This window comes from Physella acuta, unplaced genomic scaffold (genome assembly GCF_028476545.2).
Source record: "Physella acuta isolate Inbredline_101_S28 unplaced genomic scaffold, ASM2847654v3 ptg001970l, whole genome shotgun sequence".
Classification (NCBI taxonomy): Eukaryota; Metazoa; Mollusca; class Gastropoda; family Physidae; genus Physella; species Physella acuta.
Genome location: NW_026733475.1, coordinates 5,384 through 77,472, shown reverse-complemented (window position 1 = coordinate 77,472; position 72,089 = coordinate 5,384). Strand labels below are relative to the sequence as shown.

The 72,089-nt window shown below is 35.8% G+C and overlaps 3 protein-coding genes across 4 annotated transcripts in view; 2 read left to right on the top strand and 1 right to left on the bottom strand.

Moving 5' to 3' along the window:
* LOC131931443 (uncharacterized protein RP689-like) overlaps positions 1-1,660 on the top strand; it is an 11,131-nt gene extending 9,471 nt beyond the window's left edge. Inside the window, exon 3 of the mRNA XM_059288239.1 lies at positions 1,643-1,660. Coding sequence (XP_059144222.1) covers positions 1,643-1,660 — 18 coding nt within the window. The remainder of the gene's footprint in view (positions 1-1,642) is intronic.
* A 24,484-nt stretch (positions 1,661-26,144) lies between these two features.
* LOC131931447 (solute carrier family 2, facilitated glucose transporter member 3) lies at positions 26,145-44,099 on the top strand. 2 transcript variants are annotated; one of them, XM_059288242.1, is made up of 12 exons: positions 26,145-26,310; positions 27,409-27,504; positions 27,799-27,959; positions 28,578-28,702; positions 29,462-29,632; positions 33,539-33,646; positions 34,408-34,496; positions 35,235-35,333; positions 36,638-36,850; positions 39,483-39,558; positions 39,932-40,059; positions 40,753-44,099. In XM_059288242.1, exons 1-12 carry the CDS (start codon positions 26,248-26,250, stop codon positions 40,927-40,929), a joined length of 1,506 nt encoding a protein of 501 aa, XP_059144225.1. In that variant the 5' UTR covers positions 26,145-26,247; the 3' UTR covers positions 40,930-44,099. The 2 variants fall into 2 exon arrangements, with proteins under 2 accessions (XP_059144225.1, XP_059144226.1); XM_059288243.1 differs by having other exon boundaries at positions 26,292-26,310; positions 27,908-27,959.
* A 10,282-nt stretch (positions 44,100-54,381) lies between these two features.
* Positions 54,382-68,467, bottom strand: LOC131931448 (zinc finger protein 1). Its single transcript, XM_059288244.1, has 7 exons — positions 67,994-68,467; positions 67,435-67,525; positions 63,549-63,695; positions 62,905-63,061; positions 62,663-62,773; positions 62,026-62,225; positions 54,382-58,539 (listed from the first exon to the last, which is right to left on the bottom strand). Exons 1-7 carry the CDS (start codon positions 68,155-68,157, stop codon positions 57,205-57,207), a joined length of 2,205 nt encoding a protein of 734 aa, XP_059144227.1. The 5' UTR covers positions 68,158-68,467; the 3' UTR covers positions 54,382-57,204.
* Between the last annotated feature and the right edge of the window lie 3,622 nt (positions 68,468-72,089).

The window sequence follows — 72,089 nt, the reverse complement described above, 5'->3', positions numbered from 1 at the left end:
ACCATATTACACAGCAGTGAGATGGCTAATTTGCGAGAAAGCTCTGAGCAGAGTATTTAAGTTAAGAAAGGAAATTGGTGACTTCCTGGAAAGTAAAGGCAGGCCACAGCCATTAATGTCTGATGAAGAGTGGGTATAGAAATTGGTCTCTAATGCAGGCATAACTAGTCATTTTAATTTTCTGAACCTAAAACTCCAAGAGATATCTAGTTTCTGATCTATACACCTACCTTAAGGCCTTCAGATCCAAACTTGTCATGTATTTGGAACAAGTAAAGGCCAACAACTTGACGCACTTTCAGCAGTGCAAAATCTTCATGAGTACCCCACGTCATTTACATACGAGATCATCAAAGACCTCCAGCTGCAGCAGTTTCAGTAGCGGTTTTCTGACTTGGATTCAAAGGCAGAAGAAGTGAGAGTGTTTCAAAACCCCTTTGAAGCAAATATGGCCAGTTGCCCAGATGAACTGCAAATAGAAGTTATTGAATTGTAAGCAAATGAGATCCTTAGAGACAAGTTCAAAGAAGGAAGGGTGGGTTTTTATAAGTTTTTTCCAATGAAAGACTTTTCTAATACAAAAAAGTGTGCATCTAAGTACCTCCGCCACCACAAATAGATGCCTGAGAAACTGGCACCTGAACTGATATTTGATAGTTAATGCGGCCCTCGGGCTGAAAAGTTTGGAAACCCCTGTTAGTATTTTAGAAAATCGAGATTACTGTGAGTTCTGAGCCAAGCTCCGCCCATTAAAAAATCACGTGATTTGAAAACCCTATCAGTAACACGCACGTCACCTGTGTGAGCCCATATAACTGGATGGGGACGTGGACGGACATACGTCGGCATCTCTTCACTGGGCAATACACGCGAGATACTGAGAGAAATATGAAAACTTATGCGCGTATTTTGTTGGTGTTTCTTCTCGTCTTCATAGGTAAATATTTTATTTTAGGCAATATGTTACATCAAAATCACTCATGCATGTAAGAGGTCAGCCAGAATTTAAAATAGCTCACACAAACTTTTTTTTTAAACTCAATCTAAATGAGAGTTAACGGTAGAAATAAAACAAATATAAAAACCTTTATAATAACAACCTTAGTTTCGAACCTGTTTATTAGATTTTTATTGACTAATTGAATGTCTAATTATATTTTATTTTAAAAATAGATAATCATGCATTTGGATCAAAGAAGAAGGTATATAAAAAGTTTGAACGAAATCACTCCAATAGAAGTCGGTCAAAATTGAGTTACATGATTTGCCACAAATCCACTAACAGACTTTATGAACTAAATAAAAGCTTGTAAAAATGAGACAGTTAGACCAGGGGTCGGCAACCTGCGGCTCGCGAGCCGCATGCGGCTCTTTTGACATCAAGATGCGGCTCTCCAGCTCCTTGAACAAATACTAATAATCTTAATAAAAAATTAAAAAAAACTGTAATAAAAATAATGTTAGTGGCTCTTTAAAACCAGGGAAATTTTGAAAAATGTAACTTTTGGCTTTTCCGCTTCAAAAGATTGCCGACCCCTGGTTTAGACCGAAATCAGAATTATTTTTATATAATTATTTTGTCAGTGAGGTTTTGATTTTTTTTAAATTAATGATGTGAGCCTACATAAATCTTTACATCTAGGAAAAATTGGTGCTTTGAAAGATGGTACTGCGCTAGAGACTAAGTGAGTAGTTTTATACAGATAGCCTCTAGCTACCGAGATATGCTCCATGTATGGCTGCTGTCGGGGTTTTAGATATTATACACAAACTGTACACAAAATGTACACAAGCTGTACACAAGCTGTACATAAACTGTACACAAGCTGTACACAAGCTGTACACAAGCTGTACACAAACTGTACACAAGCTGTACACAAGCTGTACAAAAACTGTACACAAACTGTACACAAGCTATACACAAGCTGTACAAAAACTGTACACAAAATGTACACAAGCTGTACACAAGCTGTACATAAACTGTACACAAGCTGTACACAAGCTGTACACAAACTGTACACAAACTGTACACAAGCTGTACACAAGCTGTACAAAAACTGTACACAAACTGTACACAAACTGTACACAAGCTATACACAAGCTGTACAAAAACTGTACACAAACTGTACACAAACTGTACACAAACTGTACTCAAACTGTACATAAACTGTACACAAGCTGTACACAAACTGTACACAAACTGTACACAAACTGTACACAAAGTATTGATTTAACAGCAAATCTTTTTCAGCTATAAAGTATAACTTCATTCTGAATTGCAAAGCAATTACACTCTACTATATCACTATCATACATACAACCACTCTGTCAAGAAAATGCAATCATACACACACATCATATAATCACACTTTGCATACGTCTTCCCACTCAGACTAATACAATAATATTCTTTTTAATTACAATTTCTAACAAGCATTTCTTTCAATGTCCCTGTTATAAATCGCTTTTATGCAACTACATCGCCTTAGAGCCGTAACACACACACGATCCCTGTATACAAGCAAACATAAGGGTTAATTAAAACACATGTGTTATATTTCTATTGTATGCTAACCCAACGATCAACAGAATCCCTCCAGCGGCATTGTCTATTTCAGTGGCGTAGCCAGAAGTTGGTCATAGGAGGGGTTCAAATATTTTACCACACACACACACACACACACACACACACACACACACATATATATATATATATATATATATATATATATATATATATATATATAGGGGTTTGAGTAAATGGGAGGGGTTATAACCCCCCAACCCCCCTAACCCCCTTTGCCTACGCCACTGGTTATTTCATTGACCAGCTGTCTCATTTTTATCATTTCCTTAAAAACCAATTTAACCTAAGTTGAAATCTTCGCTGTGTCTTGTTCATCATCAAATATTCACGACATCTTAATTTGCCGGCCAATGTAAACTACTAAATATACATTTCAGGTCTTGCCTAGCTAAATATGCGCTTTGCTTGCCAGTTTATTCCAAATGTTGCGACTCAACTTTAAGCACTGCTCAAGAGCAATGGTAAAATCCTCGTTCATACATCTTGGTCAGGTTTTTTTTTTTTTTTTTTAAAAGCGTGTAATACCCTTTACATAGCTCTTATATAGGGGCGGAACCAGAGGCGTAGCGACCCTTCCCGGAGCCCGGGGACAAACTTTCGATTTGCACCCCCTCTCAAGATTTCTATTTGCACCCCCCCCCCCCCCCCCCTCAAATTTTCGATTTGCACCCCCCTCAAGCTTTCAATTTATTTTTCCAACCCATTTTGGCGCCCCTTTACGTCGGCGCCCGGGTACATATGTCACCCCCGCCCCCCCTTTTCCTTCTGGGCGGAACTACAGTGCCGCCAGACCCCGCAATGCGGGGGAGCCCACGCCATTTATGGGCCCATAGCCGACCATAATGAAATACTGTAGTTAAAAAAATAATTTTCTTGCATTTTTGACTTGACGGTAAAGGCTTTTGTAAATAACAAACAGATCTACTACAGTAGTGATGTTATACAGTAGCTAACACACGCTGTTGTGTGAAAAAAATATATGCCTGAGTTGTAGTGTGTAAGATAGACAAACGCTCAAAAGACTTCCATGACTTATTTCCCTTTTTAACATTGTTAAATAGGGGTGCTCATAAGCTCCTTTTAATATATTTGTACTAAACAAATTAAAAAGCAATTACTTTTCTTAATTATTTTTTTAAAATATATATTAAAGAATGACATAACAAAAGAAGGTAATATATTTAAAAGAAATAATATTCATAAAAAAAACATAAAAGTAAACATAACACGACAAACCATTACACATACATAGCTTTCACGTTTTATATTCTTTTGACCAGCTGATGTAACTAGAGTCTTTGCGCTTTTTTCCGTTTGCGCTTTTTTCCGTTTGCGCTTTTTTCCGTGTGCGCTTTTTTCTGTTTGCGCTTTTTTCCGTTTGCGCTTTTTTCTCTTTGCGCTTTTTTCCGTTTGCGCTTTTTTCTGTTTGCGCTTTTTTCTGTGTGCGCTTTTTTCTCTTTGCGCTTTTTTAAATAGGGGTGCTCATAAGCTCCTTTTAATATATTTGTACTAAACAAATTAAAAAGCAATTACTTTTCTTAATTATTTTTTAAAAATATATATTAAAGAATGACATAACAAAAGAAGGTAATATATTTAAAAGAAATAATATTCATAAAAAAAACATAAAAGTAAACATAACACGATACTCGCTGCTTTATCTCTTTTATTTATTCGTGCACCAACCACACCCTCCACACCCTTCACCAGCGACAGTAGCGGAAAATATTGTAAATATTGTAGACACAAACGTCGGTAATAGCCTTTTTTTTTACTTGACATATCTTATCTCATGACGTATCACTTGACTTATCATCTATCACTTGGATTATCATCTAAATATCACTTGACTTATCATCTAAATATCACTTGACTTATCATCTGACGTATCACTTGACTTATCATCTCACTGCTCACTTGATTTACATGACGTATCGCATGACTTATTGCATGACTCATCACATACTTATCACAAGACTTTTCAATTGACTTATCACATAACTTATTCTTATTACATGACTTATCATCTGACTTATAACATGACTTGTCATCTGACTTATCACATGACTTATAATCTGACGTATTACATGACTTATCACATGACTCATACCATGACTTATAATCTGACTTATCACATGACTTATAATCTGACTTATCACATGACTTTTCACAGGACTAATACCATGACATAATCTGACTTATCACATGACTTTTCACAGGACTAATACCATGACTTATAATCTGACTTATCACTTGACTTATCACATGACTTACCACGTGAGATATGAACATTTATGTGAAATGTAAACTTGTTTCCATCCTCAACTCTTATCAATTCTTCCTTTTACTTTACTTTATGGTGTCAACATTACACCCTGCTCTACCCCATATCAATTCTTCCTTTTACTTTACTTTATGGTGTCAACATTACACCCTGCTCTACCCCATATCAATTCTTCCTTTTACTTTACTTTATGGCGTCAACATTACACCCTGCCCTACCCCTTATCAATTCTTCCTTTTACTTTATGGCGTCAACATTACACTCTGCCCTACCCTATATCAATTCTTCCTTTTACTTTTCTTTATGGTGTCAACTTTACACCCTGCCACCCCATATCAATTCTTCCTTTTACTTTATGGCGTCAACATTACACCCTGCCACCCCATATCAATTCTTCCTTTTACTTTTCTTTATGGTGTCAACTTTACACACTGCCACCCCATATCAATTCTTCCTTTTACTTTATGGCGTCAACATTACACCCTGCCACCCCATATCAATTCTTCCTTTTACTTTATGGTGTCAACATTACACCCTGCCCTATCCCATATCAATTCTTCCTTTTACTTTTCTTTATGGTGTCAACATTACACCCTGCCCTACCCCATATCAATTCTTCCTTTTACCTATCTTTATGGTGTCAACATTACTCCCTGCCCTAACCCATATCAATTCTTCCTTTTACCTTTCTTTATGGTGTCAACATTACTCCCTGCCCTAACCCATATCAATTCTTCCTTTTACCTTTCTTTATGGTGTCAACATTACTCCCTGCCCTAACCCATATCAATTCTTCCTTTTACTTTTCTTTATGGTGTCAACATTACTCCCTGCCCTAACCCATATCAATTCTTCCTTTTACCTTTCTTTATGGTGTCAACATTACTCCCTGCCCTAACCCATATCAATTCTTCCTTTTACCTTTCTTTATGGTGTCAACATTACTCCCTGCCCTAACCCATATCAATTCTTCCTTTTACCTTTCTTTATGGTGTCAACATTACACCATGCTCTACCCCTCAGATATTGTTCCTCCCCAACCCCCTCTCCAGAATGCCTTCTTTATACAATAAAACACAATATAAAAACATGAATACATACATTTGCAAAGAATACAATATATTTTAAAACAGCAGAAGTGAAATACAATGTTTTAAGTCTGATATCAAAAGAAAAATAGACCACAAACAAAAATATATCTTTGAATACTGCTTACTTTTCAAGTATTCCATGGAGTTACTATTTATAAATATTTTATTAACTGTTTTTTTTTGTTACTTGTCACTCCACAACTATTGTTTCATTACACCCAAGTGTTTGTTTACTTGTAGTCTAATGTAGTCTTGGTTAAGTTCTGTCTCAAACGCAAGTTTTAAGTGCAAGGAAATTGTAAGGGAAGTAACTGCAAATACAGGGGAAGTAATTTATGCAGCATTTGACTGATATGTTTGTTAATATTTTTATTTCATAAAATAATATACTAATATCATTTTAATAACAAATTAAAATGTTTTACACACTGATCTCAAACTATATTTTAATTAGTAAATAATTATTGTATTTTAAATATTTTTTAAAAGTAAATATGTATCTTATCATTGGTTCAATACAACCAACACTTAAAAAAGGTTTATGGATATAGTTCATCCTTACACTTCTAATATGTTATGTTCACTGTTTTTTGTGTGCGTGTATTAGATAGTAAAAAAAAAATCTTTAAAAAAAATAGAATTTGAATTAACGTATAAAAAATATATTTTCCACAAACAACTATAATAGGATTTATGGTTTGATTTCGTCTAAACGCCCCTGTACTTACCATGATGTGACGCCTGTAATTGCCTGTTACCTGAACATTTGTGTGGAACCTGTCACACAACTTAGCACCTGTATAAAGGCTCCTTACCTTAACGTCAGTTCACTTGTGTAACACACGTACACATCTCTGTATGCTTATCTTGCTACCAGACTACACGGTTGGTACTTTAAAGTATCTGCAGTGTGTTTTTCGTCATACGTGTGTATGGGGTCGGTGTGGTCAAGTCGGTAAAAGCTCATAGTTGCTACACCGAAAAGTCTCGAGTTCGAACCCTCGGGCAGTTGAGGCTCGTTAGCTGGGTACAGCCACTCTTCTAGGAGAGACAACTCCAAAATCAAACAACTGCTGCCTTGTATATTGTTATTTGTTGGACAAAGGCTATGGAAGCAAATCCAAAAAGAAAGGCAGGCTTGTTAAAATTCGAAAAAGTTTTGAGTTCAAACCCTCTGGCAGATAAGGCTCCATCCCCTCCAACACTAAAAATTAAGAACGAAGAAGAAGAAAAAAAAAGAAGAGTCATACGTTTATATCTCTCAACACATAATGTATGCATGGTCTCATTACAGCTGCCTTTGTAATCATTAGCACATTAATCAACATTGATTAAATCATTAGCACATTAATCAACATTGATTAAATTATCAGCACATTAATGAACATTGAATAAATTATTAGCACATTAATTAATATTAATCAACGTATGATTAACTCAAAACGGTTTCATGAGGTAAACGAATTTTCCTGCATTCTAACAGCGATTGGTACATAACGGTGTGATGGTATGTCTTTATGTTACTGCCTGACTACTGCTGATGTATCTCTTGGTAGGAGACTTAGTACTTTTATGAATGTATATGAACACAACCAATAGGCATCCACCTGCATTAATGTAGAGTCTATGTCTGTGGCTAGATGCTTTTGTTCATGTCCTTACCTATATAGCCGACTTTAACAGATAATAAACTACCATCTATCCATGTTTATTTATCCATGGCTTATGGATAGTTGTTTATGTTACTTGACTATTTGGTTCTTGTTCTTGACTAAAGTCTGCAAGACGTCCCTGAGCCCACCCAGCTCTAATGGGTACCTGACACACGTTAGAGAAAGTAAAAGAAAGCAGCATACGGAGCTGACTACATCATGCTAGGCCAAGAAACATATGAAATCTACTTCATCTGCTCCATGATACTTTAGGTTTGCAAGGGGGACTTTTTATGACTTTGGTAAGTTGTTTATTTAAGCATGACTGTAGTACAGTGGTTTATTTTAGCATGACTTTGGTACAGTGGTTTATTTATGCATGACTGTAGTACAGTGGTTTATTTAACCATGATTTTGGTACAGTGGTTTATTTAAGCATGACTTTGGTACAGTGGTTTATTTTAGCATGACTTTGGTACAGTGGTTTATTTTAGCATGACTTTGGTACAGTGGTTTATTTAAGCATGACTTTGGTACTGTGGTTTATTTATGCATGACTTTGGTACAGTGGTTTATTTAAGCATGACTTTGGTACAGTGGTTTATTTATGCATGACTGTAGTACCGTGGTTTATTTATGCATGACTGGGGTACAGTTGTTTATTTATGCATGAATTTGGTACAGTGGTTTATTAAGCATGACTTTGATACAGTGGTTTATTTAAGAATGACTGTGGTACAGTGGTTTATGTGCTAAACGTTCACTGAAACGAATTAAAATCTCACACTGTTATTTTAATAATAGAAATTTTTTGAAAAAAAAAACCTATATTATTTTTAATTTGTATAATGTTGATCATTTAAGTTACTAACATTGTGAAATGAACTATTTCAACCCTTAAAATATTTAAAACCTCTAATGAAAATCAAATATAAGGGAAGTAAACATGATTTAAGTAGCAAGTGAGAAAAAACATGAATAGCGTCCCTTATTGTAAAAAATCAAGACTACGGATGGCCTTAGATAGGAAGATGACAACAGTAGGAGGCAAGCGTTAGTCTGGAATCCCCAGAGGAAATGGAAGTAGTTTGGCCAAGGCTATTACAGAAGGACAATAGAGGAGAAGAGGCAAGGGCTGTCGGAATTTCGTGATTGCAAAAAAGAGAGCTACCCACAGTGTTTCTTTCAGACATTTTTCTCCGGTGGCGCGGGGGGGGGGGGTGAGGGGGCAAGTTGATATTTTCGAGGGTTGGGTAGCGGACTACATTTTCCGGGGTGGGGGGAAGGGACACACAGTTTAAAGTATATATTTTCTATACGAACTACATTACGTTCCGGGAGGGGGGGGGGGGTCGGAAGACTTTCTTCGGGGGTACTCCCCCCCCCCCCCCGAAGTGATACCTGGAAGAAATTCTGGCTGACCAAAGCTGAGTCTGGCTGTTGCCCTTTACTACTCAGGGACTACCATATATATATATATATATATATATATATATATATATATATATATATATATATATATATATATATATATATATATATATATATATATATATATTTGAATATATATATATATATATATATTTATATATATATATATATATATATATATATATATATATATATATATATATATATATTTGAATTTGAATATATATATATATATATATATTCAAATTAAAAGATTGTTACTTTTATTGATAGTGAATAGCAGAATTCAATTGTTTCGTGACTCTATTTATATGAGTTAATAATAAATTAAGTTGAATTTTTTTTCTTGTGTTGCCGCTTTATTAAAACTTATAGGACTACAGTTTAATTATAGTAAAGGTAAAGACTATGTTTTTTATTATACAACAAACTATACTGCGTTTTACTGTCATGATATATCAAAATCGATTTGTTTAAAAATGCTGTTAGTTTATAGTTTATAAGAATGGTAAAATTAGATAAAAGGTTTTGACCCAAGCTTGTGTCTGTATAGTAAATTACAAAAGCAAGGCAAGAGCCTATGACAATGCAAATAAGAAGGAGGAAATGGCGATGTGGAACACCAGGCACTTGAGTGGAACCCCTTGGGAATGCGGAAGGGAGGGCGCCCAAGACAGACCTGGAGGCGGAGTTTTTTCGAAGAACTGAAGCCAACAGGGATGTCTTGGGAGATGGCAAAATTAATAGCCGGGGATAGGAAGAAATGGAAGGAAATGGTGGAGGCCCTATGTTCCATAAGGAGCAACGAGGACTAGGTCTAAGTCTGTATAGTAAATTATCATAAAAACAACAACAGATACAGCAGTTTGTTTAATACACTCGATTTGTTTATGTGGGAATCGCTTGTATGGTCGGTATATTTTCCTTTCTAAAACATGGCATCTCATTTTGTTTTGCTATCACAATTTGTCCTTGTTTAGTTTACGTACTAACAGCGTGAAGTCTACTTCGTTTGTCATGTTCACCATTTCTTACTTTACACACCAAACAACAACACAATCTGTGAAGGTAACTTTCTCAAACTTGACCTGATATTTCTACAACGCGAACAAATTTCAAAGGACCAATCTGCCCCATGACAAGTCTGAGCTTAAGTATTCAGTATATTTTCTCATTCACTTAAGTATTCAGTATATTTTCTCATTCACTTAAGTATTCAGTATATTTTATCATTCACTTAAGTATTCAGTATATTTTATCATTCACTTAAGTATTCAGTATATTTTCTCATTCACTTAAGTATTCAGTATATTTTCTCATTCACTTAAGTATTCAGTATATTTTATCATTCACTTAAGTATTCAGTATATTTTCTCAGGCACTTAAGTATTCAGTATATTTTATCATTCACTTAAGTATTCAGTATATTTTCGCATTCACTTAAGTATTCAGTATATTTTCTCATTCACTTAAGTATTCAGTATATTTTCTCATTCACTTAAGTATTCAGTATATTTTCTCATTCACTTAAGTATTCAGTATATTTTCTCATTCACTTAAGTATTCAGTATATTTTCTCATTCACTTAAGTATTCAGTATATTTTCTCATTCACTTAAGTATTCAGTATATTTTATCATTCACTTAAGTATTCAGTATATTTTATCATTCACTTAAGTATTCAGTATATTTTCTCATTCGCTAAAGTAACAATTATTTTAAACACACAACTATTGTTTCGCTAATTAGCAATATATAATGCTTTACGTTCCGTCTTTTGTTTTTGCATACTATAATGTTATTCACGTCAGTATTGGAAACTATGTACTGAAACCAATAAATACTTTAAACGCAGGGCCAGCGTTACTTATAAGCGAACTAGGCGGTCGCCTAGCGCGCTATCAATAGCGGGAAGGGCGCAAAAATGTGTATTCTCCAAATAGTAAAAAGCACCTAATAATTAAGAATTTTTAATATGTTATATAAACTTTAGACAGGATAATATACATATATATATAGATATATATACATATATATATATGTATATATGTTTATATATATATATATATATATATATATATATATATATATATATATATATATATATATATATATATATATATATATATATATAGTATATATATACATATATATATATACATTTATACATATATATATATGTTATATATATATATATATATATATATATATAACATATATATATATATATATGTATATGTATATATACCTACAGTGAATTGTTTGATTTACTGTACCGCAATGTGATTGTTCAATCACATAATGAATCTCTTCCCGTTATAGGACAGGTGAAGTCTAATTTATCTATTTATGTTTATTTGGCATTTGATTTATATTGTGTGTAAGTTAAAAGCGCAAGCCGCCTTAGTTTCCCTTTACGCAAAATGCACACTTCGGTTCTACATGAGATCACGTAGATCAAACATACTAGAGTACGGTATACATCCCAATACTTTTTGATAAACAATCATGAGATAAACCCCTTCCACCCCCACCCCTAAACTTCTCCCGATTCCCACGGTGCACTGCCATGTATTTAATCGATTAATTCGGTAATTTAAGTCAGTGGCGTCGCTAGGTCGGGTGTCAAACGGTGCGGTACCTCATGGTGTCACCCCCCCCCCAATTTGTGTTTCTCTGTACATTTTGCAGTTGGTTTCACCCTCTCAACCCCCCCCCCCCCCCGGTAAAAAACTTTAAAGTGTTCACATTTAATTTAATGATGTTTATCTATAATCGATTGTTAATACGGCTGGGTGTAGCATTGTTTTCTCTATATTTTTCAGGTTACGTCATGGTGTCACCCACCTCCCCAGAGGCGAAGCGACCCTTCCCGGCGCCCGGGGACAAACTTTCAATTTGGCGCCCCCTGAGAGCAAATGTCCAATTTGCACCCCCCCCCTCAAACTTTTGATTTGCACCCACCCCCTCAAACTTTCGATTTGCACACCCCCCCCTCCCGCAAACTATTTATAAAGCAAAAATGCAGCTAAAATGACATTTTCATTTGTTTTTACAACCCATTTTGGCGCCCCCTAAGGTCGGCGCCCGGGGACATATGTACCCCCCTGCCCCCCCCCCCCCCCCCATTGCTACGCCTCTGCACCTCCCCCATTTTCGTGATCGTATCTTGCAATTTTTTTTCTTGGTGTCACTCCCCCCCCCCCCCCACACAAATGGTGTCATCCGGTAAATATAATATTGATTTTGAATTGAACCAATAGTTGTTTAACGTATATATTATTAGGTTCCCAGAAAGAACCGCAACGGAAAAAAGCGCAACGGAAAAAAGCGCAAATCAAAAAGCGCAACTGAAATAAGCGCACACGGAAAAAAGCGCAAAGAGAAAAAAGCGCACACAGAAAAAAGCGCAAAGAGAAAAAAGCGCAAACGGAAAAAAGCGCAAAGAGAAAAAAGCGCAGACAGAAAAAAGCGCAAACAGAAAAAAGCGCAAACGGAAAAAAGCGCAAAGAGAAAAAAGCGCACACTGGAAAAAAGCGCAAAGAGAAAAAAGCGCAAACAGAAAAAAGCGCAAAGAGAAAAAAGCGCACACAGAAAAAAGTGCAAACAGAAAAAAGCGCAAACGGAAAAAAGCGCAAAGAGAAAAAAGCGCAAACGGAAAAAAGCGCAAACAGAAAAAAGCGCACACGGAAAAAAGCGCAAACGGAAAAAAGCGCAAACAGAAAAAAGCGCAAACGGAAAAAAGCGCACACAGAAAAAAGCGCACACAGAAAAAAGCGCAAACAGAAAAAAGCGCAAACGGAAAAAAGCGCAAACAGAAAAAAGCGCACACAGAAAAAAGCGCAAACGGAAAAAAGCGCAAACAGAAACAGAAAAATGCGCAACCAGAAAAAAAAACAAAGAAAAATGTGCAAAAGAGAAATTTAGCACAAAGACCATATGGACTAGATGACACATTTATACATGACTGTTAGGGCTGCTGTGAGAGTGTCGTGTTTGATCACGTGATCTACTACCATTTAAAGCGTACCCCGCAACAAAAATTTCTGGCCCCCCCCCCCCTTAGGGGGCGCCAAAATGGGTTGTAAAAACAAATGAAAATGTCATTTTAGCTGCATTTTTGCTTTATAAATAGTTTGCGGGAGGGGGGGGGTGTGCAAATCGAAAGTTTGAGGGGGTGGGTGCAAATCAAAAGTTTGAGGGGGGGGGGGGTGCAAATTGGACATTTGCTCCCAGGGGGCGCCAAATTGAAAGTTTGTCCCCGGGACAAAAAAATAAACCACTGTACCAAAGTCATGCTTAAATAAACCACTGTACCAAAATCATGGTTAAATAAACCACTGTACTACAGTCATGCATAAATAAACCACTGTACCAAAGTCATGCTAAAATAAACCACTGTACTACAGTCATGCTTAAATAAACAACTTACCAAAGTCATAAAAAGTCCCCCTTGCAAACCTAAAGTATCATGGAGCAGATGAAGTAGATTTCATATGTTTCTTGGCCTAGCATGATGTAGTCAGCTCCGTATGCTGCTTTCTTTTACTTTCTCTAACGTGTGTCAGGTACCCATTAGAGCTGGGTGGGCTCAGGGACGTCTTGCAGACTTTAGTCAAGAACAAGAACCAAATAGTCAAGTAACATAAACAACTATCCATAAGCCATGGATAAATAAACATGGATAGATGGTAGTTTATTATCTGTTAAAGTCGGCTATATAGGTAAGGACATGAACAAAAGCATCTAGCCACAGACATAGACTCTACATTAATGCAGGTGGATGCCTATTGGTTGTGTTCATATACATTCATAAAAGTACTAAGTCTCCTACCAAGAGATACATCAGCAGTAGTCAGGCAGTAACATAAAGACATACCATCACACCGTTATGTACCAATCGCTGTTAGAATGCAGGAAAATTCGTTTACCTCATAAAACCGTTTTGAGTTAATCATACGTTGATTAATATTAATTAATGTGCTAATAATTTATTCAATGTTCATTAATGTGCTGATAATTTAATCAATGTTGATTAATGTGCTAATGATTTAATCAATGTTGATTAATGTGCTAATGATTTAATCAATGTTGATTAATGTGCTAATGATTACAAAGGCAGCTGTAATGAGACCATGCATACATTATGTGTTGAGAGATATAAACGTATGACTCTTCTTTTTTTTTCTTCTTCTTCGTTCTTAATTTTTAGTGTTGGAGGGGATGGAGCCTTATCTGCCAGAGGGTTTGAACTCAAAACTTTTTCGAATTTTAACAAGCCTGCCTTTCTTTTTGGATTTGCTTCCATAGCCTTTGTCCAACAAATAACAATATACAAGGCAGCAGTTGTTTGATTTTGGAGTTGTCTCTCCTAGAAGAGTGGCTGTACCCAGCTAACGAGCCTCAACTGCCCGAGGGTTCGAACTCGAGACTTTTCGGTTTAGCAACTATGAGCTTTTACCGACTTGACCACACCGACCCCATACACACGTATGACGAAAAACACACTGCAGATACTTTAAAGTACCAACCGTGTAGTCTGGTAGCAAGATAAGCATACAGAGATGTGTACGTGTGTTACACAAGTGAACTGACGTTAAGGTAAGGAGCCTTTATACAGGTGCTGGGTTGTGTGACAGGTTCCACACAAATGTTCAGGTAACAGGCAATTACAGGCGTCACATCATGGTAAGTACAGGGGCGTTTAGACGAAATCAAACCATAAATCCTATTATAGTTGTTTGTGGAAAATATATTTTTTATACGTTAATTCAAATTCTATTTTTTTTAAAGATTTTTTTTTTACTATCTAACACACGCACACAAAAAACAGTGAACATAACATATTAGAAGTGTAAGGATGAACTATATCCATAAACCTTTTTTAAGTGTTGGTTGTATTGAACCAATGATAAGATACATATTTACTTTTAAAAAATATTTAAAATACAATAATTATTTACTAATTAAAATATAGTTTGAGATCAGTGTGTAAAACATTTTAATTTGTTATTAAAATGATATTAGTATATTATTTTATGAAATAAAAATATTAACAAACATATCAGTCAAATGCTGCATAAATTACTTCCCCTGTATTTGCAGTTACTTCCCTTACAATTTCCTTGCACTTAAAACTTGCGTTTGAGACAGAACTTAACCAAGACTACATTAGACTACAAGTAAACAAACACTTGGGTGTAATGAAACAATAGTTGTGGAGTGACAAGTAACAAAAAAAACAGTTAATAAAATATTTATAAATAGTAACTCCATGGAATACTTGAAAAGTAAGCAGTATTCAAAGATATATTTTTGTTTGTGGTCTATTTTTCTTTTGATATCAGACTTAAAACATTGTATTTCACTTCTGCTGTTTTAAAATATATTGTATTCTTTGCAAATGTATGTATTCATGTTTTTATATTGTGTTTTATTGTATAAAGAAGGCATTCTGGAGAGGGGGTTGGGGAGGAACAATATCTGAGGGGGTAGGGCATGGTGTAATGTTGACACCATAAAGAAAGGTAAAAGGAAGAATTGATATGGGTTAGGGCAGGGAGTAATGTTGACACCATAAAGAAAGGTAAAAGGAAGAATTGATATGGGTTAGGGCAGGGAGTAATGTTGACACCATAAAGAAAAGTAAAAGGAAGAATTGATATGGGTTAGGGCAGGGAGTAATGTTGACACCATAAAGAAAGGTAAAAGGAAGAATTGATATGGGTTAGGGCAGGGAGTAATGTTGACACCATAAAGAAAGGTAAAAGGAAGAATTGATATGGGTTAGGGCAGGGAGTAATGTTGACACCATAAAGATAGGTAAAAGGAAGAATTGATATGGGGTAGGGCAGGGTGTAATGTTGACACCATAAAGAAAAGTAAAAGGAAGAATTGATATGGGATAGGGCAGGGTGTAATGTTGACACCATAAAGTAAAAGGAAGAATTGATATGGGGTGGCAGGGTGTAATGTTGACGCCATATAGTAAAAGGAAGAATTGATATGGGGTGGCAGTGTGTAAAGTTGACACCATAAAGAAAAGTAAAAGGAAGAATTGATATGGGGTGGCAGGGTGTAATGTTGACGCCATAAAGTAAAAGGAAGAATTGATATGGGGTGGCAGGGTGTAAAGTTGACACCATAAAGAAAAGTAAAAGGAAGAATTGATATAGGGTAGGGCAGAGTGTAATGTTGACGCCATAAAGTAAAAGGAAGAATTGATAAGGGGTAGGGCAGGGTGTAATGTTGACGCCATAAAGTAAAGTAAAAGGAAGAATTGATATGGGGTAGAGCAGGGTGTAATGTTGACACCATAAAGTAAAGTAAAAGGAAGAATTGATAAGAGTTGAGGATGGAAACAAGTTTACATTTCACATAAATGTTCATATCTCACGTGGTAAGTCATGTGATAAGTCAAGTGATAAGTCAGATTATAAGTCATGGTATTAGTCCTGTGAAAAGTCATGTGATAAGTCAGATTATAAGTCATGGTATTAGTCCTGTGAAAAGTCATGTGATAAGTCAGATTATAAGTCATGTGATAAGTCAGATTATAAGTCATGGTATGAGTCATGTGATAAGTCATGTAATACGTCAGATTATAAGTCATGTGATAAGTCAGATGACAAGTCATGTTATAAGTCAGATGATAAGTCATGTAATAAGAATAAGTTATGTGATAAGTCAATTGAAAAGTCTTGTGATAAGTATGTGATGAGTCATGCAATAAGTCATGCGATACGTCATGTAAATCAAGTGAGCAGTGAGATGATAAGTCAAGTGATACGTCAGATGATAAGTCAAGTGATATTTAGATGATAAGTCAAGTGATATTTAGATGATAATCCAAGTGATAGATGATAAGTCAAGTGATACGTCATGAGATAAGATATGTCAAGTAAAAAAAAAGGCTATTACCGACGTTTGTGTCTACAATATTTACAATATTTTCCGCTACTGTCGCTGGTGAAGGGTGTGGAGGGTGTGGTTGGTGCACGAATAAATAAAAGAGATAAAGCAGCGATTAGAAGCGGCGGTGTGTCACGACAACGTGATAGGACTGAGAACTTTGTTTTGACTGCCAACTTGCTGACTGCCAACTTGCTGACTGCCAACTTGCTGACTGCCAACTTGCTGACTGCCAACTTGTTGACTGCCAACTTGCTGACTGCCAACTTGTTGACTGCCAACTTGTTGACTGCCAACTTGTTGACTGCCAACTTGCTGACTGCCAACTTGTTGACTGCCAACTTGCTGACTGCCAACTTGCTGACTGCCAACTTGCTGACTGCCAACTTGTTGACTGCCAACTTGCTGACTGCCAACTTGTTGACTGCCAACTTGTTGACTGCCAACTTGTTGACTGCCAACTTGCTGACTGCCAACTTGTTGACTGCCAACTTGTTGACTGCCAACTTGTTGACTGCCAACTTGCTGACTGCCAACTTGTTGACTGCCAACTTGTTGACTGCCAACTTGCTGACTGCCAACTTGTTGACTGCCAACTTGCTGACTGCCAACTTGTTGACTGCCAACTTGTTGACTGCCAACTTGCTGACTGCCAACTTGTTGACTGCCAACTTGCTGACTGCCAACTTGCTGACTGCCAACTTGCTGACTGCCAACTTGCTGACTGCAAACTAGGCCAGAGTCACGTAGCTCTGGGCTACCTCTTTGGGTGGGTAACACAGAGGCGTAGCGACCCTTCCCGGCGCCCGGGGACAAACTTTCGTTTTGCACCCCCCCCCCCCTTCAAGATTTCGATTAGCAGCCCCCCCCCTCAAGATTTCGATTTGCACCCCCCCCCCCCCCCCACTCAACCTTTCAATTTATTTTTTTTCAACCCATTTTGGCGCCCCTTAAGGTCGGCGACTGGGATATATGTCTCCCCCCCCCCCTCCTTGCTAAGCCTCTGGTATAACATGCATTTATTTTATCAATACTTCAACCGTTACTGTTTTGTTGTTACTTTTTTTTAGCAATACTTCAAATGTTACTGTTTTTGTTGTCTTTTGTTTTTGTTTTATATCAGTACTTCCATCGCTACAGTTTTATCAAGACTTTGGACGCAATGCTACTTTCTAATGTCCTATTTAAATGATCACGCCTGCCCTTCCCCCTCATTCACCGCTTCCAACCAATTAACCCTCTAATGACTGTCTAGTGATGTGTGTGTGTGTGCAGGGGGGGGGGGGGGAGTCTAATAGTGTGAACTAACAAATGTCACTCATCTGTTTTCTAATGGCGTGCCCTATCAATCTTCGCTGTCTAATTTTATTTTTCTCTCTAAACTGTCGTTATTATTGAGTGAATGCACTTGCTAAACTGTGCCTTGACCCTTATACGCTTTATGTTGTCATATGGCAACATACCTACCAAAGCAACATCCCATAATTATTATTTTTTTTACAAACTGTTCTATTAGAAGTGTTCTGCTATTTATTCTTAACACTAAGACTTCCTAGAAATATGTGTTCAAATTCACACTTTAAAAAAAAAACAACGTACAGTATAGAGTTCGTGATTTGTTTATAATGAATTGAAACAGTTTTATTTAACAATCGGTCTGTTGTTGAGACATAACCTTGGCACGGGGGTGGGGGCGGGGGGGGGGGGGTTCTTATAAGATTTGTTCACGGTTCAGTGCATACATCCTGGCGTCCACCAAGTTTGTCAACGTAAAATTCCATACGACGGTGCCCATGCGCCTGTACTGATGAACGAAATGAAATTTATATAGAAAAAAATCTGGAAGAAACACTGCTACCAGACGACTTGGATTTCTCGACTAGAATCTAGCCACTCTAGATGTCAGGCCCATACAACATCAGTGCAGAAAACACGGGGTACAAAAAAATGTTTGTCAAAGTGTCAATTTACAACAAAACTTCTTTATGCGGAGCAGAGCAGTTTATAGAACACAGACGGAATGTTCCTCCCCTCGACCTCCAAACACATACAACAAACACACACACACACATTTATAAATAAATATATATATAATATATACATATATATATATATATATATATATATATATATATATATATATATAATTTGTGTATCTGTGTTTGTCTGTCTGTCCGTCTGTCTTTCTGTCTGTCTGTCTGTCTGTCCGTCCGTCCGTCCGCCTGTCTGTCTGTCTGTCTTTATTTTTGTCTTTTTTTCTGTCTGTCTGTCTGTCTGTCTGTCTTTCTGTCTGTCTGTCTGTCTGTCTGTCTGTCTGTCTGTCTGTCTGTCTGTCTGTCTGTCCGCCTGTCCGTCTGTCCGTCTGTCTGTCTGACTGACTGTCTGTCTGTCTGTCTGTCTGTGCGTGTGTGTACTGTAGGCCCATAGAGATCTGTATATATTTTTCTTTATGTACAAAACAACGCACTCTTGTGACTTGCCCCTCCCAAACTACGACACCGTAGCTACAGATTACCGTAGTGTTGGTCCGTAAGCTAAAGAGGGAAATTTTATCTGATGTCTCAGTTTTGTATTTTATTGTGGCTTATGTCCCGAGCGTACACAAATGTCGTGTTGATGTAGTTTAGATTAGGCTATGTGAAGCAAGTCATTAACGCGTGCTAATGTGGTTGTATTGTGATTAAGTTAACTTATGTGAACTAGGCCCCAAACTTGTCGTTTCAATCCAATACAAAGGAGTAAATCAAGCACGCATTATGACAACTGCGTACTGTAACGCCGTTGACGTCATTACTATTGAGATTACCCATTGGGCCTACACGACGAAATAAACAGAGCAGAAAAAAAAACTTGGCAGAAGGCTAGAAAAACGTGACTACCTCTGTTGAATGAATCGGCTCGTGAGGTTCTATTGATTACATTTACATGTCCCAGTTTACACGTTATGATTCTCAACCCCATTCGGCATAAATGAATGCATAAATTAACCCTTTATTTACGGAATTATGTTCTGAATGAGATTTTTATTTAAACAATTGGTTACTATATTGCTTTTGGCACATTCAAAGCATATATCGAAGGAAATTTCATTTCATAAATTTTTAATGGCCCAAACAGATATTGGTACTTATAAGTACCGTCAGTAAACTAGGACATTTTTTTCAAATTTTTTTTTTTACAAAACAGGAACAAACGATACAATTTATTAACTAATAACATGGCAATCATTATAACAATCACTTTTTTGTAATTTTCACACATGAATACAGCACAAAAGAATATTTTGAGTACGATTTTTACTGGATTTTCTATCGGAACACATCTTAGACCTCAAACACAGCAAAAGTAGTCGACATGTCATGCTCCCTAAATCTTGTCTGTGGTCTTTCTGGTGTAGCAACGGTTGCCGGAATGAACATGATTTTGCTGGAAGCTTCCAATAGCTAGTACAATGAGCCGCATTAACAAACAAAAGCCTAGTCATTCAGCAAGCAACTACAAGTAATACTAGTATAATTGTACCCTACTAGAATGTTATGACAAGTCTACACTACAGTGCAAAGTTCATAAATAGAAGTGAGCTCAATGTGTCTAGGATAGCCGTAGTGGCCTACTCCTTTCTGTTTACTGATTAAAATTTACCATATTGATCTATACTATATGCAGAAGTATGGACTATTACTAGCCTACAAGTATACATTACGTATATGCTAGTTGTTGTAGGCAAGACAGTTTAGTGCAGTAAATATAACTAACAAATTAAATCTTACAACTAGAACTAGGCTTTGGTATACAAATGAAGTAAACTAAACCTTGTAAACGAGCCTGCAACTGATACCTTTATTCTTGTTATTTTTTACTACTAGAAATTAACATGTAATTACAATATTTCTTAGGTAAACCATATGCTAAACTTCTTATAAATGTGTAAATATCATTTTTTGAGTACATTTCGATAATTAATTCTCAAGACAATACTTATGTAACTCCACATAAAAAATCTGCCATTTTCTAAAAATCCTAAAAATATGACCGTGTGCCCTGACGGTACTTATAAGTCCACTTGTAAACATCGATCTAATACAAAGACAATTTGATAAAAATTGTATAACTAGAAGTTAAATGCGTTTGCCTGACTATTGAAGTTGCCAATAAAAAATATTTGGGGTTGAAAACTTGAAAAATAAGGTAAAACAAAGGGAAATCAAGAACGTATGTGAGAAATGTGCAGAAAAATTGTGAACTACCGATATAGCAAGACATTGAAAATGGCGCCACACCAGTAATTTTCAAAAAACATTGATACCTCCGACTACCGGCGACTCAGGGGAGATAATACTATTAATTACTTCAATAATTTTTAAAATTTGTATTAAATTAAAAATAATACAGGCATTTAATTAAAGTGGTACTTATAAGTACCGTCAGTAGATAAAGGGTTAAATGGTTAATTAACCATTTATAATTCCTTTTTTTGTGTATGCGAATAATTTGACATCAGATTAAAAGGGGTATTACAGACAGATGGTGTTTTTGAAAAAGAGCCGTTTTATTAAGTGGGTATAATGAAAAACAACTCAATCATTGATGCGTTTAATAGCTCGTCTATGCCAGAATGGATACTTTTAACAAAAACAGCGTGAGTCATCTCCCTTAAACTTTCTCGTATATTACATTTTTAAAATAGAATAAAATCGCGTACAAAAATATAATTGCCCACCAATAATGTTTGTATAATAGCGCGGAAAATTGTGCTTTATATAGGAAACATTGATTAATTTTAGAGAGCTAAATAAACATCTAATTCAGCCAAATCGTGTGTCACAGTGCAATGTCATCGAGTCTAGACCTACATGAAAAGTTTCGAAGAAATCGATCAGCTAGAATAGATCTTTTTTCAGAAAGCGCAATGGACACCAGCGAGAAAAGTCTCAAAGGTATTTGAGAGGTCCATAAATTAATTTAAAAATCATGCACAGCGTAGTTACAATTAATATGGTTATGAAATCCTGCCTGACTGGTTTTTTTCGGACTTTACTAAAGATTGGATGTATTTGATGTTTTTAATATTTTCGGTAACTAAATAAAAATTTAAAAAAAAAAGCAAAAACAATTTGGTTTTCACGTGTAATGGCGACATAAACAATGGCATCCTGCTATTGGATAGGCCGCCATACATTATATTGTACACATTGTAAGCTAAAAATAGAAAAGTAGGTCATGTGGTTTTAAATTTGCATTGTTATTTAAAAACTTGATCTGCAAAGTTTTGTAAACAAATAGTTATCGATCACTAAGTTACTGTACAGCCAATCAATATTTGTCTTATGAAAGTGAAACATCCGGTTATAACTTAGGCTTGATGAAAATAAATAGAAATGTAGCCTTAAACTCAACAAATTATTTTCAAGTTCTCTGGATTTGCAACTTTTATAGCATTTATTCTAAAAATATAAAATTTCTAAATTAATTTAAGCTTACCCCTTAAGTTTTTTTTTTTTTTTTTTACGGTCTAAATCTAAAAAGCACGTTTTTATTCCATGCCAACAACATTATGGAAGGAATCTCGTCAACTCGCTGGTGTCCATTAGCATTAAGCAATATTTCCGTTCATTGAAAATCACTCGAAATTTGAGAGAATCCAGAGAATAAGATCTTATCCTAAGTTTCAAATTTCGCCTACCTAACGAAATGTCGTAGCGTCCGGTTTTCCCAATTAGCACTATGGCGCTTACATTCGCTTTAAAGTGCGCCTTACACTAGTGATACGGTGGGCTACTACAATCGATGATTAAAGTCAGCAGGGGATCGCATCTCATTCTAGCTGAGAGTGACCAACGTACACACAATTCTTTTACATGCAGCATACACAGGAGCCCGGGCTTTAGTATAGAATAAACGAGCCCCAACAATAAAGATCCAAGAAATAGAGTTCTGGCATTGTTTACATTTAAATAACCCAGTTCTAGAAAACAAGCTGCACGTCTAAAATACACGAATAGTAAACAAGTGGATGAAACCCTTATAAAATTTGCATCCGTGATCATCCGTGGTTAATTGGAGAATCTATGCTTCTCTTGGGGACAACTGTTTGTGGCCTTCTTACGAGTCGAAAAACCTGATTTATTATATCGTGCATCCGACAAGCACTAGAGTAAATAAATAACATTAAAACGACAATTTAAATGTATCCATATTTAAATGAATTTAAGTTTCAATTTTTTTATAGACACTATGTAAATTATATTTTAATTTGACGATTGTCGATTATTCTTACATTTTCTTTCTTCTTGGATTGCAGCTAAGCGCAACTGATAAGCTAGTTGAATATTATATATATATATATATATATATATATATATATATATATATATATATATATATATATATATATATATATATATATATATATATATATATATATATATATATATATATATATATATATATATATATATATATATATATATATATATATATATATATATATATATATATATATATATATATATATATATATATATATATTATTTTTAATTTTTTTATTTATATTGCCCCCTCCCCCCCCACCCCCAATCCAATGACCCATTCATAGCTCTGCCAACGTTTGACAGTGAACCATTGTTTAAAGGGATGCTATCGATCTAGACCTACGTGTGAACAGACACAGAAGAGTTGGTCAGAATATAAAACAAAGCAACGGCACGCTGAATCTATGAATGTCATTTACATAACTATCTAAGCTGCGCTCAACTAAAATTACGGACTTTTGGGAGAGCACGAACATTGTTTGAATGTTGCACGTCGATTACTCATGTCTTATTTCAATAGCCCAATTTCCGTTTTCAATTATAGTAAAGAAGGCCTGACGCTAAGTATCTCTTTAAGAGAGACCTCGGCATATGAAGAGATAATGTTGTCACTATGCCCAGCCGCCTTTACTTTCCCCAACGTAAGTTAGGTACCCAACATAGCTGGGTGGACCCACGGACGTCCTACAGACTCAGAGGCATAGCGGGGGCGGGGCGGGGGGGGGGGGGGGGGGGGTGACACCATGGTTCGAAGGGGGTGGTGGCGACACCAAAGCAAATAATTGCAAAAAGTACAGAAAAAAAAATGACTTTTTTGCCAGATCCATTAAATTGTCTTTTGAGTACAAATCAATAATTGTTACAAGAGGGGGGGGGGGGGGGGGTGACACAATGACGCAAACGTGCTCACTATAACGAAAACAATGCTAATCCACTGTATTATTAACATATTATAAACATCGTTACAAATAAGTCTGCAGTGATTAAAGCTTATACACATACATGTACGCGGCATATATTTAAATTATAATTATAGGCTATGTAGGCCGACACACACATGTATACTTTGTTTCTAAGGAGGGGGGGGGTTTACATCACGAAGTGCCGCAACGGTTGACACCCAACCTAGCGACGCCGCTGAGCCTACAGTCACTAGTCCGAACCGAGATCCGAACTCGAGAATATCAGAATAGCAACCATACGCTCTACCATTCGACCACGCCGTCCCATTTTAATTATATAGGTCCTATAATCATATATACCCTACACATAAGAATATATGTAATGAGATTACCAGTGATAGATCTATTATGTCTACCTAAATACCCTTTTTATCAGGGGAGATTGGGGTCATCCATAACATCCTCCACGCTTTTTAAAACTATTTGCTACCTTACCCTCCCCATCGTCACAAATCGTCACAGAAAGCCAGCCCCGTCTCCTAAAATAACGTAACGTCTAGCCTGCATGCACCCTCCTATACCTTTATTTTTTTTAGCGCAATTTCCATACTGGCAAAAATTGCGTTTAATAACTCGTCATTTCTGGATGGATGGATGTGTGTCCGCAGCCTTTAAGTCGTATCTCCTCCTCTACGAAGCAATATCGAGGACTAGTTTCAAAAGCAAATATGTTAAGCAAGTTCCAAGGATGATTAAGGGCCAAAAAAATTATCGGAATTCCTTCCTGGATTTCCGGGAAAAGTAAAAAAAAACCTCGAACAAATGCAGTTTTTGCTCCATATCTCGGCAACCAGACCACTTAGCGACTTGAAACATTTACCAATCGATTCCTGCCATAATTTAGACCAATATTGCCGAAGAAAGTTTTCAAAAACATCCTTTCGTTCGGTCACAAAAAATTAATTAAGAACATTTAAACTGAGCATCTTGTAGGCCTAGGATGATTTAAACTGAGCATCGTGTAGGAATTTATATTTATAGGATGATATTTACAAAAAATTAAAAATTAAAAATTGTTATGGATAACATAAGGAAATTGCGCTTAAATTGTCACTAGACTTTTTATTAACTTGTTTAACCATCGATGTCTTTCTAAAATATCTATTAAGCTCAGTCAAGAATGAGAATAATAGTATTTTGAGCAATTTCTATTAGGTCTACAACTTACATAAACGCTCTTTAAAAATGCTGAGTAACGGTTAAAGTTCATTTTCTAGCGTTATGTAAAAAGTTGTTTTTATGTGTCGTCATGCTGTCTGACTCCTCGCCACTCCCTCTCATAACAGAAGTCCGACCCTTAACTATAGACTTAATAAAATAGGATTTTACAAATAGATTTTAATCCTACGTAGAATTGTGTTTAGGATGTTAGGCTATGCATGTTGAAGTTTAAATAACGTACGTAGACTCCACCTCCAATTTGTCAAAATTATAGACTAGCCTAACCTAGCAGACGACAAACAGCGATTACATCATGCTGGGAACAGGAGAACTTGGCCTAAAACTTAAATTTATCTTGTCACATCGTAGATCTAATTATTTGATTATTATTAGAATTTTAATAGGCCTACATTGTTTGACTAGTACAGAAAGTTTCATCAATCATAGGTATAACTATTTATGTTCATAGTTTAACAACTATAATATAATATAAAGTAGATCTAGATCTAGATCTAGTCTAATACAAAATTTGAAAATACATTGTTATAAATTGTACAAGTAGATCTAGATCTAGATTTAGATTCTAGATCTAGATTTAATACTAATAGATTTTAGATCAAGAAAGTCTTAAATCTAAAATCTCACTAAATGGCTAAATCCATGGTCAAAAGTAAAAAGTAATCTATCATTCGAAATTGCCCCCCACACCCCAGGGGTTCACGTTGACCTAGAAATGCCGTGTAGCGTGTGAGAGGTCCATAGGTCTTTTCGTTCAGTCGCGGCCGTTATCGTTACGGTTACACGACGCACTTATGTAAGAGAAAGTAACCTGGCTATTATTTTCAACTTTACGACAAAATGGAACGAAAATCAAACGGAAAATCAGCGCCGGGATCTAGATCTAGATCTACACGTGATAGAGTATGTTTATGTTGATTTGTGTATCTTTTGTATAATGAATAATGGGCCTGGTACTGGTGGTTTTATTTAAATTCATTTTAGTCTTAAAACTATTTTAAACTATTTTTAAATAATTTTATGTAGTCTACCTTGTTTTGTTACATAATCATAAACATTTGTTTGGTACGGCATAAATAACTAGATCTAGATCTATAACTAGATCTAGAATAATCTAGAGTCTAGATCTAGACAAATATTATAAAACTGATTCTAGATTCTAGATCTAGATCTAAATCCTAGATCTAGAATCTAGATCTAGAAATCTAGATCTAAATCTAGATCTAGATCTAGATTTCTAGATCTAGATCCACTTACAATACTTTAACTTTTACTTACATGACTGACTTAAGTGACTTAATTAATCATTTAGCCTACTTATTAAAGTTATTAAAATAATTAGTAGGACTACTTATTACTAGATCTACTAACTTAATGACTAGGTTCTAGGCTAGATCTAGAATCTAAATTATAGCAGATCTTGATCTTGGGGGGGGGGGGGGGGGGCGGCTGACACTGTAAAAAGTATAGGCCTATATTTTCTATATAAATTATATAAATTTCATTTCGGTGGGGGTGGGGGCGGTAGAATTTTTTTCTGGGGGGGGGGGGGGGGGGGGAGAGATGCCTGGAAGAAACTCTGGTCCTTTGTAACAAAATGCAATAAATACAGATCTAGTCTACCTTCTTTTAATCCAGATCAGTTATTTTAGAGAAAAACAAGGGTTTGTGTAGAGTGTAGGCAGTATATTTATGTCAATTAATTAAGGACGTGTGTTAAATCTTTTTTTTTTCATGATTAGTTAGTATAGTGGATTCGTCAACAACAATTCCTAATTCCTTTTTTAAACTACTGAGCATTTTTATTTCATTTCATCAAACTATATATTTTTAAAATAACAGCTAGAATTTGTAAACATAACTTTTTAAAATAAAAGTGTCATCACTTTTTAAGAACCCTCCCCTCTCATCAACAACAAAGTCCGAAACCCCTCGCCTTTGTGGTGTGATGTTGTCACGAATGACCCTTTAGACCTCAACAGACTTATTTTTTTTCTACAGAAGATGACAGTGAAGCTCTGCCTGTCAGTGTTGGGTGCTGTCCTTGGCTCTCTTCAGTTTGGGTACAACACAGGCGTCATCAACTCACCTGAAATGGTAAGTAGCAGTTTAATTTTAAAAGGATTAGTTTAATAAACCATCACAGTATTGATGTTGGCGCAGTGAAATATTCAAAAGTTATTTTATTTATATTTGATATTTTTTTAAAAATGTAGGCATAGGTGGTGTAATAATATTTTAAGTGTTTAGTTAAATTTGTAAATATTTGAAATTTTGTTCGGCATGAGTTATAATCTAATATTCATTTTATATTGATTCCATGTAATATAAAAAAAAAGTTTATAAATTTATTAAAAGGTGTAAACATGTACTTCTGTTGTTCCTAAATAGAGCATTAAAAATTTTATGAACGAGACTGAGTTAAGACGGACGGGAGAGCCAATGTCCCAGACGAAAATGACAAATTTGTTTGCCCTCATCGTTGCCATCTTTGCCGCAGGTGGATGTCTGGGTGGACTTTTGGCAGGATGGTGGGCAGACACTTTTGGAAGGTACCTGTGCTTTATCTTAGTTATAGTGTAAACACTTCTAGAACTTCTATGTTAATTGTTTTCTTGTATCTCGTTTGAATTTTGTTGTAAATACTTCTAGAGCTTTTTTGTGCTTGTGTTTTCTTTATCAGATCTCAATTTAGTTGTAAGTACTTCTAGAACTTCTGTGTTTTTGAGTTTTCTTCAATCATTTCTAAATTATGTTGTAAATACTTTTAGAACTTGTTTTTGAGTTTCCTTTTTTTAACCTGGATTCTAATGTAAATACTTCTAGAACTTCTATTTTTTTACCAGGGTAGTATGGAAGTTATTTGTTCCCTTGTACACCTGTTACAACATTATCCTTGTATGCATATTGCAACACAAATCCTATTATGCTTATTACATCGTTAAACCTTTAAATACTATATTGAACATTGGAAAGTTAATCCTAATACTAATAGCAACACTAGACAAAAAAAAATTTCACTGTATTGATTTGCCAGCATTTGTAGAAATACCTTAAATACCTATCTTTGTAACTAAAAAAAATTTTTCTTACAACTACAATACTAAGTGTTGTGTGGTTTAACTATTTAGTGAAACAGAAATTTAATTTGATGAAATCTTATGTTTCAGAAAAAAAGGCATGCTGTTGAACACCATGACGGGAGTGTGTGCGGCAGCGCTGATGTATTTCAGCTACTTAGCCGAGGCTTACGAAATGATCATAGTTGGTAGATTTGTTGTTGGAATCAACTGTGGTAAGTCCTCACACGTATTAGTTGATGATGTGTTCGGGTCATATGGTGGTTTTGGTATTGGTAGATATGTTCAGGTCATATGGTGGTTTTGGTATTAGTAGATAATATGTTCAGGTCATATGGTGGTTTTGGTATTAGTAGATAATATGTTCAGGTCATATGGTGGTTTTGGTATTAGTAGATAATATGTTCAGGTCATATGGTGGTTTTGGTATTAGTAGATAATATGTTCAGGTCATATGGTGGTTTTGGTATTAGTAGATAATATGTTCAGGTCATATGGTGGTTTTGGTATTAGTAGATAATATGATTTTGGCGATGTTTTTTTTTTTTGTAAGTTAATTATCTGTTAGTAAATTTTATTGAGTATTCATAGTCAGTTATTTTTATATGTGTAAATGTAATTAAAATTATTGTATTTTAGTTTATACTCACTCATGTCAGCAAGTGTTAGTGTATGTGTCTGTTTATTGTTTGTATGTCAGTTTGCAAAGTAAACAGTCTAAGTCACTAGGTTCTAAAAGATGAAGGAAAATGTATACAGTTTTCAGTATGACTTGATTATTTAAATAATTGTGATAATATCGATTGTGACAAAAATCAAACATATATAATATCAAATATCAACATATAAACTAAACTTATAATGTAACAATTTTTATTAAAATATTTGAACTCCCCCTCTAGGCCTGTACACAGGACTAACCCCCATGTACCTGAGGTCTCCCTTCATTAACTTTATATTTACACCCCCTCTAGGCCTATATACAGGACTAACCCCCATGTACCTGTCGGAGATATCCACACCTAACATCAGGGGAGCCCTGGGTGTCCTGCATCAGCTGGGTGTCACAGTTGGGATACTCTTGTCACAGATACTGGGCTTTCCGGAACTTCTCGGCAACATGGAGTACTGGAACCTGCTCTTAGGTAATACCTAGTCACAAGTTTGTTAACTTAATCACGGAGTACTAGAACCTACTCTTAGGTAATACCTAGTCACTAGTTTGTTAACTTAATCATAGAGTACTGGAACCTACTCTTAGGTAATACCTAGTCACTAGTTTGTTAACTTAATCATAGAGTACTGGAACCTACTCTTAGGTAATACCTAGTCATTAGTTTGTTAACTTAATCATAGAGTACTGGAACCTACTCTTAGGTAATACTTGGTCACTAGTTTGTTAACTTAATCACAGAGAACCTGCTCTTAGGTAATACCTAGTCACTAGTTTGTTAACTAATAAACTAAATCACAAAGTATTGGAACCTGCACTTAGGTAATACCTAGTCACTAGTTTGTTAACTTAATCACAGAGAACCTGCTCTTAGGTAATACCTAGTCACTAGTTTGTTAACTTAATCATAGAGTACTGGAACCTGCTCTTAGGTAATACCTAGTCACTAGTTTGTTAACTTAATCATAGAGTACTGGAACCTGCTCTTAGGTAATACCTGGTCACTAGTTTGTTAACTTAATCATAGAGTACTGGAACCTGCTCTTAGGTAATACCTAGTCACTAGTTTGTTAACTTAATCATAGAGTGCTGGAACCTACTCTTAGGTAATACTTGGTCACTTAAGTCACTAGTTTGTTAACTTAATCACAGCATACTGGAACCTGCTCTTAGGTAATACCTGACCACTTAAATTACCTGTTCTTCAACACAATACTTTTAACTGAAACAGTAAATTTGTTGGAAGGACTGTTAGTTAAAACAGTTAGTGATTTTTTTTACCACTATGATGTGTGAATCTGTTATTTCAGTTATTATCTTAAAAATCTATTTTTCCTAATATTTTTTTTGGGCTATTAACAAAACTAAGTATGTTGACAACTGTGTTGATTTTGAAAAGAATTAAGATATTTTTAAAAAAAAATAAAGTGACAAAACAATTTACATTGTATACCTTTTTTGTTTAAAGCATTTTATGGTTTTTGCCGAGACCCACACCCCTACACCATGTGATATTTCCATAGTCCACCACCACTTAAATATAATTTTGAGGACCCCCTCTCCCCCCACACACGCACACACTTAAGAAGTAATAGAGAAAAAGGCTATTCTTATATTGTGCTCTATAATGTGGTTTTGTTGAAACAACAGAGTTACTATGGCAACCACACTTGAGCTTTCTCTTGGTCACACAAAGGGCTTATCATGTTCCAAGGACAACTCTGACTGTACCAGTTACTCCCCTTTTTTTATTTACATTGGAAACCTCCAAATGTCAAGAGTTTTGCATGGATTAAACCTGACCTTTTGAACTTTGGTCCACCTTCAGAAGCTGATTGTCATGAAGTCTAGCAAACCACTGTGGGGTTTTGAGTTACCAATTAGTGTCTTGTGGGGGGAGGGGGGATTGGTACAAAGTCTTAAGCAGGTGTTTTCTCATTAAACTTGTTTGATTTGCATTTTAAAGAATTTAACCACGATCTGTCCATTATCTGGAACTCTAAATCTTTCTTTAAAATATTCCTTTTTTTCTGCTTTAGAGTTCACCATTGATATATTATCAGTAAATTTATTGCCGTCTGCTTTATTTCAAGCTTTCATTGAATGATAGTCATGGCACTTGATAGGTCAAAGATAAGGCTTGTATTTAGGGGCTTAGATCCCAATTGTAGACTAAAGTTTTAGCCTTAACTTCAAAGATATGAAAATATAAAAAAGAAATAGCTCTTTTTTTTTAAGCTGAAGTTTAGGTTTTTATTCAACACTAGATTTCCTTAAATTAAAAATGTATAAATGGCATGTTGAATCATGATTTGTTTTTAAAAAAAAAGATATTCTCCTAGCAACTAACATCACAAGCTATGTTCCCTCTAAGTTGCGCGGCCGCACAGTAATTTTCAACTGCAGCGCAGACATTTTGTAAAATACATACATCATTTTATAAGACTTTTAAGAAGACCGCCCACACAAAATACACATTGCACACAAACTTTTTCCCCTTAGAGGGAACATTGATCACAAGTAGGGTTTTTTAATTTTATCCTATGAAATGTGTAAACACTGAAACATTGGTATGGTTCTGAGTGCTGACTAGTGTCCATGACACTGTTACATTAAAGCTACACATAGTTCTACAGCCATCTTCTTATCTATCTAAAACTAAAAAAAAAATGTTATTCGTGGGTGGCTTGTTTGTTTATAACACTCAACATATTACAAATACCTTGCTGTAAATTGAACAACTGTCACAAAGTAATAGACAAAAAAGCGTCAGAAGTATATTTGATACCAAGCGTAAAGGTTTATTATTTAAATGAAAATGAACATAACTATAAGTAAGTGATAAGTAGAATATTTGTTGTAAAACTTGATATAAAAATGTTATCACGTAGTGTAGCTTAGGTAATCTTTTTTTTTTTAAATTTTAATTAAAGTACAACAAGTATTATTAAAGCACATACTACACAACACGTCTGTTGTAGTCTGGTATTACACATGTATGAACAATTGTTACCTACAATTCTTTTATTTTACACAGTGTGTTTAAAAATGTTGAACTGCTTGATTTGTGTAACCTGAGTAGTATGTGGGGGGGGGGGGGGCTATGTGAGATTACAGCCTGTTGTCTTTATGTCATACAGTCTGGTGTGTGTGTGTGGTTTATATTAGTCTGTAGTCTTTACGTCATACAGTTTGGCGTGTGGGCGCAAGTGTGTGTGAGTTTTATGGGATTACAATCTGTTGTCTTTACGTCATACAGTCCTGGTGTGTGTGTATGTGTGCAAATAAGTATGGGCTATGTGAAATCACAGCCTGCTATCCTTATGCGGTACATTAAGTTTATAGTTGTATAAACACAAATGACCCACTTCTAACCGTATTGATTAGTTTTGTTATATCTGTTTACTGTGGCGAACTTAATTGATTGGTGATTTAGTAACATGATCCTATCTAATATTTAAAGAAACCACTTTTCGTTTTAAAGAATTTTTCATTCTTATTTGTCGTGATAAGCTTAAATAAATTTAGCTCAATATCTTTTTCTGGCCCGTTTTTTCTTACTAGAGAAAATTTATGAGTTGTCTTTTTATTTGTACTTGGTGTGTCTCAATTTTTCCTGGCTGTCTGTAGTGTGTACAAAAGAGCAAGTTTGGTGTACATGGGTGGAGAATATATTGTACTCTCAAACTGTGACATGGCTAACTGTATTTTCTGTGTGACACTGACAGAACTGTCACTTTATCTTGGTCTGGTGACGTCAGATATTTACTGCTTCTTGCTTGGGACAGTGGGTTGTCTAGGGATTACATGTACATCATGATGTGGGAAGTGGGGATGTGTGGTATCATGTTCATCATGATGTTTAAACTGGAGGTGTGTGATAACTTGTCGATGATGATGTTGCAGGGGAGGTGTGTGATACCATGTTCATGATTATGTGTATGGGAAAGTGGTGGTAACAGGAACATCATATGTAAGGGAAGGTGTGTGATAACACAACACAAACACAACAACCCCCTTCTCTAATCCTTTTGAACTAGGCAAGGAATCGTAAACAAGAACAAGAAAATTAGAATAGATAAACACAAATATCAATGATTTCTATTTATTTATACACAATAACACTAACCCACCACCACATGAAAACAGAAAAATATACAACTATCTACAACAACTAAAGTCCTTAGTCCGACTACTCTACTTTGTCCCTAACGGTCTATCCTATGTTAATTCTTTTTTCCTAGGTCTGACTGCATTACCATGTGTATTGCAGCTAATAATTTAATTCAATGTGAATTCTTTTTTTCCTAGGTCTGACTGTGTTACCATGTGTATTGCAGCTAATAATTTAATTCAATGTGAATTCTTTTTTTCCTAGGTCTGACTGTGTTACCATGTGTATTGCAGCTGGCTGTTCTACCATTTTGTCCAGAGAGTCCCAGGTTTCTGTTGATAGCAAAAAGTCAGGAAGAAGAGGCTAAAGAAGGTAACTGGTAATCTGTGACTTGCTTCAAGCTCTGCATTAGCCTGTCATCTCTCCTGAGACATAGGCTACCAACAAGAACTTTCCACTCAGTCTGTTCTCTCCAGTTGTGTCATGTCCCCCCCCCCCCCATGTGTATCCAATCTTCTTGATGTCATCTTCCAGGTCACATCTCCAGGTTTTCCATGGTTGGCCTAGTTTTTTTTTAAATAGTTTTTTTTGCCCTGTGGATTCCAATTGAGACCTGGAAGCTCTGTATACCTTTTGAAATTAGCGTTTGTCTTTGCTAGTTTCTTCTTATAATTATCTCTTGTAGAATGTTGACTCACCATGTCCACAACTCACAGTAGAATTAACTATGACAATTCAGGGACCCAGTTATTGAATTGTTTTTTCGTTGTTTATAAGACATTAAGTGCTGACCAGTGAATCTGTGTTTCTCGTCCTTGTGGTAATGTGGATCTAGTTTTACTGTAGGCTCAATTCTGAATGACGTCTCTTGAGTCCACCCAGCTCTGATTGGTACCTGACTTGCATTAGGGAAATGTAAACACAGCTGGGCATAGTGCTGACCACTCTATTCCTTTATATCACTGAAACAGGTGAACTCTACTTCATCTTCCCATATGGATCATTAGGTATGGAAGTGGAACTTTATTTAAACAGTCTCTAAAAAATGAGAAATAACTGCCAAATTTCAGTTTGGAAATTCTACTAGTTAAATATTCAATGCTTTTACCAACTGTTTGTGTTATCATTGCCAGCACTTGAAGCCCTACATGGAAATGGTCAGGTCTTGGATGAGATAGATGAGATGAAGAAGGAGGCCAGTGCACAGAGTCAGGAGGAAAAGGTATTTCTATTTTTTCATTTCTCTTTCATTCTGATTTGTATCATATTGAAGGGGGTTTCCATTTTCACCTCTTTCATTCTGATTTGTATAATATTGAAGGGGGTTTCCTCAAACACAAGTATTACGTGTCAACATGTTATGTGCCATATGGCTCAACTTCGACCTGATTTTCTTTCTGGATTTGCTTCTGTAGTCTTTGTATACACAAAAACAAAGCAGCAGTTGTTAAATTTTAACAGAACTGTGTGAATGCGACAAAAGGGTTTATCCTAGGAACACAATTTGTTTACAGAATTTAGAATTAATAACAATTTGCAACTGAAAATGAATTAAATAAATTTACAATATGGGGCCACATAAGAATTTGTCATAGGAACATAAAGACAATTTTTTTTTTCTTCTATGTGTAATATTTTGTAATATCTACTCAAACACATGAACTTATTTTTAAATACTTCAATATATTAGTGGTGTCTCCTATGAAGGGATGTTACTCTTAATTTTGTCAACTATTTAGGCACACACACAAATGTAGAATCAGTAGGGGAGATCACTCTAAATTATTAGATAATTCACTGTTATTACTTTAAAAGCATTTTACATTCAGAACAGCTATTACATGTTGTTTGAAGTGGCAAAAATACACACAAGTACATGAGTACACTGCACACACCCATAACACAAGAGATAATTATACCACTCCATGAGTACACTGCCCACATTGAATTTTTTCACCAGGTGACCATCATCAGTTTACTGACCAGACCAGCCTTCCGTGTGCCAGTGGTCATCAGCATCGTCATGCAGTTGTCACAGCAGCTGTGTGGTATCAATGGGGTAAGTTTGACATTAATGAATGGGGTAAGTTTGACATTAATGAATGGGGTAAGTTTGACATTAATGAATGGGGTAAGTGACATTAATGAATGGGGTAAGTGTGACATTAATGAATGGGGTAAGTGTGACATTAATGAATGGGGTAAGTGTGACATTAATGAATGGGGTAAGTGTGACATTAATGAATGGGGTAAGTGTGACATTAATGAATGGGGTAAGTGTGACATTAATCAATGGGGTAAGTGTGACATTAATCAATGGGGTAAGTGTGACATTAATTAATGGGGTAAGTGTGACATTGATCAATGGGGTAAGTGTGACATTAATCAATGGGGTAAGTGTGACATTAATGAATGGGGTAAGTGTGACATTAATCAATGGGGTAAGTGTGACATTGATCAATGGGGTAAGTGTGACATTGATCAATGGGGTAAGTGTGACATTAATCAATGGGGTAAGTGTGACATTAATCAATGGGGTAGGTGTGACATTAATCAATGGGGTAAGTGTGACATTAATGAATGGGGTAAGTGTGACATTAATGAATGGGGTAAGGTTGACATTAACCAATGGGGTAAGCTTGATATTAATGAATGGGGTAAGCTTGACATTAATTAATGGGGTAAGTTTAACATAAGTTAATGCTGGACAAAATAGATGAAGTGTAGTTTGCTGTTGTCTTGTTCAAGTTATTATTTTCCTAATTTATTTCATTATAAAAATTAGTTAAGCACTCAATGGCATTTAATTTTCTTGACTTCAAACGTTATGGTGTCTCATACAAATGATTATATGTACAATTAAAAATGTAATTCCTACTTTATCTTCTCTGTTATACCCAGCGTAATGAGCATATATAGTGCTTGTAGAAGAGTTTTATAAACACTAAAGCTTTCATTGTTTTAAATCTGACCATTATTGTTGTAGTATTTACAAAATCAAACACACTAAAGTACATATTGGAGAAATGACCAAATTATGTAAAATATGAAAATAAAAATTGGTCTTTTGAACAGACATAATACAATGACAACAGTACAGCAGTTGGACATCTAATTCATGGGCAGTACATTTTAATACACTGTAGTGGTGCAGAAACTCTACTATATTTTCATTGATTAAAAGTATTCTACAAATATGCAGAAAGGTCCCATACAATACTTTAATTTATTACAAGATTTTATACACATTAATAAAAAGTTCATAAAGTATTTATGTTGGTTAAAAGTATTGTGTATGTCTTCTAAAGAAACCCATAGGGTATTTTCCTCGCTTTATGCTGAGCTACATGTCTTTTTTCACAGATCTTCTACTACTCAGCCAGCTTGTTTAAAGATGCAGGCCTAGCCCCAGACACAGCCACCCATGCCACAAGTGGTGTTGGCGTGGTCATGGTTGTCATGACAATCATAACAATCCCTCTGATGGACCGGGCAGGGAGGAGAACTCTGCATCTGATTGGGTTGTCTGGCATGCTGTTCTTCAGTGTCTTGATCACTGTAACCTTAGCCCTAAGGGTAAGCTACTCTTTTTTTTTTTTTTTAAACATTCTGTTGTTTGTTTTTTTAATTGGGAATAAATGGGGTTTTATGAACTTTTAAAAACAGTTTTTTTTTTAATTACTTTTTTTTTTGAAAGAAAAATCCTAGAGATCTGTGATTTTAAACCAGCTACAAAACCCAAACTTTACCTGTCATCAGCCTCTATTGTTGGCTTTGTTGTATTTATTGTTTAGTGACTTAGAAGAAGCTTTTTTAAATTAAACTAATTATTATTAACAGTCACCAATCAAATTATTTTGGTATACCATTTTCTTAATATCCGTGTTTTTTTTTTTTTTTTAAATATTTTATTTAAAATTCAAAGGTCATAATTTTAAAGTATTAAAAGAATCTATAAATTTGTAGAAATGTCTGTAATTTTCCTCCCCAGGGCTCTGTGAGCTGGTTTAATGCTGGCAGTATTGTCGTCTCACTGCTCTATGTTGTTTCCTCCCCAGGGCTCTGTCAGCTGGTTTAATGCTGGCAGTATTGTCGTCTCACTGCTCTATGTTGTTTCCTCCCCAGGGCTCTGTGAGTTGGTTTAATGCTGGCAGTATTGTCGTCTCACTGCTCTATGTTGTTTCCTCCCCAGGGCTCTGTGAGCTGGTTTAATGCTGGCAGTATTGTCGTCTCACTGCTCTATGTTGTTGTTTCCTCCCCAGGGCTCTGTGAGTTGGTTTAATGCTGGCAGTATTGTCGTCTCACTGCTCTATGTTGTTTCCTCCCCAGGGCTCTGTGAGTTGGTTTAATGCTGGCAGTATTGTCGTCTCACTGCTCTATGTTGTTTCCTCCCCAGGGCTCTGTGAGCTGGTTTAATGCTGGCAGTATTGTCGTCTCACTGCTCTATGTTGTTTCCTCCCCAGGGCTCTGTGAGTTGGTTTAATGCTGGCAGTATTGTCGTCTCACTGCTCTATGTTGTTTCCTCCCCAGGGCTCTGTGAGCTGGTTTAATGCTGGCAGTATTGTCGTCTCACTGCTCTATGTTGTTTCCTCCCCAGGGCTCTGTGAGCTGGTTTAATGCTGGCAGTATTGTCGTCTCACTGCTCTATGTTGTTGTTTCCTCCCCAGGGCTCTGTGAGTTGGTTTAATGCTGGCAGTATTGTCGTCTCACTGCTCTATGTTGTTTCCTCCCCAGGGCTCTGTGAGCTGGTTTAATGCTGGCAGTATTGTCGTCTCACTGCTCTATGTTGTTTCCTCCCCAGGGCTCTGTGAGTTGGTTTAATGCTGGCAGTATTGTCGTCTCACTGCTCTATGTTGTTTCCTCCCCAGGGCTCTGTGAGCTGGTTTAATGCTGGCAGTATTGTCGTCTCACTGCTCTATGTTGTTTCCTCCCCAGGGCTCTGTGAGTTGGTTTAATGCTGGCAGTATTGTCGTCTCACTGCTCTATGTTATTTTCTTCCCAGGGCTCTGTGAGCTGGTTTAATGCTGGCAGTATTGTCGTCTCACTGCTCTATGTTGTTTCCTCCCCAGGGCTCTGTGAGTTGTTTTAATGCTGGCAGTATTGTCGTCTCACTGCTCTATGTTGTTTCCTCCCCAGGGCTCTGTGAGCTGGTTTAATGCTGGCAGTATTGTCGTCTCACTGCTCTATGTTGTTTCCTCCCCAGGGCTCTGTGAGTTGGTTTAATGCTGGCAGTATTGTCGTCTCACTGCTCTATGTTGTGTCCTCCCCAGGGCTCTGTGAGCTGGTTTAATGCTGGCAGTATTGTCGTCTCACTGCTCTATGTTGTTTCCTCCCCAGGGCTCTGTGAGCTGGTTTAATGCTGGCAGTATTGTCGTCTCACTGCTCTATGTTGTTTCCTCCCCAGGGCTCTGTGAGCTGGTTTAATGCTGGCAGTATTGTCGTCTCACTGCTCTATGTTGTTTCCTCCCCAGGGCTCTGTGAGCTGGTTTAATGCTGGCAGTATTGTCGTCTCACTGCTCTATGTTATTTTCTTCCCAGGGCTCTGTGAGCTGGTTTAATGCTGGCAGTATTGTCGTCTCACTGCTCTATGTTGTTTCCTCCCCAGGGCTCTGTGAGTTGTTTTAATGCTGGCAGTATTGTCGTCTCACTGCTCTATGTTGTTTCCTCCCCAGGGCTCTGTGAGCTGGTTTAATGCTGGCAGTATTGTCGTCTCACTGCTCTATGTTGTTTCCTCCCCAGGGCTCTGTGAGTTGGTTTAATGCTGGCAGTATTGTCGTCTCACTGCTCTATGTTGTGTCCTCCCCAGGGCTCTGTGAGCTGGTTTAATGCTGGCAGTATTGTCGTCTCACTGCTCTATGTTGTTTCCTCCCCAGGGCTCTGTGAGCTGGTTTAATGCTGGCAGTATTGTCGTCTCACTGCTCTATGTTGTTTCCTCCCCAGGGCTCTGTGAGCTGGTTTAATGCTGGCAGTATTGTCGTCTCACTGCTCTATGTTATTTTCTTCCCAGGGCTCTGTGAGCTGGTTTAATGCTGGCAGTATTGTCGTCTCACTGCTCTATGTTGTTTCCTCCCCAAGGCTCTGTGAGTTGGTTTAATGCTGGCAGTATTGTCGTCTCACTGCTCTATGTTGTTTCCTCCCCAGGGCTCTGTGAGCTGGTTTAATGCTGGCAGTATTGTCGTCTCACTGCTCTATGTTGTTTCCTCCCCAGGGCTCTGTGAGCTGGTTTAATGCTGGCAGTATTGTCGTCTCACTGCTCTATGTTGTTTTCTTTGCTGTTGGACCAGGTCAGATCTACATTTTATCTTTCAATCCAATTTTATTTTATAGTTATTATATATATAGTTTAAAGGCTTGAATTTGAAGCAATAATTATTGAATGTGTTCCATGTTGGATTACTTCAAAGTTATTTTTTAATCAAATTGGTTTTTTTTTTAAATACACTTCTATTTAGTTAAATTGTTTGTTATAACTTCAAGTACTCAGCATTTTGCTGAGCATGCACATTTTCTATTTTTATACTCAATTATTGTCATTTAACCTTGTGTCTGCTTGTACAAAAGAGGCCCTTAATATAACAAATGGATGTGTTATTGTCATTTACTAATATCTGTTAAACTGATAAGTTGTTAACTGATGACTTGTTGACTGATGCACAGGTTCAATACCGTGGCTGATTGTGTCTGAGTTGTTCAGTCAAGGTCCTAGATCTGCCGCCATGTCTGTATCTGTGCTAGTCAACTGGATCTCAAACTTCTTGGTGGGGTACACCTTTCCTTTCATGCAGGTAAGTCATTGGTTTGGTTGGGTACACCTTTCCTTTCATGCAGGTAAGTCATTGGTTTGGTTGGGTACACCTTTCCTTTCATGCAGGTAAGTCATTGGTCAGCTGTACTTCATGTTAGCAAAGAACTCTTAAGGTAGTTTTCATCAAACCAACATAGAGGAATAGAAACTCCATTTGTTACATTGAATCAATGTGGCCAGTCTAATGTCTGGGCCACCATGTTTTACTAGCTTAACATTAAATCAAAATCTTTTCCCATTTGTGCCCAACTCACATTGGACAGGTGAAGTAGAGTTCATTTGTTTCTATGACCTCGGCATATGAAGGTTTAGTGTTGTCAGCACTATACCCAGCCATCTTTTCCCTAACATGACAGGTACCCACCAGAGCTTTGTGGACTGAGGGACGTTCTAGTGATTTGAACTTGAGACTTTTGGTTTAGCAGTCTAGCGCTCTACAACTAGGCTACTCTGTCCCATTTTACTGTATCCCTATCAAATCATTATCGTCATTCCCTGTTCGTGCCCTAGACATATGGGGCATTTGTTTCAATGGCCTCAGCAAAGAAAGGATAGTGTGGTCAGCACTTCTAGTACTGATGAGAAAAGTACCAGCCTGATTTAAGATGACTTTAAGAGATGAATGAGATGAAGTGTAACATCAGGTTGTAAGATTTGTTCTGTTATCCCCCAGGGTGCCCTGGGTAACTACACCTTTCTGCCATTCACGGGCCTGCTGGTGCTGTTCTGGTTGTTTACATTCTTCTACGTACCGGAGACCAAGAACAAGACCATCAAAGAGATCACGGCCCAGTGGGAGAAGAAAGGGGAGGACACCGAGGTGACCTCACTGGTCGTACATAAAGCCTGAGCTGACCAACACAACTCCACACCTCTGGCCATCACAACTCCACACCTCTGGCCATCACAACTCCACACCTCTGGCCATCACAACTCCACACCTCTGGCCATCACAACTCCACACCTCTGGCCATCACAACTCCACACCTCTGGCCATCACAACTCCACACCTCTGGCCATCACAACTCCACACCTCTGGCCATCACAACTCCACACCTCTGGTCTATGTTGTTTCCTCCCCAGGGCTCATTCACTCACATTTTAAACTAGTTTCTTTAAAGATTTTTTAAAAACTAAAGTTTAATTTCATTTTGAGGATTTTAAAAATGTTTTTGAATCAGAAGCTTTAAGTTGGATAGATTTTTTTCAAGATTTTTAAAATTTAGATCCCATCTTAAATGGCTGCCCCAGAACATGTCAACAGTATATTGCATTGCTTGTTGTATATTTATTACTGTTTTTAATTATTACTCAGGTTTTGAGTAATATTTATTTTTTTATTTAAATTTTTATTTTACAAAAAATATTCTTATAAATATTGTTCAAAATCATTTACATTAATTAATCTCATTTTAAGAACATGCCCATTAAATCTATTTGTAATGAGATAATTATTGTTTTACTGTAATTAACCAGTATGTAATTTATAAAACTTCATTAAGACAATCCTGTACAAATGTGTTGACCCTATTAAAACATTTGATCATTGCCTATATCAATTTATCAAATATATTTTTGTTAAATGTATATTTTTGCTGAATATACACAGAAATGTTATACATTTTCAAATGAAAACCTTACACATGTTGATTGTTATCTTATCTGTTTTTGTAATTAAAACAAATGCTGATGTATTTAAATTGGTAGTTCAGATATTGAAGAGCAATTCAACATCGTTGTATCTTTCATGCATTTATAACCATGTTTACCATGAAATGATTTTACATGTCAAGATGCTAAACAAGTTGAAACTAGTTCACCGCGACTTCGTTATCAATTTACTGACAATTAGTTATTTATACTGAATATTGGCTGTGCTGTACTTGAAATAAGAAATACAAAGACAACCCGCATTTAAAATTTTGTAAAGGGACATAACAAAATGTTCTCTACAATAGGCACAATACTGCTTCTTTTTTTGTATAAAAGAAATTGGAAAGTGGAAGGTGGCTAATTTTTTTTTTATAAAATAGTAACTTTTAAATATCTTAACCTTTGGTTAAGGATTAACTATGTAGGTTGAGCTGATCACCAGAGCTCAGTTTTAAGAAATACCAAGCTTTTAGATCTTCTCCAAATACTTGTAACTGATTTAGTTCAAATTAATCCCATGACACTTAAATTATTAACTTTATAAAGTAACATTTAAAACCTGCATAGGCTAGATGAAGTTAGAGTTGTGGAATTCATCTGTTTTCTTGTAGTGTTCCACTGTTTTGCTAACACAGCTGAGTGGACTCAGGAGAATGTTAGGGACTTAAGTTCCTGATTTCAACACTTTTGGGGTGACCAGCCAAATGTTCTACCACTCAACCATATAGCTGCTTACTAATCTACACCAAACTTTTTAAAACAACGCTAACTAATCTACACCAAACTTTTTAAAACAACACTAACACTAACTGATCTACGCCAAATTTTTAAAGCAACACGAACGCTAATGGATCTACACCAAACCATTTGTAACAACACTAACCCTAACTGAGCTAAACAAAAATGTTTTCATCATGCTTAAAAATGACAAACAATAAATAAAAATGGTCTACAGGTCTAATGTTGTGCACTATTTAAATCCACTTTACCTGATCTGCGATATAAACCAAAAATTACTTCATTCCTGTAGTTCTCAATGTATTTAACCAGATTATAAATGACATGTATGTTTTCTACAAATGTATGCTATCAACATTGACATTTATTTATTGAGCAACATAAACTGGTTTTTTTACAATCAAAATCTATTTATAATGCTGGCTGCTGTTTTTACTGATAGAAATCAGGAAATTGATCTGTGTGTGAAAAAGCTTTTGGTATCCACTGTGGTCATTTGTCCTTCTGTCCTGTAGAACTATCCAATGGGCAATTAGTTATCCAGACATTATCCGGCCATTACAATTGCAATCCATGAAAAAGTCTAGTGGATATAATGTCTTCTTGTTGTTTTTTTAGTGTATTTAGCTGTTACTTTTCATCTCAATATGTCTGTGGTTGTAATTGTGTATGTTACTGTCAATCTAAATATGATGTATTTAAATGTGCTACTGTTCATCCATATTACAAGTATGTGTTACTATTTATCCATATGTAAATATGTATGTTACTACACATCTGTATGTATCTGCATATTGTTCTATGATCACACCATATGACTGCAATAATTTTTTTTAAAATTGTATGTGGTATGTGTTATAACAATAGGGTAATCTTTTGTTAAGATGATTCTTTTCTAAGTGGTTATGGGTACAACCTTTTTATTCCTCCATTTTTTTCTTGTTAAGTTTCAGCCTCTGAGCCTGAAATTGTTTTTTGGTGATTGAAGTCAGGTTTTTGTTTCATGTCAAGGGACTTAATGCAGCTCCATTGAATACTTTTCATATAAGTTAATTTTTCCTAGCATTTTTAAAAATAAGTTTTTTAACCCACTGATCTGTCATAAGTTGCTGGATGAGATATATTAAAATGGTGATGTTTTATAGATGTTTATAGCTTAATGATGTGTTCATAAACATTTTTAGAATATTTTCTTTATTGGAATAAAAAACATTCTGACAATTTTTAAAATCTGAAATCCATATCAGTTTAAAAAAAAATGAATTATACTTATACAGTTTATTCTCTCTTGTTAAAAAATAGACATTGTTTTTTTTTTATTCTACTGTACTTGATGAAAGATTGTCCAAATATTTTTTTATTTTGGGAAGATGAAGTCTGATCTCAGTGTTGACCATTGGTAGCAGCCATTCTATTGTTTGCGCTAGAGTAGTGTAATTGAACATTTTAAAATGTAGGAAATGCATGCTAATTGGGAATCTGAAATATATTAGAAATACATTGTGTAGTTTGAAACTATTTGTACATGAGTAATCTTCTATTGACTAATAATGCTACTTAAAGTTATTTAGGAGTTAATTTGTCAGAAAAGACTTTTTTTTAATTGTTTAATGGTATTTAAAATATTTTCTAATTATAGCTATAAAATTTGAAGAATTTTTTGTTTAATTAACTGACACTATATATATATATATATAACTCACACACACACACACATATATATATATATATATATATATATATATATATATATATATATATATATATATATATATATATATATATATATATATATATATATATATATATATATATATATATATATATAAAATCGACTAGTCTGACTTTCAATCTGAAAATATATGTGAAAAAAATATCTGAAAATCAGTTGGTTAAAAAACTTCACAGTAAATTTGTCAAACATTCAACATCTTGCAAAGTGTTTGACAAAATAACTGGCTACATGCTTGCTTTTCAGGAAGTTCTAGAAACATTTTGACCAAAAATTGTACAATGTTTATATTTACACTGTGGCACTGTTTTATTGCCACACATTTAGTGAATAAAAACTTATTTACACGAAGATTTGTTTTTTTTTGTTGAATTATGTCCACTTGTGTTGTAGATTATCTCTAGAGCAGTATTTTTTCTTTTGAATATGAGAAATTGTTTTTTTTTTTTTTTTTTTTTGAGAAAATGTTTTGTAATTTAAATAGTTTGTTTTAAAACGAATGGAACCTTTGAATTACATAACCTCTAGTAATAAGCATTTTTATTTGCAACTAAATATGGTAATCAAGAAACAAAAATATTTCAATTTTTATTTAGACATCAACTTTCTTCTTTAATTAACTCTTTTAAAATTGATGTTTTATTTTAACACTCCCATATAAAAAGAAATAACCAAGTTCCTTTGATTTTCAATTTTTAGAATATTTGTCTAGACTGGTTTTCTTGTGTTCCACCTTTTTTGTTGTTATCTCCCTTACGACCTTTTTCTAACTTATAAGAAATAATTTGACATAAATACAGTTTTCTCCCTTTGATCTTATATTTCTAATCGTATCGTTAGAACCATTACAAGAAGTCGCTACTACAAGTACTGCAGGGCTTTTGTATCAGACACTTGTATAAATACTGTATGTCTTTAATATTATTGTATTAGTACACAGCTCCCTTACAACACCCGATGTAGACAAGGCTGACACGACTTTCTGACCGTCAAACTTTTCTGACGTATTTTTTCCGTGAATGCTTTATGGACAGTGTATAGGTTACATGTCTATAATTGTAGTGCATGTGGATTCGCCTGTAGGTTCCTCATGTAGTTCAATCTAGGGTCATTAATTCGTGTACTCTTTTCATTCATTAGTGAGGGGAGGGGATGCTAAATGGACAAGAATAGGGTCATCGCCCTCGACAATCAGAAATGGGACCTAATTTGAGTACAGTTTAATAAAAAAAATTTCCCATAAAGATAATTTGCCCCCCCCCCCCCCATATTTTCGGCCCCAGTCCAATAAGCTTCGGTAATTGTCTTTAATTTACCGCCATTCCAAGAAAAAAAAACAAATACAAAAAAACGAAACAATGATAAAAAGCAAGCAAAGATATTTTGCATCTCACTACTACGTCAAGCGTTTTATTTTGTGGAAGCACAATCAACATTTCAGCTTTTTTAAGGGAAAGAAAAAATATTGAAACACAATTTGAAAAAAAAATTGTATTGAAACATATTTATATGACAAATATTGTTGCACAAATGATAGGAACAATAAGAAATAAAAATGGACAAGTAATAATAATAATAATAAATGACATTATCACTAATAGTGTGTAAAACAAATTGTACAAATAAAAATCGAATATTAACATATGACTATGAACAAAAAAAATGTTTAGTTATCTAAAAATAACATTGAACTTGAATGAATAAAAACAATATCAGTTTGAGTTGAAACTCTCGAGTTATTTTAAACAAACCAGGAAAATACAAGTGGACTCTTGACAAAAGAAATTGTTTTAGTACTTCTGTAAACTGAAAAATATTGAGAGCTCAAAACTGGCAACATATGTTGGATTAAAATTTAAAGAAAAAAAAATTCAACTGATCTATAATTTTGTGTTTAATACTTAAAGACAATAAAAATCGACTGTCACCATTCAAACATAAAGAAAAAGAATTTGTATACAGACACAATTTGTTGAGAAATGACATTTAGATCTATTTTGAATTATTTGCTTAAAACAATTTAAAACACAAATATGGTTTTATTTATTTTTTAACTGTCAGCTACTGCTAGACAACAAGTGAGATTCTTAATTTTAAAACAAAAATGTTTTTTATGAAAATAACGTAAAAATGATGAATTATCAGCTTGAGGAAGGTCAGAAAGTGTTTTGTGAAAATAACAATCTGGCTTGAACTCACCTAACATTTGGACACTTGGGTTTTTTGTTTGGTTTTAAATATAAATTTTATTTTTTGTTATCTTAATTATTAAATAACATAACAGCTGGGAGTCAAAACGATCCGAAACTGAACATTTTGAAATAATGGATTGGATGGTTGAGTGACACAAAAAGATGGAAAAACAGCTTCTGAAATATTATGAATCTTAGGATTCTTAGATCTATTGGGGATTTTAAAATTTTTAGTCGGAGTTCTTGATCTAGAATCTAGATCTAATATTTTCTGCATACGTCATTCTACATGGTTTTTCAAGCATTTTTTTTAACAATGGTAATTATTAATTAATTATCTTTAAAAAAAATTTTTAGATTTAGGCCTATTTTTAAATTAAGAGCCTAGTGTTTGCCTTCCTAAAAAAAATGACAGGGATACAGATAGGAAAAAAAATGTATTTAAGGTGTAAAAGTATCAAGAGAAGGAGTTGTACACACATAAAAAAACAGCACCAGTATGTTCATTTCACACATAGTTATAAAAACTGTTTCCTTTCTTGTAGGATGTTTAGTTTTAAAGAGAAAATATAACAGCGTGATCAGAAATAAAATTTGATATAAGTAGTTTTGCTCATTTAACTAGAAACCCCGATGACATCAAACTATAGTTTAGCTTCTGATGAAATCAAACAGACAGGCTAGTGATAGCTGAATAGTTAAAAATCATACCGATCGAGTAATGATAGTCAGGGCTTTCTGCCGAAATAAAAAAGACTAGTCAGGAGTATGTGCTGAATTCATACATAGTGTGGTGCACAATGAGAGACAGACTTGACTTCAGACAGACTTTCCCTTCTACAACCATCACAAAGAGGAAAACATGGGTGAACATCTGCTTTACATCTGGTTCTGATGCTGTAACCACACTTAACCAGAACCGGTTAAGCTGCTGGTTCAGGTTAACAAAACACAATTATGGCTTAATTAATAATATACAGGTTAATTGTTCCCCTTTAATTGTAAAAACTAATCAACTTCTTACTTTTGACATTTATTTACATTGAATTTAACAAATACTGATTTTTAAATATTTTTCCAAATTTAAATCATGAATTACTTGTTTGAGAAAAAAAAAACACATCAAAATTTTGTGTAGCATCTAAATATGAAGACACTGGACTGAACAAGTTTACTATAAATAAAAAAAAAATCACTTTAAAAAACACATAGTGATATATATTATGTTGACAATACGCAATGGGTGAAATATTCAGCAATCACACACATACCACTGGTGTGGGCCAGTGAAATGCTATTGTACATCAGAATCAGGAGACACGGCTATGTACACAAGTCTTTGGTATGCTACACAATTAGTTTATACAACACATTATCATCAGTTTTTTAGTTTTAGTTTTTTTTTAATGATTATTTTAAATATATATGTATATGAACACATAAAATAAACATTCTAATCAAAGTTAATGTCACATGAACAAAAAATTAACATTTTGAACAAATGTATAAATTTGTTCATAGTGATATCAAAATTAAAAAAAAAATGATATTGAAATTTAAAACAGGTGAAATCGCTTTGGAGACAACACGTCCACATATATTCTAGCATTGCCCTAGTGGGAAAACAATGTCGCTAATATCAGGTGAATTTTACAAACATTCATAATCATAATAGCAAGGAATAAATAGATAGCAAACACATTGATTCAAAGAATAAAAAAATGATAAAATAAAAGTCAATGTAAAAAAATACTTGTGCTAGGTTTAGATGTAGGCCTAGTCCTAAATTTTTTTAAGGCCAAATATTTTTTTTCATAATTGTTTTTTTTTAATTTCTACTAAACCAACCTAGTTGGTTGGTTAAAGTATTCTGAGGACTATTAATAGATAAAGTATTAGGTCAGAGTTCAAGAATAGGAGCACCGGGGTCATGCATCTCCAGGCATGATGCTGCTGTTGTTGGTTGTGATGGTCTTGTGGTTGCATGTAATGGTTGTGTTTGTAATGGTATTGAAATGTAAATAGTGCTGATTTAATTCCTAGAGGTGATTTTTGTAGTCCCTAGCTGTTATGATGTTGTGGTGGTGGTTGTAAAATATAAATGATGCTGCTGAAGTTCCTAGAGATGATGTTTGTGGTAATGTTGTAGTTCCTAGTGGTGATGTTGTTTGTAGTGATGGTGTCGTAGTTCCTAGTGGTGATGATGTTTGTGGTAATGTTGTAGTTCCTAATGGTGATGCTGTTTGTGGTGATGTTGTTGTAGTTCCTAGTGGTGATGATGTTTGTGGTGATGTTGTTGTAGTTCCTAGTGGTGATGCTGTTTGTGAGAGTTTTGAGCTGACCATGAGGGAAATATTTTAAACAAAGTTCAGTTTATCCAACACTGTGTTGGCAATGTCGAGTCAGCACCGGCTTCTTAACTATTCAACGAGTTAATTTGTATTAGGAATGGAAAAGTTCACAACATTCAATTATTTGAAATAGAATTGAAACAAAAGAATGTAAAAAATAATTTTTCTGACCTGAAATTGTAATTATAAATCTGCTTGGATCAGTGTCTCTAATTCTTCCTGTTCCTCAACATTTATTATAACCACCAGATACTAGAGTATGAAACATGTACGTCTAATCATGGTGTGGGATTCATTTAATTGATAATGTCATCTGTTTTCCCTCGGCTGTTATTGGAGCCATATGAAGAAAGGGGGATAAGCTAAAATGTTACTGTGCAAAGAGATATTTTGAAACTAATTGCCCCAATAAAAACAAAGATCTCTTTACTTTAGTGAGATAAAAAAATCAATTTTCACCATGAGTTATCTGACTTTGATCCAAGCAAAAGATAATTAAATTCAGATGTGAAATAAGTCTTCAATTACTAGCAAAAATATATTGGTCAAGTTTCTTTTTTTTTTAAAATTATATAAATGAGAATTTTTACAGTCCTTACATTAAACTCTTATGTTTTAATGAGGAATTGAATGTCAAAAAATATATGACAAGACAATTATTTATAATTAAAGTTAGATAATACATAAAAAGCAAATTAATTCATTGACAGATGACGTTGGAAAAAAATTGAAATAAATTACCTAAGGAAATCTCTGATGGGACCAGCAGGGCTGAATTTTTGAAACGGTATTTTAGAGTTGACCAGGTGTATTGCATGTGTAATTATGGGACTTGATCGTGTATTTTTTTTCTATTTCATTAGATTATTTTTTCCTTTGAATTTTATCTAACAGTATTTGCAAACTTTCCCTTAGTATTTTATTCTTTAATGTTTTTCTTTAAAAAAAAAAGAATTCCCATTATTTATAATTATGATACCTGTATATCTTGTACAGAAAAAGTATTAAATTTCAGACAATTGAAATTGCTCTTCATCTCTACAAACTGAAAAAAAAAAAAAACTAAATTTGTTTTGAGAAAAAGGAAACCATGTAGACTTTTTACAGTAACCATTTGAGCATTCTATTAGGGTTTTTTTTTTTTTTTTTTAATGCAAGTATATTAAAGAATAAGAATATTCTAGAAAACTGTTGTTTTATTTTTAAATGAAATAGTGTTTTACTATTTGGGTGAAATTTTGTTTCTTGGGGCTAATCATTGTCAGTTCATCTAGGCAGCCATCCTTTATACTGCATTTGTTGGTGTGTTGATCTATTGGGTATTGGACTTCAATACATTGGACATCATTTTTGTGCTACATCATTTTTATAGGGTAAAAAAAAAATAATGTTTAAAAAAAAGTTGTGTACCAAAATGCTGTGTCTTATTGCAAGGTTATAGAGAGAAAAATTATAACTTACACTTAAAAGTAATAATTTGTTGAAAGATTATGAATAAATCTTAAATAATTGATGTATAAACAAACATGAACAATACTTGTTGGATTAAATTTAGAAAGTGTACATTAAAAAATATGCAGATCTGAAAAAATCTGTCCAAGTACAATTGTTTATCTGTAACCAGTTTATCTAACCAGTATAAAAATGTTAGGCCTTTTAGTCAGTAATTTAGGCTACACTAATTACCAGAAAACTACATTGACTGGGCAAAAATCCAGTAACAAAATAAAGCAAAAACACAACTCACCAATAACAAATTGACATGGTTACTTTTAGGTAAACAAAAAGGTAAAAATTAATCTCAGTTTTCAACAAAAATACCTTGATGAAATAATAGTTTAAAAAATAACAATAACCATTAATAATACCATGATTTATACAGTATTATTAACTTTTCACAATAGCACTACTATTACACACCAATTGGAGATGCAGTTTTTTCATTATATTTATTTTATATATATATATTTATAATATATATATAGATGTATATATTAATAAGGACAACAACAAACTTCAGATCTCAAATGAATAAACACAGAACAACAATTAATAATTATCATCAATGAATATGTATGCTGAATTTTGTTACCATAACAGTTATATAATAGTAAAAGGTAACGTACTAATACAAGGTAAACAACCCCTCCGTTTGGTGGGGCTGTACCAGTGGCTACAATAAAAATCCCAGTAAGTACTAAACAGATGTATGTACTAAACAAACGTATGTACATATTTAAAATGTTAACATTGTCATACAACTTCAGAGTGGTCACACTGGTTTTACAATACTAAAAAAAAAACGTTATGTAGTGGTTGTTTCGGGAGGGGGGAACTATATAATGTTATTAGCATGGATGCATGGATGATAGTCTAAAAAAATAACAATTTGTTGTTTTTTTTAATTATGTGATGGCCTAGACAATATTGAATGAATAGTACAAGCTTGAAGATGAAATAAAATTTTGAGATGAAATAAAATTTTAGGATGACATAAATTTTTGAGGATGAAAAAATTTTTTTGGGATAAAGTCTTTGAGCTGGTCCAGCAGTTGCATCTAAAACTAAAACATCAACGTGAATGCTGGACTGTGGTCATTATATAGATAAGTACTCAGAATATAAATCTTTCTTGGTGCAAAGTTTGACAGGGGAGGCTCTCTTGCACATAGAGTAACAAGAAACAATGTTTAAAGCTCGGTTTGAAGCAGTCAAGTCCAATTCAACTTTACAAATATTATAATTACAATATCATACAACGAGAAATGGTTTTTTTGCTGTTGGAGTCTATTGTACATGTCAGGACAGCATATTTAACAACATATTTACATCTTTGATCTGTATGGCATGTTCATGCTTACTCACAGCTAAAGGTATGATTTCCTGTGGATGAGATTCTTCAAAGTAACAACAAAAAAACTTACATGGCGATTGGTTAAGATGGTCAACTATAAACAAAATGAAAAAAATAAAATATGGGCATCACATATATTTAAAATGAAAACTGTACCCCAGTTGGCCTGCCTGTATATGATATACTTGCAAGAAGATTTGTTTTACTTTATATTTGACTATTTTTTTAAATATACAGAACAGACAAAATACTCAAGAGTGGAAGGTGCGATTTTAAAGGTAGGGGAGAGAAATGTTGGTTAACAGCCCTTAGTCAACCTAGTACCACTGATATTATATTTATAATATATATATATATATATACACACACATGAAACTGCATGTGTTTAAAAGAAATGTTAAAAAAAAGATTTGTGTGGTTTCAGAATTTCAATATCCATATCTTCATCTTTAAACAAAATTAAAAAGTATGCAATTTTTGTGGTTGCCTTATTCCTAAGTATCCTAAAAAAAGATATAGCTTTACAAAAAAATCAGCTCAACTGTATAGCAAAAGCTTAAAATGTGTTAGGGTTATAAAAATATTTAGCAGACATAATATATGGGAGTCATCAGTTTGTAATTTGTCAATTTGTGCGTTTCAACTCACACCTTTGCGGCCCAAAAAAATGTAAGTTAAAATGTAAGCGATTAATGAAACACGTGTTTGAATATTAGAGATAATATAAAATGAAAGTTGCCATTTCTTGATTTGCTCTATGATGCCAAAGCACTAAAATAAAATGCCACCAATATTTAGAAAACAAATGTTGAAAAGCAACAAAGTCCAATGAAGTGGTAGCAGCTGGTGATATTAGTAGTGTTAAATTAATGAAAAAAATTGAATGTAATTCTGAACTTCAAGGTTTGAAAGACATTCTGGATATGAGTTTAATGCTGATATAAAACCCCACCACAATGAGAAATGCTAATGAATAACAGCAAGTATTAGGGAATTTATCTTTATGAGAACTTGAGTGGCTTTAAAACACATAAGCAGAATCATGGTATGACTTGCATATCATTAAGTTCTATTGAGAAATTGAGTAAAGTACTAGATACCGGAAAATAATTTTTGGTTAGACTGATGAAAAAAATCTGGTCAATGACAAAACAAAAAGCATATTTCAGCTGCCAGTTTGATAATGCAGAAATAAATGTAAAAAATACTTTGAAAAAAATATTTTAACATCTTGAGATATTTTTTTAAAAAGCACAATTATTTTTAGAAAACAATTAATTGACAATTATGAATTTAAAATTTCATTTTCAAAAGGATAGCTATTTAAGCTTTTAATCAAATGATTTTAAATTGAATTTATCTTAAATATTGAGAAAACTTGAGATTATTTATTTTGCATTGGAATAATTAAGTTTTGGTTTATTAATTAAGATATTGCAATCTAATATATTTTTGTTTTAAAATAAACTTTTTTTATAAAGTATATTAAAATTTACACTTGAAGATATGGCACATATATTTAACAGTAGAAACAAGTTTTAGTATAAATTAACTGTACTTTTTAATCACAGAATAGAATTCCAACTGAAAAAAATGTTATGGCACACTGTAAATGTCAAAAGTGCATGAAATTATTTTATTAAAAGAACCAATAGTTTTGTTTCGTGAAAGAAATTGGCTGAGTGAGTTTGTGGTGGATTAAACATCTATTTGAGAACCCTTCAAAGTTAACTTAGAATATTTTTTAAGCATAATGATCTAGCATGAGGTTTAATTATTACTTTAATAAACAAGACAAAAATTCTTTAAGTTATCTTAACCCTAGTTAATTGAAATGTAAGGCTAACGTGCATGGTGATAGGATTTATTAATATAATTTTGAAAATTCAATTTTATTAAAATTAGAAAATAACACCATATAGTTCTAATTTCTTAAAATATAAAAACAGTAAGCATATTATTATAATTTGATATTTTTAAATGGCTCATTTAAGAAATGGGAAATTGTAATAATTTTACTAGATATGGATGAAAATTGTCTGTGATAAAATGGAAAAGAATCATTTTATGATGTGATAATTTTAAATTGGTAAATGGGAGTAGCATTCTTGTCCTCGTGATTAGTATCATTGTCAGTTAACCAGAAAAAAATAAATGAGCCTAGAGAGACTGCTAATGACAGTGAAAGTGGCCATTTGCCCTATTGTGCCAGCTTCTATTCTGCTTGCCGTTTGGAATGAATTTTTTTTTTTAATACTTAAATTTTCATTAACAGACTATATCACAATGTGACTAACAGATCTAGGGAGGGGGGATTATTATAACTTAAACCTCTCTATGACTTGTTAAAAAGGGAAATAAAATGTTAATTTCAAAACAAAACAGGATATTTGTTTATAGGGATCAGCAGGATTTTTTTCCAAATGGGGTAATGAAGCCAACACGCGTAAAATGTATGTTGGGTATATATATATATATATATATATATATATATATATATATATATATATATATATATATACATATATGTATATATATATATATATACATATATGTATATATATATACATTTACATATACACATTCGCCTTCCAAAAAAGTTTTCACGCATAGGGTTGCCAGGTGTCCAGTTTTGAACTGGACAGTCCAGTATTTGAGCAGACTGTCCAGGATAAAATAAATATAAATACTGGACAAGTATTATACTTGTCCAGTTTTTATATTTCTTCTTCTGCTTTGCGGCATACATGAGAAGGGAAGGATGGAAAGGTGTCCAGTATTTTCGGAAAAGGTATCTGGCAACCCTATTCACGTATGAGTTTTATTTATGGTTTGTGTTTTGTTTTAAAACGTTCTAACTCGACATTTTGTGTAGACTAGTTAAATTTCACGTTTTTATTTGAACAAAAAAAATTCGCGCACTAGGCAGAATCCGTGTCTATTGGTAAAGTATTCACAGTAAGAAGCAGGTGTACGTATACCGTCTTGGGCAGATTTGGCAGTATATATATAAATATAGTAACATGGGCGCGATAAACAGTGGATCCCAGATTTTAATTGCTAGGCACAAAAATGTGACCCATGACGTAAACAAAAGTTAAGAGTTGTCGGCCTTGTGTCCGAAAGGATTTGAAGTCTCTGAGTGCGTTCTGTTGCAATTCTTTACTTGGAGTTTATAGCATGTGTTTAAGTGTGAGGAAGGGGGGGGGGGATAAATAATGAAATTTACGTTCGAGCATTCGAATTTTCGCCAGAGGTGCTAGCACTAATCTAAAAAACATTAATGCATTATTCGAAACTAACTAGGAATTCGAGATGCTTTCAAATACATTTTTTTGCTCGTCCGAGAGTGTATATTTGAATGGCAAAATGAGATCCAATTTTTGTGAGGACAATCGAAGGGAACATGGAGTGTAGGGCATGTAGGTCTTCTCTCCGCCTAGTTCCCGCCCAAGACATGTACGCCTGCTGCCTGCTTCTGACATGTGTCTTGTTCTGATTAAATAATCGATAGCTGGACATTTTTAAAAGATTTTATTTTACGAACAAAAAAAACAGGAGGTGCCTATCAAATTTATATAATCAAAAAAATATTTTTTTTCTTGCTTTATTGGATTACTGAATATAAGAATTAAATATATTCTCCTATAATCATATTTACCGTTACACGGGATTGTGCATACATTATAGGCCTATAACAAATGAGGTGATAGTTTTTCGTTTTTGTTATGTTCTGTTACATTGTTTATACGGGGGTAGCTCAGGGCAATGTTTTAATTATCTTTTCGTCTTTATTTCCCAAAATGTTTACAACTGTTGATACATTGGTTTTTGTTTCCAACGGCTTTAACACTTTATATTATTTTTATTAGGGCTTAACAACTGTTTGAAAAGAAAAGTCATTTTCTAAAAACAAAACAAAAAATTAAAATTTCTATGTGGCGGGCGGATGAAATAAAATATACCCTTATGTGGTTTAGGGTGGTAGGGCTAGAATGTCTTATTTTTGTTCAATGATACGTCCACGATCTATTATAATAATAACATATTACCTAATTTTATCTATGAGTAAGTTGAATTATGAACTAAGTGTTAATTTCTTGTGGTTTCCTTCAACATATTGTCCAGCATTAGTTTCATAGATAGAATAATCGACAGTTAAAAATATAGCGTATATGGGCCTACATGTTTATTAAACCTATCTTTGACATTGCTGTATTTAAGTGAAACCTAGAAGAAATTTTAAAAAGATAAACCTGACTGAGATAAAGAAAAAAATGTTTATAGGGAACAAATGTAATCACGGGTTAAAGTTCATAAACATAAGAATGGATGATTTTGTAACATGTAATTGGTAAATGTGTAATTCTACGTCATTTAATTTTGGTCCATGAACTAACAAACAACGTGATATGGTGATTCAATGCAGAGGTGAACAAAATATGAAGTGAGATTCACACCAAAGAGCTGTTTAAAAAAGATAGACAAAATATATAGCAAACATCGAGTTCAGTAAAATAGTAATCAATGTACAACTAGTAATGAAAATCGTCGTGGTGTATATTTAAAATGTACACAATGTTGGTTAAATATTTATTGATTTGTACACAGAGATTTTTTAAAATGTGACAATGATCGAAAGAATAATAAAAAAAAAAGGTAACAATATCAATTTAAGAAACAACGAATTATGTTGTTTTTCTTCCGAATACAATGTTATCGGAAAAAAATATTACACTTTTTATTATGAAATTTCGTTTCTTGTAATATTAAATTAATTAATTAATTTGGACCACTTGAAAATTAATTTTTTTACCTAAAACTGAAAATGAAATGTAATTTTAAATACACTATTATATAACATTTTTATACAAAATTTATAAACTAGGTTATATTAACCACACGTATGTCAGAAAGACATGTTTTAAAAAGTGTAACCCTTGACCCTGGATTGAACCAATCAACGCTCGTCTGACACGTTGACTCAAGTAACCAACAAGAATGAATGAAAAAAAAAAAACGAAAACCATGATCACAAGTCACACACTACACCTAAGACTAGGTCCAACAACACCTAACATTTATCCACGACTATCGTCTGCTATTGATGGCTCTTTGAACCTCTCACGGTGGTATTCATTCTTTTTGGTTTTACTTTCCGATTTAAAATACATTTTTTCCCCCATTGTTTACTTTAGAATGAAATATCAAGCAAAAGTTTTATCATTCGTAGGAGAAAAAAATAATCACAAAAAAATATGGTCCGTTTTTTTTTTAAATAGGTCGCGGCCATCTTGTTTTGTTGTTGTTAAGAAGCAAGTCCAATACCACAATAACGAGTGAGAAGTTTTATTGTCTATAAGTTTGTAACTATTGGAAGATATGATGTCATAATAAAAGCATGGTGCCCTATATATAACCGGATGGGTTATGGCTTTGGTCGTAGGTTGTCTGCCCTTGAGACTTCAAATGTTATTCAAACAACAACTGTCATGGTTAAACAACAAAGATTTGTTGGGTGGGGGAGAGGATATTTTTTGTTTTCTTTTTTTGGAAGAGTACGGTCGTTGAGTTAATCGTTCTTTGCTACCGTTTTCGAATTTAGTCATTTTATATGACTGGTCAGGTGACAGTTGAAGTCGATGCGGTCCTTGCACACGGAGCCGCAGACGACACAGCGGAACGGCTCATCGTGCGCGTGGAAGCCATTGTGCAGGAGGAAGAGGGACGCGTCCTTGAATATCATGTGGCAGTGAACACACTTGTGCACGCGACCTTTCGTCAGCAGGAAGGTCACGAGTTCGTTATCGTCAAGGTCGCCACGCTCGATGGCCTCGACTGTGGTTGAGCTGACGGGGAGGCTGGAGGTCGACTGAGGGGATTCCTGTTCGCTCCCCGCGCTGCTGAACCTGCGCATGGGGTGGCGCTGTTTCCTGGAGGAAGACGAGGGGATCATGCGGGTGTTGAGGTTTTGCCGTTCGATGAGCCGTTTGGGCGGTCTCAGGTCCGAGTTGTCCGTGTTGCCGGCGCCGGTCTTGTTGCCGGCCGGCACCGCGTCGTCTTCTTTTCCGGCGTTGTGGTCGAAGCTCTGCTCGTGCCGGCTCACGCTGTTCCGGCTGCTGCGGCCGCTGTGACCTTGGTCGTAGCTGCGGTCGTGGTCGTAGCCTCGGTCCGTGTCGTGGTCGTAGTCGCCCTCGCGCTCCGGGTCGTCGTCTTGGGAGTATTCCATGTCGCGGTTGCCGCCCTTGCTTTGGCTGCCGGAGTTGTTGCCCCCTGACGGGTTCCTCTCTTTCAAGCTCTCCCGTCTCTCTTTCTCGAAACTTCTGCTTCGTTTCCGAGATCTGAACCCTCGATCGCTTCTATCCCTCTCCCTGTCTCTCTCTCTATCCCTGTCTCTTTCTCGTTCCCTCTCTCTGTCTCTCTCCCGCTCTCGGTCCCTCTCCCGCTCCTCGTTATGGCTGAACCGTCTGGAACTCATCGAGTACCCGCCGCGGTCGTTGCTGTATCTTTCATCAATATCAGTGTCGTCGTCGTTGTCGTTGTCGGCCATCTCGTGATCGTGTGGCGGCAGGTCCTCGTCCCCGTTCTGCTCCATGTGGTTCTCGTCCGGGCTGGGGACGCATTCGTCACTGGACACGCTCCGCGTAAAGGGCGGGCTGGCCTTGTCGTCCTTCAGGTTGGCCAGGGTCTCCGTGTCAGAGCGCTCCTCCGGCGTGTACGTCCGGCTGTTGGCGCGCGGCTCCGCGTCCGTCCGCTTGGCAGCGGAGGTGGTGCTGACCACGTCGGTGCCGTCGTTAATGCTGTTGTCGTGCTGCTGTTTGAGGTGCTGCTGCTGCTGCTCCTGGTGGAGTTGGTGCTGCTGTAGGTGGTGCTGTTGCAATTGCTGTTGTTGCTGCGGGGAGTAGGTGGGCGACAGCTTCGACAGGGCGTCGTGCTTCATCTGGAGGGGGGAGCAAACAAGAGGAGAAACGTTGAGTGATGTCGTTGGTTGCACACAGTGGCGTAGGCAGGTGGTGCTAGTGAGGGGGGGGGGTTATAACCCCCCTTCCCCAATGAAACCCCATGTTATCTCACACCTATTTGCGAAGGTGTGTTCGTGTAATTTTATTACAAAATTTTAGATGTTATTAAAAAAATTATCTATGCTCTTGAGTCGTTTTATATGTGTGTATGCGTGCGTTTGTGTATGGGAAAAGTTTTTTTAATGATCACGTGACCAATTCCTGCCTATGCCACTGGTTGCACTCACCTTTAATGTCTAACACACATACACATACACGAATATACCTGGGTAACATTGAGCTAATAATAGAAACACGAAACAGTGGGACTAGAATATACGATGCAAGGGCCCGTCACTATCTTTTGTTTTAGTCAAACTTAAAATTATTTCTAGCACATTAGTCTCCGCTGTGTTGGCATGCATGTCTACAACCCATACCTTACATAGCAACGTATTTTTAAGTTTAAAAACTTATGGAAAGAAATCATAAAAATGACGATTTAAATCTGTGTCTATGCCAGAATTAGCAATACATTTTTTTATTAAAGCAATAAAAAGTTTCACATATTTATAATTGTATCATTGAGGTTGATACGCCTTTTGGAACGTATATTTCATAAGAATGCAATTTACTCTTTATTTTAGTATTAAACCGTGAAACCTAGAGGTTTAAATTGTGAAGCATGTTATGTATGTTTTTGACACACAAATGTTTCGATTCTGTCAAGGCCACATCAAATGTTTAAAAATTTTAAGATCACCGTTATAATGTGTTTATTTTATCATTAGTAAATAATTACAATGACGTAAAATAAAACGTTAATTTAATATTTAAATGTGCATCAACACATAGATCTAGTAAGTTCAATAAAATTACAAAAAATAGTATCAACACTCATTACATTGAACATGGTTGTATTCAACTACTGTGTGTTGTGACACTGCCAACGTTATTTTATGTCCAATAATGCTATCCCTAATGCATTAATTCATTAAATCTGAACAAGTGTCCAATCGACAGAATCGAAATGTCCTGGGTGCCAAAAGTTCTACAAAATGCGGATACAAGGTCCTACACAATGTCATAAAACCATGCTGTGTCTATGTAGACCTTGACTTAGAATCTTGTCAAGTTGTTGATGTCGATATTTTGGGTTAAGCTTAAGTTTGGGTGCTGTGTGGTGTTTTAAAGATGAGCGGCGTTGATACCAAATTATTTTTCTAAAGACCCATTCGAGAGTAGAGGGTTTAAACATAAGGTGGATATATTCAGCGACTCAGCTTTTTTTTTTATTAAATATAGTCCTATTAATTTTACAAATTATATTTATTACTAAAAAATGTTTTGAATTTTTCGATTTACCATTGATTTGATGTAATTTTTACAGTATAAAGTACCATAACAAAACTATAACTTTTAATGCGGCTACATAAAAAAAAATTCAAAAATAATTGTATATTGTTCTTCTTATTTGATTTTACTTGCTTGGAAAGAAATGGATAGTTTAGGAAACCAATGTTTGCAATGTGAAATTAGAAGTTAAGATTTAGAATGTAATAATGTTAAAAGTTCATAAAAATGACTCAAGAATATAACACTAATATCAAGAATTAAGATCATGAATCTAACAATGTGACATAATTGAAAGAATCTAGGAATGTGAAACGATGTCAAGAAACTAATAGTGTGAAATTAGAATTTAGCAATGTGAGATATAAAAGTAGAAAACTGTGATATGAGATCACGTATCTAAGACTGATATAAGATCATGTATCTAAGACTGACAGAAGATCAAGAATCTAAGACTGACATAAGATCAAGAATCTAACAATGAGATATGAGAGTAGATAAAATGTGATATGAGATCACGTATCTAAGATTGACAGAAGATCAAGAATCTAACAATGTAACTAGAAACTAAATCTAACAGAATGAAATGTTGAGGGATGGCTAGAGTCAAGAGACGTTAGAACGTGCATACGGGCATCATGTGACCTGCTCGTTATGATGGGCATAAATTAGTGCTATTTCACTGCCTGTGTTTAGCGTTAATTAAATATATAATCAACGTCGTTATATTACGTAATACCCTCAGATCGTTTTTTTAACCCCCCCCCCCCTTTGGATTGTGCATTAAGGCGGCTCGATACATCGCTCACACCAACCCTCGACTAATGGAAACTTCCAGCCTGCTCTGCGCATGTCCCAGGAGAACCAATCATAATATTAAGATAGTCAGCAGACGGAGACTTTCAACCAATGAGAAACGACCTTTTAGAAGCGGGTGACATATCGACATTCATTGTTAGGTTTTATTTTGTTGTTTTTAGTCTTTTTACGTTTTTTTTTTATGTAAGCTGATAAAGTAATTGTTGTACCGCTGCTTGTGGAGATGTAGTGATGGTTTCTGTCGTCCATTGCCTGATTTACTCAAATGCTCAAATACTCGAATCTATAGTCGTATCGAGGACAATTAGACATGTATTAAAGAAGTGTATTTTTGTATATAATGCACTACTCACATGCTTGTACTGCTCTTCTGTTGTACTGTATTGTTTAGAGGAAATTTCTACTCAAAAGTGGAAACAGATTGATTGTAAATCTATTTCTAGCCAAGCATTTTTTTAAACTACACCGATGATGAATAAACAAGCAAACTTGCGCGGGGGTATGGGACCTTTTTGAGTGAAAGAGACATTTCGTGAATTAGTTCTGTTTTTTTTTTGTTTTTTTTTTTTAATTTATTTTACCGCCGAAATAAAAGTAACAGTTTTAGTTATGAGTTGATGTCCATTTTTAAAAAGAGGAACCCCCCTACATTGAATATAGCGCAGGGTATTTATTTCAAGAGCCGTATGCGGCTTTACTGACTCGCGGGTTGAACAGCTGTGACTCTCTCTGGAGACTGCAAGACAGAGCATCTTCAGTGGGTCTCTCCTGGGGGTAAGGCCAATGCATCAATGTCAAGGTTGTCTATTAGTCAGGCTTAGAGGCAGGGCGTTTCCGGTGTGGTGTTGGTGAGGGAGGGGTGGGGAGGGGAATAACATGTTTTTTAAAATTATATAACAGGGGAGGGTGGAGAAGGGGTGGGATGAGTTGAGATTTTATACCTAAAATACGGTTTGTATTAGTAATTGTGTAATTAAATAACTCGAAAGGAAGCGACATTTTGGTGGGTGGGGTATCTGAACACTTCGACTTTAGGGAATATGAAAACTGACTTTTTGAAGAAGGGGGGGGGGGATGTGAACAAGCTACTACATTCTATAGATAGACGGGAGTGACTCTAGAATTCGAATGTAACAAGACTATCTATTGGTGGACGACCATCACGTGACGAGTGACACCAAACAAGCATGCATGATACGATCAGGTTGATCCCGTGAACTCACCAGGTAGCTTAGCTCGTCAGAACATCTTACCTGGGGTCCGCCCAGCATTGCGCCGAAGAAGGAGTGTTTGGTCAGTAGGTCGGCGTGTGACGTGACCGGAAGTGATTGGGTTCCGAGCAGGCCGAGGGCCGATGGGAAGGTGGGTGGGAACGCCGGGGGACCGCCGGGGTGGTGACGGAAGGGGAGGATGGAGGAGAAGGGTGGCAGCTGGCCCGGGGAGTGGTAGAGGCCTGCAAGAAACAAAAAGATGGTCAGGTGTTGGTTGTTACATGTAACGTTACAACCAAACTAGGAACATTGTTAGGGTTTGGTTACAAGTATTGTTACAAATAATACTGTTAAAAAATTGTCGGACTTTGCTATAAAATCGGTCGGATTACATTAATATAAGATTGAGCCAATATAAAATAAACTACTGTAAAATAAGAACACTGTACAAAACACTGTAAGACTTTAGTTATGATATATATATATATATATATATATATATATATATATATATATATATATATATATATATAATTTAAAACAAGTGAATAAAAAAGTATTAAAATTATGTAATTAATTTCTTATAATACTTTAAAAAGGTGAACATGCTAAGAATAACCTATCTGTATTTAACAGCAAGTTAACACACCTAGCGACACATAGAGAGAAAATATTTTACCTTGAGATTGTACGTGAAATGCTGCCGCCTCGGACTCCAGGAGAAGAGATTCAGGTATAAGGGGAGGAGGGGGACACCTGGGGTGGGGGACGCCCATGTCTCGTGTATCACCTGAAAGATCGATAATTAACACAAAAAGTTAATGAAGTAAATTATCGTGTTTGCTTTTCCTCTCGATGAAAAGACAGTGTTAACTCAAGGAGAAGGCATGGATACAGGAACTAGAATGGCCGGGGACTGACCTGGTAGCATGCCGTGGCCGTGACCTTGGCCATCGTTATCAGGATGGCCGAGCTGACCGATGCTTCCGTCGCCGAGCTGACCACCGAGATCGCCGGAACTCAAGCGGTCAATGATGCCCTGGTTGCCTTCTTCGAATTCTAGAATCGCCTGCGTCACCTGGGGAAAGATTGCATGGGGATAAATTGGGGAATTTTTTTTTTAAACAAACTAAAGAACTATTTCAAAATAAGTGGCCCGGAGAGGTAGGTGAAGTAGAGTCAAACTGTTTTAGTTACACAAAGAAGTGTCGTTATCGCCAGAACATCGCCACTTTTAATTTCACCAAATATGGTCAGGTACCCATCATAGCTGGGTTGACTCAGGTACGTCTTACAGAATCAAGTCCGAGAAATGACGTCACGAATTTGGGGTTAGATTGTACCGGCTCGACTTCGTTTATTGCTTTAACTAGACAGGTGTAAGACGAACTGTGAAACACCTTTAACTAGACAGGTGTATGACGTAATGTGAAACACCTTTAACTAGAAAGGTGTACTGTGAAACACCTTTAACTAGACAGATGTATGACGCAATGTGAAACACCTTTAACTAGACAGATGTATGACGTAATGTGAAACACCTGCAGCAGGTGTCTGGCACTCACCTGTGGGTGTGACGCCATGTGTCTCTGCAGATCCTGCCAGGTGGTGAAGGTCGCGTAGCAGATGTGGCAGCGCTGGATGGTGTCGGTCATGTGACGTCGCTCGTGCATCCGGTAACTTCCGCTTTGGGCAAACGTCCGCCCACACACCTGGGAAAGACAATTCGACCGTCAGTTAAACAGGTTAGGTTAGGGTTAGCTCCATCGGTAATGGTGGCGGAATGATCACATTCGCGACCATAGTACCGACATTCAACCTGGTTCGAATTTCTTCAGCTGCTGAGTACTCATTAAAACTGAGTATGACGTCTTTCTGGACTGCATGAAAAAAATGCGCACATGTAAACATGCTTTATTTATGAGTGAATGAAGAACAATGTAAAAACACGATATGTTGACAGTAAAGTTGTAGATTAAAGCCCCGTATACAAAAATCAAGTTTTACCAGCAGAATGTAGTGTAAAAGCCGAAAGATTTAAACGTGTGTGCTTTGAAGTGCAGAATGTAAAAGTTATTCCCTTCAGGCTTGGCGTACAATGGAAAGATATTTCAAGTTGTTATTTCATTTGCTGACTTTTTAAGCCACATACTACACAAACATAACGATGTCAGTAAAGGAATGTTGTAAAGATTCTTGTGGCGATGTCAAGTGTTAGAGCCGGGGAACATCGCATGAAGCTTGTATCGAGTAGTATCCATGGGGAACTGGGTGTTGAGAATAATGGGAAATACAAAACTAATTCTTTGAATCTAGTGTTAGAGTAGAGAATTGGAGAGAACCTAATGAGGCGATTTGGTCAGAAAAAGTAAATCAGAAAATATTAACAGTGGTAGGTGATATTGTAGTGGTAGTGGTTGGTTGTGTGTGTTAGGTTGTAGTGGTGGTGATTGGTTGTGTGTGGTAGTGGTAGTGGTTGGTTGTGTGTGTTAGGTGTTAGTGGTTAGTTGTGTGTGTTAGGTTGTAGTGGTTGTGATTGCTTATGTGGGTTATGTTAAGACATGTGTATTGTGGATTACAAAAATCCTGTTTAATGTGCTTTTTAAAATTCCATGTCAAACTTTTACCAACAACCACTATGTCTGAAATATAGTTTTAACTTCATCAATAAGAGAACGTAAAAAACAAACGATCAGTTTAAAATTTTGCGCCGAGTTTTTATTTATTTATTTTTATTCTTTTTCTCAAACATCTTTAAAAAATTCTGAAGTGAAACCGCTAGTGCTCCAAAATTAAAATTTAAAATATAATCTCAAAGAAAATGGATGTCTTCACGTAGCTTTAAAAAAATTACCCCCCCCCCCCCACACACACACCCCACTTCCCGCCCAGTGTCTAAAGAAGTGGATGGACCAATGATCCGGACTTCCTGTGGCAGTGTGGTGGCGCTAACCACATCGGATGAGCGATGGTTTCTAAAGTGTGCAAGATGCCACACGTAATTTCTACAACAGCTCCGGCGCTCACCGTAAAGTAGAATTAGAGTAGCGGGCCCTGGGAGGGTGGGGGGTGGGGATGAGGCAATTTTTCAAGCTTGGTAGGTCACGTGGTATGACGGCGGGTGTCGGCGGGGAGATTTACTGCGGGGATGGCGTCATGGGAAATGGTAGCAAGTGGTGTAATCGCGTCGTGGGGAAACGTTGGCGTCTTGATGGGAGACGTCATGGGGAATAGTGACATAATCTGGTACGTCGTGGGGAATGGTGGCATAATCTGGGACGTCATGGAGAATGGTTGCATAATCTGGTACGTCATGGGGAATGGTGACATAATCTGGGACGTCGTGGAGAATGGTTGCATAATCTGGGACGTCAAATGGTGACATAATCTGGGACGTCATGGGGAATGGTGACATAAGAAATAGTTACACATTCTGGAGTGGTAACGCCAAAGTAAACAACAGCTTCCTTCCAACATTAATGTAAATCTAATATTGGATTCTCGTGGTATGAATGGGGGAGGGGGTGGTATGTAGGGTAGATGGTGTGTTTTATATTGACGAATGAGCAGGGAGGAGGCGTGCTTTATGAAACTATTTCTATTACCTAAGTACTCATTTGCATGGTAAGATTTAGAAAGCTATAGATACCTAGGTGTTTAAAGGTGTATCATTTGGTGAATGAGATGGATATTTGAATGCTATAAGGATTTTGTGTTGTCTCTCTCGATGTATAAAGATAAACATAACTGTTGAAATCTTATTCCTCTAGACTCCTCAAAAGTCACAATGTGAGTATAATGATACACACAGCTGCCTCAAGACTCGCCCAAAACTGCTGGGAACATAAAATTGTTTCGTCCACTCGGCGAAATAAAAAGTTGCATGTTTTCTATGTCGTTTGACGCAGCAGACGTTGCTTAGCATTCAGCGTCACGACCTGCTGGTGTACAAAATTAGGGACGGTAAACTCTGGCCGTGTTGGGGCCTGGGGTACAGAGAAACGCCATCAGTCGTCTCCCCTGGTCTAGTCGCTTCACGATAGTCTCCCCTGGTCGCTTCACGATGGTCTCCCCTGATGGTCTGCAACATCTTCATCAGCGGAATCCGAGAGTTCGGAAATGTTAAAATATATTCGCATTCGGAAATAACAACTGGCTAGTTAAGGAAGAGTGTCTTATTTGTATATAATTATTTATATAACTTAACAAATCTGTATATACTTATATATCTATATAAATTATAAATATATAAGATTGGCGGATTTCTAAAGCTTCGCTATAGGCCTACAATCTGTGTAGGCTATATAATGGATATTCTCACGTCGTTGAATTGCATATCGCCTATTGATAAAAGATCCACTCCTGGGGTAGCAAACGAAACAAAAGTTGTCGACAGTGGGGGGAGGGAGGGGGAAGGGGGGAAGGGGGCTCAGACTGACTGAGGGGTGAAAGTTGAGTGCACCCACCTTACATATATTGGGTTTCTCTCCTGTGTGTGTGGGGGGGGGGGGGGGGTGGGGGCGGGGGTGAAAGAGTTGAGTGCACCCACCTTACAGATATAGGGTTTCTCTCCTGTGTGTAAGGGTGGGGGGTGAAAGAGTTGAGTGCACCCACCTTACAGATATAGGGTTTCTCTTCTGTGTGTGGGGGTGTGTGGGGCACATAACGACTGGGGGGGGGGGGGTGAAAGAGTTGAGTGCACCCACCTTACAGATATAGGGTTTCTCTCCTGTGTGTGGGGTGTGTGGGGCACATAACGACTGGGGGGGGTGAAAGAGTTGAGTGCACCCACCTTACAGATATAGGGTTTCTCTCCTGTGTGGGGGGTGTGTGGTGCACATAACGACGGGGGGGGGTGAAAGAGTTGAGTGCACCCACCTTACAGATATAGGGTTTCTCTCCTGTGTGTGTGGGGGGGGGGGGGGGGTGGGGGCGGGGGTGAAAGAGTTGAGTGCACCCACCTTACAGATATAGGGTTTCTCTCCTGTGTGTAAGGGTGGGGGGGTGAAAGAGTTGAGTGCACCCACCTTACAGATATAGGGTTTCTCTTCTGTGTGTGGGGTGTGTGGGGCACATAACGACTGGGGGGGGGGTGAAAGAGTTGAGTGCACCCACCTTACAGATATAGGGTTTCTCTCCTGTGTGTAAGGGTGGGGGGTGAAAGAGTTGAGTGCACCCACCTTACAGATATAGGGTTTCTCTTCTGTGTGTGGGGTGTGTGGGGCACATAACGACTGGGGGGGGGGTGAAAGAGTTGAGTGCACCCACCTTACAGATATAGGGTTTCTCTCCTGTGTGTGGGCAGGTGTGGGGGGCACATAACGACTGGGGGGGGGGGTGAAAGAGTTGAGTGCACCCACCTTACAGATATAGGGTTTCTCTCCTGTGTGGGGGGGTGTGTGGTGCACATAACGACGGGGGGGGGGGGGTGAAAGAGTTGAGTGCACCCACCTTACAGATATAGGGTTTCTCTCCTGTGTGTATCCTCTCATGCGTTCTCAGGGTCCCAATTTGGGTGAAACTTTTTCCGCACGAGGAACATCTGGGGAAACACACGGAGAGATGTCAGGGGGCGCCTGGGTGGGTGCACTTAGGTTTAACCCCCTCCCCCCAGGGCGCGATCGTGGAGGTGTGTCTTAGAGGGACCCTTTGGTTACCTACGTATTATTGTGGAGGAGGAATCAGGGTAACTTATTTTAATTTAGGTAAGTTATAGCCTTAAGGTAAGCTGCTTCGATTATACTTAAATCGTATTCGTGATATATATATATATATATATATATATATATATATATATATATATATATATATATATATATATATATATATATATATATATATCACGAATAAAATCAAAGTATATACATATATATGCCTAGTATTTAATATCATACAAGGATTGAAGTTGGGAATGTACTTTACTATTTTGAAGTTTTCGGTATCTTCTAATTGACCGTGTGTGTCCCCCCCCCCCCCCACCCACCCATACGACGACCCCCACCAACAATACCTATAAGGTCGCTCCCCTGTGTGGATCCTCTTGTGTGTGCTGAGGCTGCTCTGGCTAGAGAACATCTTCCCACAAATCTTGCACATGATTGGCCCGCCGGGGTCGGGGCGGATGGCCAACCGCTGCTGCAGTGAGGTCGAGACCAAAGACGACATAGATTTCATGAAGAGATTTTTCACCTTTGAGGACGAATGGTTTTTTTTTTTGTTTTGTTTTTTAAGACATTAAAATGAAAACAAAGTTCTTGCTGAAATATTTATGACAGTGTCAAAGTAGAAACACAAGATTTTAATGAGCTGTTTGGAAATGATACAATGGATTCTTTGTTCGTAGTTAATGGAAAATGGTGGTTGTTTTTTTTTTTGTTTCTTAGAGCTTTGTTAGTTTTAAATAGAGATTTGATAGTTTTAAATAGGTCTTTGATAGTTGTTTTACAATGCTTTATTTACCCGAAGACATCCGTTGGAAAAGTTGTGTATGTGGGAGTGGGGGGGGGGGGGGTTGAATGAGCTTCCTGTTTTTGAGTTAATGATATTTTTACATGGTAATTTTGTGAACTAAATTCGAGCTAACAGTATCCTACATGTACTGGGTATAATGTCAGCTTAGTGTGAGCAAATGTACGCTATACATCGTGTGCTAGTACTGAATGGAAGCCTTACTAGGTGAGTGGGTTCTGAAAATAAAAACATAAAGTAGTGCTAAAGTCGCAGGTCTTGTGAAAGTATGAATAACACCTATGTAAGTGAATGCAATATTTTAAGCATGTGTCAAATAGATTGTGAAATTTCTGTTTGAGAACAACATGAGCTCTCTCACGACATAATAGAACCAATCTAGTTATGGACATTAAAGAGGAGAAACGTAAAAAAACGGGTACGGATTTAGCTGGACTAACATAAATAAGGGAAACAACTTTAGCTGGACTAGCATGATCAAGAGAAACAACTTTAAACTAAAATCAAATAAAGGAAACGAAGATAGTACACAATACTAAACGATGTCGTGGATACCCATATGTAAAATAGGCCTAAGAAAAAATACTCGCAACTGTGAGATCTTTCGGCTTGTCTGTGTGTGGGGGGGGGGGTGATAATTACCCTTAAGGTTAATTTTAATATCCCCCCCCCCTTCGTATGACGCTTCTTCTATTCACTGTTCAGCATTTCTGTCACACACACACACACACCTCTCCCCCTTTACCCCCTCCCTCGCTTCTTGTGGTTGCTATAGTAACTGTCCCTGATAAATAATTTAACGCAAGAAAATGTCATAAAAAAAGTAATTGTCGGCTATTTGTGTGTCAGTAACGTGCAAATGTTCGGATAATTAACTGAAGAAGAATACGTGTCAACTAAGCGTTGGTTCAATTACTACAGCATTATTTAGTTGTATTGATTCAGAGTTACCTCGCTTAGTGAGATGGGGGAGAAAAGGGGTGAGGGTGGTTTGGTGAGGTTTGATTGGTCAGTTGTAGAGTGTGGTCAGTGCTGGACAATTGGACGTAGAGCTGAAAGATTAGTCCTGAGAATGTTCAGCTAGGAGATTGGTCAGTTTAAGGGTCAGTGACGCGATGGTCAGTTTGTCGCCGTAGTGTGGTTGGTCAGTTTCTCTGTCAGTTATACGTTGGTCAGTTTTTTTGGTCAGTTATACGTTGGTCAGTTTCATGATCTGTGGTGTGTTAGTGGTTGACTTCTTTATTAAACGCTCAATTCTTTCTTAATGTATGTGAGCCCCGTTATGTAGTAGTATATTTATACAAACATACCTAGGCCAATATATATATATATATATATATATATATATATATATATATATATATATATATATATATATATATATATATATATATATATATATATACATAGGCCTATATATATATATACATATATATATATATATATATATATATATATATATATATATATATATATATATATATATATATATATATATATATATACTCAAATATAGCCCTTAAATCATCAAAGTGAAATGCAGATGCTGAATTTAAAATGTAATAAAACAAAAGTATACGCAATGCTTTGATGATTTATTTTTAACTAGCAAATACATGCGGCAAAATATTTATTTAACAAGGGCGCATTGATTATACATGCCTTTTATTAATTTAATTTCAATACATTTTTTATCCCGTTTCGTTGTGATCATGGTTTAGTAAATAATTGTTTTAATTTTAATTATTTTTTTACGTCGGCGAAATGCACTTTTTTATAATCTGAGTTAGTTTGAACATAATTATAGTGAGAAAGTAATTAATTTTTTTTAAAACTTAAATTAACGAATTAAGGTTTCTTTCTTTTTTTTTTAATGTCAAGAAAATATAGTCGAGAACTTTCTAGAAGAGCCTATGGCCTTGATGTCATGGTCCCTGCAACCCCCCCCCCCCAATCCCTCCCTCCCCTTTGTGACATTAAAAATTATCACCTAGGGCTACTAAGGGCTTCGGAAATTAATTTAGAATATGGCCTCTGATTGCTAAAACTGTTCATTTTCTAAACAAACTTCATTATGTTAAGCGTGGTTTAAAAAAAAAAAGGTCTGCATGTTCGCTTATCTGTTGAGTGGTGATTAGGTCGTGTGCAGGTGTTAGCAGTATAAAATGTTGGATCAAGTGTTGAGAAATGTGTGTAAAGTGTAGGCTGGTAGAGCTAGCAGTATAAAATGTAGGATCAAGCGTTGAGAAAAGTGTGTAAAGTGTAGGCTGGTAGAGCTAGCAGTATAAAATATTGGATCAAGTGTTGAGAAATGTGTGTAAAGTGTAGGCTGGTAGAGCTAGCATTATAAAATGTTGGATCAAGTGTTGAGAAAAGTGTGTAAAGTGTAGGCTGGTAGAGCTAGCAGTATAAAATGTTGAATCAAGTGTTGAGAAATGTGTGTAAAGTGTTGGCTGGTAGAGCTAGCAGTATAAAATATTGGATCAAGTGTTGAGAAATGTGTGTAAAGTGTAGGCTGGTAGAGCTAGCAGTGTAAAATATTGGATCAAGCATTGAGAAATTTGTGTAAAGTGTAGGCTGGTAGAGCTAGCAGTATAAAATGTTGAATCAAGTGTTGAGAAATGTGTGTAAAGTGTAGGCTGGTAGAGCTAGCAGTGTAAAATATTGGATCAAGCGTTGAGAAATGTGTGTAAATGTAGGCTGGTAGGGTTAGCAGTATAAAATGTTGAATCAAGTGTTGAGAAATGTGTGTAAAGTGTAGGCTGGTAGAGCTAGCAGTGTAAAATTTTGGATCAAGTGTTGAGAAATGTGTGTAAAGTGTAGGCTGGTAGAGTTAGCAGTATAAAATTTTGGATCTAGCTTTGAGAAATGTGTGTAAAGTGTAGGCTGGTAGAGCTAGCAGTATAAAATGTTGGATCAAGTGTTGAGAAATTTGTGTAAAGTGTAGGCTGGTAGAGCTAGCAGTATAAAATGTTGGATCAAGCGTTGAGAAAAGTGTGTAAAGTGTAGGCTGGTAGAGCTAGCAGTATAAAATGTTGGATCAAGCGTTGAGAAAAGTGTGTAAAGTGTAGGCTGGTAGAGCTAGCAGTATAAAATTTTTGGATCGAAAATGAGAAATTTGTGTAAAGTATAAGCTAGTAGAACTAGCAGTATAGAATGTTGGACCAAAGCATTAAGAAATACTAAAGCCAAATGCAATTATCGGTAGTTAACTAATTAAAATGTAATTTGTCCCCAATTAGAATTTGATATATTTTTCAGTCGGTTAGCAGTAAAAGAAAGACGTATCTACATATAAAATTAGTATCAAATACATAATCTTGTACGGTTAGATGTCATTAAATAATGAAATTGGCTATTCTGCTTCGCATCCACCCTTATTTCTGCACTAATACTTGTTACAGCTATAGAAATGAAACTCAGTCCGCAACGGTCTATTCTAAAATATTCTTCTGTTATGATACATTTTTAAATTAAACAGTGAAAGGTTATCGACACAAAGCATTGCAAAACATACAGACGTAAAAATCTCGTTTATTTTCTGCGTGTAATTGACATACGCAGTGACTTCCCCTGACGAGAAGTCAACGGGAGATAAGATTTGAATAACGCGAGAACTGACTCAATTATCCAATGGG

What these genes read in the sequence shown, in the direction of transcription:
- LOC131931448 (XM_059288244.1), bottom strand. Translation starts at nt 68,157, where the DNA reads ATGAAATCTATGTCGTCTTTGGTCTCGACCTCACTGCAGCAGCGGTTG. An exon ending in ACAGGGGAGCGACCTTATAG is followed by an intron (nt 67,526 to 67,993) that starts GTATTGTTGGTG and finishes GTGTTTCCCCAG; the next exon opens with ATGTTCCTCGTGCGGAAAAA. An exon ending in CGGCCACGGCATGCTACCAG is followed by an intron (nt 62,774 to 62,904) that starts GTCAGTCCCCGG and finishes TCGATCTTTCAG; the next exon opens with GTGATACACGAGACATGGGC.
- LOC131931447 (XM_059288242.1), top strand. Translation starts at nt 26,248, where the DNA reads ATGGAACGAAAATCAAACGGAAAATCAGCGCCGGGATCTAGATCTAGA. An exon ending in AGCTGTGTGGTATCAATGGG is followed by an intron (nt 35,334 to 36,637) that starts GTAAGTTTGACA and finishes CTTTTTTCACAG; the next exon opens with ATCTTCTACTACTCAGCCAG. An exon ending in ACACCTTTCCTTTCATGCAG is followed by an intron (nt 40,060 to 40,752) that starts GTAAGTCATTGG and finishes GTTATCCCCCAG; the next exon opens with GGTGCCCTGGGTAACTACAC.